The sequence below is a fragment of the Eublepharis macularius genome, chromosome 5 (assembly GCF_028583425.1).
Source record: "Eublepharis macularius isolate TG4126 chromosome 5, MPM_Emac_v1.0, whole genome shotgun sequence".
Lineage (NCBI taxonomy): Eukaryota > Metazoa > Chordata > Lepidosauria > Squamata > Eublepharidae > Eublepharis > Eublepharis macularius.
Window position 1 is genome coordinate 3,108,188 of NC_072794.1, and position 71,490 is coordinate 3,179,677.

At 48.6% G+C, this 71,490-nt stretch overlaps 2 protein-coding genes across 2 annotated transcripts in view; one reads left to right on the forward strand and one right to left on the reverse strand.

Moving 5' to 3' along the window:
- FSD1 (fibronectin type III and SPRY domain containing 1) overlaps nucleotides 1-12,997 on the forward strand; it is a 22,343-nt gene extending 9,346 nt beyond the window's left edge. The window contains exons 8-13 of the mRNA XM_054981323.1: nucleotides 1-69; nucleotides 761-920; nucleotides 2,195-2,274; nucleotides 6,200-6,451; nucleotides 8,056-8,144; nucleotides 12,887-12,997. The exon at nucleotides 1-69 is cut by the window's left edge and continues 30 nt beyond it. Coding sequence (XP_054837298.1) covers nucleotides 1-69; nucleotides 761-920; nucleotides 2,195-2,274; nucleotides 6,200-6,451; nucleotides 8,056-8,144; nucleotides 12,887-12,997 — 761 coding nt within the window. The remainder of the gene's footprint in view (nucleotides 70-760; nucleotides 921-2,194; nucleotides 2,275-6,199; nucleotides 6,452-8,055; nucleotides 8,145-12,886) is intronic.
- Nucleotides 12,998-17,631: 4,634 nt separating this feature from the next.
- On the reverse strand, nucleotides 17,632-45,190 carry STAP2 (signal transducing adaptor family member 2). Its single transcript, XM_054979885.1, is given in 15 exon segments — nucleotides 17,632-18,813; nucleotides 19,983-20,096; nucleotides 21,878-21,979; nucleotides 22,275-22,310; nucleotides 23,387-23,554; nucleotides 24,576-24,668; nucleotides 31,678-31,729; nucleotides 31,731-31,781; nucleotides 33,408-33,477; nucleotides 35,307-35,438; nucleotides 37,613-37,797; nucleotides 39,734-39,790; nucleotides 41,363-41,494; nucleotides 41,835-41,906; nucleotides 45,031-45,190. Coding segments are annotated over 15 exon segments (1,440 nt in total). The 5' UTR covers nucleotides 45,127-45,190; the 3' UTR covers nucleotides 17,632-18,733.
- Between the last annotated feature and the right edge of the window lie 26,300 nt (nucleotides 45,191-71,490).

The following is a 71,490-nucleotide window of genomic DNA, read 5'->3' on the forward strand; positions in this document are numbered from 1 at the left end:
TCCGTGTCAAAGCCTGCAACAAGGCTGTCGCTGGAGAGTTCTCGGAGCCCGTCACCCTGGAAACAAGAGGTGGGTAAACCCAGGAAGGGGTAGGCCTGGTTTCCAGAGCGATCAGGGAGGTGGGCTGCCCCGTTACAATGTAGGTTATGCTACAAAAAAGGTGAAATGTGCTGCCCAAAGTGGGAGGAGCTAATTCTGATCAGGGTAGACCTCCCCCTTGTGACTGCAGGCAGAGTACAAGTAGGCAGCAGCTGTTTCCCAGAGAGCCCTTACAGAAGGGGAGAGTTGGGGAGGAAACCTGGGCTTCAGCCCACAGCTGTAGAGCAAGATTCAGGTCCAGCAGCCCCCTAAAGACCAACCAGAGTCTTGCTCTTCTACTGCAGACCAACACAGCTACCGACTTGAAATAATCCACAGCTGCTCTCTCTCTCACCCACGCACACTCCCTCAGGTAGAATGTTTGTAAACATTCCATCACATTGCAGCAGCTGGGTCAGTGCTAGGGAAGCCTGGTTTCAAACTGCTGAAGTCAACAGCTACACAGGTTCAGTTCTGCAGCTCCAACCGGCTTCACGAATGGATGGACTGGTTTTCTGTTCTGTGCTACATCCATGAGGTCATGATGGTGAACATTGGGACAAATAGGATATTTATCCCAGAAAACCAGTATCAGAATGGTCATGAAGGGAAAGAAGGGTCACTGGTCCCATCTTGTCCATGAGTTGCTCCAACTGGGCTTTTCCCTTCGTCCCCATGCCAGCGTTTATGTTCCGCCTGGATGCCAGCACCAGCCACCAAAACCTCAAGGTGGAAGACCTCAGTGTGGAATGGGACGCCATGGGCGGGAAGGTGCAGGACATCAAAGCTCGAGAGAAAGATGGGAAGGGCCGCACAGCATCGCCCGTCAACTCCCCAGCCAGGTAGCACCTGCTTGCTCTTGACTTGGAGCCCTTTATCGTTTGTAATTATATATTTATTTACCTCATTCATACCCCTCCTTTCGCCCCACTGGGGGCCTAGTAGCTTGCATCATTCTCCTCTCCTCTGTGGTAACCACACAACAACCCTGTGAGGTAGGTTAGCCTGGCCCAGGGTCACCCAGCAAGCTTCCATGGCGGAGGAGGGATTCGAACCTGAGCCTCCCAGCTTCTAGTCAGACACGGGAACCTCTACGCCAGCAGGAGTCTCTTTCTGAGGTGAATCAGCTTTGGAGGTTCTCAGCCCCCCTCCCCTGCCCTCAGATACAAATGAGAGGGCTGTGTGCAGAGTTCCTCCTCAGCCTGCCCAGAAAGCGGCAGGCCCAGCTCCTCTCCAGCACCTTGTCCTCATCCTGGGCACTGGAGCCTCCTTTTAAACCTGCCGCCCTTTCTAGCCCCACCCCAGGATCGTGCCCCCAGCTCTGCCCCGCCCACCTCCCCTTTGGGCAGGCCCCGCCTGGCCCTTCCTTGGCTGCTCTGGGCTTTAACCCACCCCATCAACTTCCTCTCGGCTCCTCCCCTCGGTTGCTCCCAGCCTTGGCGTCTTACTGCTCTGCCACTCTCCCGCTAGGTCCTCTCATGCGGCCAGGGTTCCTGGCTGTCCTGGGGGCTGGGCAATGTCGGCTTGGGCTTCCCAGGGGCTGCTGGAGCCTCTTCCTCCCAAGCGCCACCTGATGACCTCACCTGCCATCACTTCCAGGCCAGCTCTTGGCCACAGTGGTTTGGCCTGGTCCCTGCCCGCTGGGGCCTGGCTGCTGGCTTCTTGCGCGGCTATCAGAGGCCCCTGGCGCTCTGCCTCTCTCTCTCTCTCTCTAAGCCGGCGCCTCCAGGGGTGGGTGGGGCAGCGTTCACTGGCAGGGGAGGCATCGGGGCTGTGGCCAGTTCCCACCCCAGGCAGAGGTGCAATTGCGAGGGAATGGATTTGTTTCCCAAAAGTCAGTCCCCCATTAAAATGGTAAAATGTAGACACAGGTCTGTTCGGTGTTGAGATTTGTCCCCGGTTCTTGTTTGTGTGATGCTGGTTTGGATTGAAGCCATCATGCAAATGAAGAATAGGCTTCAGCTTCCTGGCCGGGCTGTTTTTACCTGGAACAGCTCCAGGCTCTGCTGTTTAACCCACTGAGACACGACTGACTTTGACACGGCCCAATCTGTGTCCTCTGCAATATGTCCACCTGGAGTCCAGCTGTTTCTTGAGTGTTCCTCTCTTCTGGCAGGTGTGTACAGTCCCCCAAAAGGATGCCATCAGGCCGTGGAGGGAGGGACCGCTTCACTGCCGAATCCTACACAGTGTTGGGTAAGAATAACTTTGTCTTCTAGTAGAACAGCGTGAGAGGAATGTCCCCTTTTCCCAATTTGGGAAATCACCCTCCCCCCCCAAATAAGCCCCCCAACAGACTCAAGGCAACAGAGGGTGGCAAATGCTGCAGAGCATTTTATACTAGTGATCATCCAAATAGAATTGATGCGCATCAGAAAGACAGATCTACAAATGCATGCCCTTACGGGCAGAGGCACTTGCATATATAAACGCACGTAAATAAACATTAGGAGGAACAATGGTTTGTTAGTTTGATGTTTCAAGCTGTAAATCGTGTTCCTCTGCCAAGCAATAAAAATTGATAACCAGTGCTGCTGAAGAATCAAGTTTGACACTTTTGACATTAAATGCTATTAATCTGCATACCAAACTAGAGACAAAGAATAACAAAGCAGGGATGTTTTGGAGATTTAGAGGGTGTCCTCAGCTGTAAATACCAAATATCAGAAACATCTCTGATTTATACTGACAAGGCTTGATAAGGATTTCAATAAGGTCAGTATCTGGGTAAATAGAAAGTCAGGAAAGAAAGGTTCACCCAGCATGCATTGGGAGAACCAAAGTCTGGCTGTTTAATGAATGTTCTATTATAAAAGATTACAATCTTATAACATCTAAAATCCCCTAACGGAGAGAAAGGTTTGGATTTCAAGAGCATTTGCCCCACCTACTAACGGCAGCAACCGGCACAAGTAAAGCCTGGCAGAAAATGGCAGGCAGTAGGCAGAATGAAAGAATTTGGAAAGAGGATTGGGCTCACAGGAGTGGGCCAAGGCAAAGCCATGCAAATTAAGTAGTTGCTTTGCTCCACCCAACAGCCTCCATTTCCAAAGGTCTGCATTGGTCCATTAGATTTTTTTAAAGACCTTGACAGGATAGTCCCTTTTTAGTGACCAAAAAGTTACAAAACAGTAGACAAACTTGTAGGACTCTCAGGATTAGGGGTGCCATTTTCCCGCCCGGGTTGGGGGTCCCCTCCTCTCACCCTTCCCCCCCCCATGCCCACTTACTTGGTTGACAGGGGGCGTGCTCCCCAGGGTGCCCCCCCTGGGAAGCACGGCATGGTCCCGCACCCACAGCAGCCCAATTCAGGCCGAAACGTGCCCCGCAGTGGGCCAATCCAGCTCGCAGGAGCACTCCCAGCTGCCTTTTGACCCTGCACGATAACATCACTTCCTGGAAGTGATGTCATCACACAAGCTGGTGTAAGGTTCTGCCAGGTAGATCTCAATGACTTCACTGCATGAGTCTGGAGCTGCATGAGTTTAAGCTTTATTGATAATCCGCTAGCTCAGCAATCCAGTACAGATTCATTGCCAGGAATGAAATTCTGCACCAAGCCAGAAGCCTATATTGGAATCTAAGTACAGCCCAGTTTCCTCCCCTTAGTTACCAGTCCAGCCTAGGTTCCCACTTCCCAGCCTCCAACAGTTACGGTGCGTGTAAGGCAAAAGCAAAGCAAAGCGACTTTGAAGGAAAGCGGAGAGGATGTTTTAGAAAGTTCAGAAGTTCCAAGGTTATGTACCCATGACAACGGTTCCTCTTCCCGGGCTGAACGCTGGAGATAAGCAGATAACTTGGAGATGGATAAACTCAGGAGGGCCCCCCCCTCTGCACGCTTTCACAGAAACACGGGAGACAGCCGCAGCTGTCTCTAACATAAGAGCACAATGTTCATTAGAGTCCCGTCCTTGGCCCAGGCCTTTACTCAGCCGCAGTCCAGGGGATTTGTCACGCCCCTGAGGTATGGCAGGGGATGCTAAGGCCCTGACAGCCAGGAGTGTGTGTGTGCACACAAAACAAGGATGCAGGGCACAGCAAGGTAGGTGCCAGTCTCCCAGTCTTCCACCGGGGGAGTCAAGGGACCTGGCAGTCCTAGCAGGATGGGTGTTATTATCTCTCGTATGAATAGAGCCTTCTGCAGGTGCCACCCTGTAAGTGGGCAAAATCAACAACTGCCTAACACACATTCTCTGTGGTAGCCTCACTTTGTGGAATGGTCTGCCTGAGGAGGTCGGGAAAGCTCTCCTTCTCCTAGCTTACCACAACCTGTGCAAGACTGAAGTATTCAGGAGAGCTTTTTTACAAAGGTGGTCAGGCTGTGCTGTTAAGAAGTGACTCAAAGAAATGGTTTAGTGAAGGGATAGGAACTGTAGACTATACTACTATATACTGTATGTTGCTGTAAGTACACTTCTACTAGGTAATTTCTGTATCATTTAATGTGCCACGTTTAAATTGCTTATGCTTTGTTTCAGTATTAGTTAGTTCTGTGTCAGATTCTGTATACTTATGCTTTGTTTGGTTCTAGTTTTAGTTTCATATCAAATTTGTTTCAGCATTAGCTCTGTTTCAGATTTATGCTTGTTTTCAAATTTTTTGCTATCCAATTACATTGTCTATTGAATATCCCAGCTGTAGATTGTATTAATTTATACTATGCAATCCACCTCGAGTCTTAGTGAGAAAGGTGGATTATAGATAAATGAAATAAATATCATTAAACAAAAGTTGTAAAAGTGGACGTTTTCCAGAAATGCAGAGTATGTAACAGCCATTTCATAACTAAAGTGAACTTTTATCATGGTTTGTGAGCTTGTATGTATGGGATGAGAGACTGTGGTGTTGTGGTAGGGAGGGAATTGTACAAGTTTGCATGGGGCTCTAAAAAATAGTGCTTGGGCCCTCCGCTGACATGACATGTGGGTGGAGCTTGCTGCCGCAAGGAGGTGGTGCTTATCCAGGTTGAGGTTAGAACTGCAAGCCCAACCCACAGAGCATGACAAGAGAGCATCCAGAGAGAACATAAGAACATGTATTGTACGTTTGCTCTGGTTTTACTTGTTTTAATAATGTATTTCTTGCAGGTTTTAAAGATGTGATTTTATTATGTACATTTTTACATGGGGGATGGCAGAAAGGTGAGGTATACGTTTTGCAAAATAAGTAAATAAATAAGAAGAGCCCTGCTGTATCAGACCAGCAGTCCATTCAATCCAGCACCCTGTTTCACACAAACAGGGCACAGAGGTCAAGGCCCTCCCCAGATGTTGCTTCCTAGCAGGGCTTTTTTTCAGCAGGAACGCGGTGGAACGGAGTTCCAGATCCTCTTGAAAATGGTCACATGGCTGGTGGCCCCGCCCCCTGATCTCCAGACAGAGGGGAGTTGAGATTGCCCTCCGTGCCGCTGGAGCGGCATGGAGGGCAATCTCAACTCCCCTCTGTCTGGAGATCAGGGGGCGGGGCCACCAGCCATGTGACCATTTTCTCCGAGGGCAACCCACTGAGTTCCACCACCTCTTTTCCCAGAAAAAAGCCCTGCTTCCTAGCATAAGTATTCAGAGGTTTGCTGTCTCTTGCTTGAGTGTGGAGGTTCCCTTTAGTCAGGGAAGGGGGAGATTTGGGGTGGAAAACTGCACTTCTGTCCAGGGCTGGTTCCACTCCCAGGAAGCGTGCTTGGAAACGTTCCGTAGAGGCACAGCTGCAGAGTGAATGCAAGGGAAAGGCAGCATATCCTTTGAGAATAAATGAAGCAATGGTATCGAGGTTTCCTGGACAGAAGGACAGGCTCTTAAATCGGTGTGCAGGCACATCCTCAGTTCATTGGCATGGGTCAGCTGTGTTCTGCACATGTCATATCCGGGTGTGTGGGAATTCACCCAGTGTTTTTGCAGGGGGTCTCCAGGCAAGATGTTGACTGCTGGTACCTCCCCTCCCCAAAATAACATGCCAGCATCTCTGAAGTTGACCTGCTAATTCCCACCAGGAAATAGGAGATCATTGCTCAGGAGTTTTCTCATTTCCCAGCAGGAGCTGATGGGCCAAGCACTTACCCCTCTGCTGGGCTGCGAGCCCCTTGCACATATCTGGGTTTCGCTGCCATTTCCTTGCTCTGTTGCAGGGGATATGTTGATTGATGGCGGCGACCATTACTGGGAAGTACGCTACGACCGGGATAGCAAAGCTTTTGCTGTCGGGGTGGCCTACAGGACTCTGGGCAAGTTTGACCAGCTGGGCAAGACACCTTCGTCATGGTGCCTCCACCTCAACAACTGGCTCCAGGTCAGCTTCACAGCAAAGCATAACAACAAAGCCAAGATCTTAGATGTACCCGTACCGGATATCATCGGCATCTACTGCAACTTCCACGAAGGTGATTTCAGGAGCGCTTCTGGCAAAACTCTTTTGGTTTTTTTGATAAATGTTTGGTCTGCCCATTTCCCTTGAGGCACAGGAGAGGTATTGGAGTACAGTCCAGTGTGTGACTTCTGGGAGAAGACTCACTGGGATTCAAATCTGCCTGGAAAACAATTCTTGTGTGGCCATATGTCTGAAAATATGAACCTGCCTCCTACGTTGGTCCACCTAGGCCAGTTGGCTGGTAGGGGCGGAGATAAGGGGGGCCGGGGCCACCAGCCATGTGACCATTTTCTCTGAGGGCAACCCACTAAGTTCCACCACCTCTTTTCCCAGAAAAAAAGCCCTGTGAGCTCCTATAATGTTGACCTCCCATTTTCTGCTGGGAGAGTCATCTGTAGGAAAAGGAGAGGAACGTGTTCTCATTGGTGGTGCTGAAAGAGCATGAAAAGGGCATGCTCTGCTCCGCTCCCTCTTTCAGGACAGTGTGAACACGGATGCATGAGGAGAGTCCAGGCTTATTTGAGTGGTCATGTGACTAGTCCTGACTCAGTTGGCCCTGCCTTAGCCTCTGAACTATGACCACCACCCCTTCTCCTCATCATCTTAGAGGTGTAAGCATGGAATACACCAGTTGAATTGCTGACTGTCTAGAAAAAGACAGCCAGTTCCTCCCCTTATTCCTTTAACAGTAAGCAAGCACCAATGATAGCTGCTTTCTCTAGCACATGTTGCTGTTAAAGATGTCAGAAGCAAGCCTTGTAGAAAAGTTGGCAGCCCCAGGGCTTTTTTTCTGGGGGAATGCGGGGGGACGGAGTTCCGGCACCTCTTGAAAATGGTCACATGGCTGGTGGCCCCGCCCCCTGATCTCCAGACAGAGGGGAGTTTAGATTGCCCTCTGCGCCGCTCCAGAGCAGAGGGCAATCTAAACTCCCCTCTGTCTGGAGATCAGGGGGTGGGACCACCAGCCATGTGACCAGTTTTACCTAGGGTGATTTAAACTTTAAAAAACTACCCCCTTGTTCCAGCTGACCTAAAGTGATGTCATTGTGTGGTCCTGAGTTCCACCACTGAGTTCCACCACCTCTTTTCTCAGAAAAAAAGCCCTGGGCAGCCCCATACGTTCCTTGGCTCAGAGAGCTGTAATTGTGGTTCTGTGCCTAGCAAAGCCCCAGGCACAATGACGCGTTGTGTTAATAATAATTAATAATATTATTGCAATTGATTAATGATCCTCACCCAACCACTCAAGTAGCCTCATCTCATATCAAAAGGCCCTGCATGTCAGCATGCAGCAGCTCCCCAGAATCACTGACAAAGCTGCGTTTGCAGCCCTTGCGATCTCTGAACTGAGACCCCTGGACCTTCGGCCTTTTGATGCCCCCCAGCCACCCCCTCCCCCAGCCTACAACGACTCCCTAAACCTCTTCATTGCCCCTGAAAGAGACAGTTTTGGGTTTATTATGGTTATGTTTTAATTGAATGTGTACAAAGGAGAAGTTTGTATATAGACTGGTGTTGGTTTGGTATTGTCATATTTGCTTTTTAAAATTTAATAAAGGCGAAAATTAAAAAAAGAGAGAGACAAGCTTCACTTCTGCCTCTCCCCTTTGCTTGTAGGTTTCCTCTCCTTCTACAATGCCAAAACAAAGCAACTGCTTCATACGTTCCGGGCCAGATTTACTCAACCAGTTCTTCCAGCCTTCATGGTAAGAAGTTTGCACCAGAGGAGTGTGGGCATTGGTTCTTTGAGGGATGGTTTGTTAAAGAAGAAAATAAAATCCAGCAACTGAGAAACTGCTGTTTTTATTATTCTAAGACCCAGGTTCAAATCCCCACTCTGCCATGGAAGAGTGTTGGGTGACCTTCGGCCAGCCACACCCTCTCAGCTTAATTTACTTCACATGGCTGATGTGTAATAAAATGGAGGAGAGCAGAATTATGTAAGCCACCTTGGTTCCATGTTCAGGAGAAAGATGGGTTTAAATATAACAACAACAACAACAACAACAACAACATTCAATTTATATACCGCCCTTCAGGACAACTTAATGCCCACTCAGAGCAGTTTACAAAGTTTGTCATTATTATCTCCACAACAGCAAACACCCTGTGAGGTGGGTGGGTCTGAGAGAGCTCTGAGAGAGCTGTGACTGACCCAAGGTCACCCAGCTGGCTTCAAGCGGAGGAGTGGGGAATCAAACCCGGCTCTCCAGATTAGAGTCCTGCACTCTTAACGACTGCACCAAACTGTCTCTGAGAGCCAAGCTACAAGTGACGCCTGACACAGGTTGTACACTTGTCAGCTTCCCTCAAGTTTTGATGGGAAATGTAGGCATCCTGGTCTTGCAGCTGTAATGGAAAGCCAAGCTGTAAAACCAGGACGCCTACATTTCCCATCAAAACTTGAGGGAAGCTGACAAGTGTCCAACCTGTGTAAGACGTCACTTGTAGCTTGGCTCTCAGTTTATATTTTAAATATTTATATACCTGCTTTTCTCCCAGGCATCATGGGACCCAAGGGGAGTAACAATAATGTAAAAACAATATAAACAATGAAAAAAACAACATTAAATTGAAAACTGTCTAGTCCTAGTGCCTACAGACAGAAGGTGGAGTGAATCAGTCCAGAATCCAGATAGGGCGAATTTTCGTGCTATTGAAGATTCTGCTGAGTTGATCAGAGGCTCTCTACCACTCCCTAAACCCCCGTCATCCTCCTTACTGGTGTGGTGCTGGGACTGTGAGCTCCACCTATTCAATCCATTCTATTTACTTACTCGGCAATGTAAGAAGGAAGTTTATTTGAATTTACTGAAATATTAAATCCAACTATCCATCAATGTATTACTGCTTGGAGTGTGTGAATATACACCTTAGTTTGTCAGACATATTCACTTCCATTATTTGCCCTTGACTGCCTCGCTCTCACTGCCATTCTCTGCCCTGCTGGGCTGCTGGCATTGACTGTATGCTACTCTCGTTGAGAACTAAGGATAGATTATTCTGCTTGTGTACCAACCACCCAGTAAGCACCCTTTCGGAGCTCTCGGACGTGGTTTGGGAGACTCCTAGACTGATTGTTCTGAGGGACTTCAACATCCATGCTGAATGTCCCATGTGAGGAGCAGTCCCAGAATTTATAGCTGTGCTGGTAGGCCTGAGTCTCTCTCAAATAGTAACAGGCCCTGGCACAGGAAAGAGCCCATGCCTTGGACTTAGTATTTTGCACCGAGTCTTTGAGGGGAAGTCTTCCTTCAGGACTGGAGATTCAGCCTGAACCGTGGTCCGACCATTATCTAGTGAAGTCAAAGGTGAATATAGCCCCAACACCTCACATAGAGAGACCTGTTAAAATGGCCTGCTCACAAAGGCCATTTGGATCCTTTGGGATTCCAACATACCCCGGGGGATTTTAGGATTCCAAATATATGATCTGTTGAGGCTGCAGTGGGAGCTTGGAACATGAAGCTTCTCAAAGCTATGAGCAAGATTGCTCCTCTTCGACCTCTCAGACACTTGGGGCAAAAGCCAGCCCCATGGTTTACCACAGAGCTGGGCGACCTAAGAGGGCAGGACAATGTCTAGAAAGAAGCTGGCAGAAAATCACACAGAAACTGATAAAAGGGTGCTATAGAGCCAACTGGAAGACCTATGTATTGGCAGTGCAAGTGGCAAAGAAACATTTGCGACCATTGCATCACCAAGTTCATGACCATCTCAGTTATTTAAGGTAGCTTGACATCTTCTGACTCCTAAAACTTAACCTTTACAATCTCAAGAACAGACAATTAACTGTAACACCTTTGCCAAGTTTTTTTGTTGATAAAATAGCGTGAATCCACTGTGATCTGGATGCCAGCTGTAAAACAGGCAAGGTGGAAGAAATGCTTAATACACCGTAAACCCTTATAGACCGTTTTGATGCAGTTAAAATGATGGATATTGGTAGAATGTTGGTATCTGTGAGGGCTACTACTTGTCTCCTAGATGCTTACACATCTTGGCTGTTAAAATCATGGACGGACCACATAAATGAGCCCTTGATGAACATCATGATATCATTAACTCACAGCGACTTCCCCCAGTCACTCAAAGAGGTGATTATCCACCCATTACTTAAAAAACTGTCCCTAGACAAAACTGATGTGGCCAGTTATTGCCTGGTCTCTAATCTGCCCTTTTTGGCAATGTGTTTGACAGAGAAATAGTGGACTTCGGGTCTTCTTCAATCTGGACTCTTTTTAGTCTGGATTCAGACCAGGCTATGGGACAGAGATAGCTCTGATGGCTTTAGTCGAGTACCTCCATCTGAATGTAGATAAAGGTCATGCTTCTTTGTTGTTCTGCCTGGATCTATCTGCAGCCTCTGATCCAATAGATCATGTCATTCTGGTGAGGTGCTTGGAGGAAGAAGTAGGTCTCAAGGAATATGCTTTGCAGTCGTTTAAATCGTTTCTCATGGGAAAAAACCCGAAGGGTTACTGTTTGTGACCAACCATCTTCAGATGGGAATTATCTTGCAAGGTTCCACAGGGAGCAATCTTATCCATGTTAATCAACCGCTATGTAAAGCTTTTAGGAGAAATCATTCTTAGCTATGGCATTGAACGTCATCAATAGGCAGATGCTACCCAAGGCCGTTTCCAGACGGCTTACCTGCCTCCGGAACATTGCGCCATCTTGCGGGGAAAATGCGAAATATCGCGTTTTCCCCGCAAGATGGCGCAACGTTCCGGAGGCAGGTAAGCCATCTGGAAACAGCCCAACTCTGTTTCTCACTATCCAAATCACCAGGTGATGCAGTAGAGATCTTGGATCAGTGGCCGACAGCTGCAGTCAAAAGGCTGAAATCAGACAAGAAGGAAGCTATGCTGGTCGAGAACAGCAGGATTTGAGTCCAGTGGCACCTTAGCGACCAGCAAGCTATGCAGAGTGTAAGCTTTTGAGAGTCAGAGCTCCCTTTTTCAGACTCTGGTAGGGAAGGCGGAGGTATTGAATGACACAGTGCTTCACATTTTTTGTGGGTTTCGGTTAACTCTTGCAGACTTAGTTAAAAACCTAGAAGTTATACTGGATCCAGCACTACTGCTAAAAAAGCAAGTTAAAGCAGATGCAAAAATGCCATCTACAAACTCAGTTTAACCCAAAAAATGGCCTTGACGCAGCCCATCTGGCCACCTGGATCCATGACCTTGACGCAGCCCATCTGGCCACCTGGATCCATGACCTTGACACAGCCCATCTGGCCACCTGGATCCATACCATGGTAACCTTGAGACTTGAGTACTGTAATGCATTCTACGTAGGTCAACTCAGAGATTCCAGTTGGTGTAGAATGCCACAGCTTGATTATCATCAGGAGCTGGGTGGAGCATGCATATTATTCCCGTTCTTCATACACGCCATTGTCTATCCATCATTTAGCAGGCTCAAGATATCAGCTATCACATACAAAAGCCTTCAGGACCTTGGTCCTCCAATATCTGCGGGTCCACCTCCCTCTTTATGCTCCATCATGGCATCTTCATTCATCTAAACAGGGCCTTCTGCGGTGCCACCCTGCAAATGGGCAAAATCAGCAGCCCCCCAAGCATGGGTATTCTCTGTAGAGGCCCCACCTTATGGTACAGTCTGCCTGGAGAGGTCAGGAAAGCTCCCACACGCCTGGCTTTCTGTAAACTCTGCAAAACTAGATTATCTTTCTTACACAGGGGATATAGCTCTGCTGTAAGGAAATGATTCAGAGAGATGTGTTGGTCTGGGGATAAGGACTGTAGACTATACTGTGTACTGTCTGATGATGCAAGTATGGTCCTACTAGATAGCGCAGCTCTGTTTAATATGTCATATCAATCTGTTTATCTTTTGTTTCAACATTGTTTATCAGCTCTATATTGGATTTCTGCTGGTCTCTTACTTTATCATATAATGTATTGGATGTCCTAGTCAAAGTTCTTATACTATGTAATCTGCCTGAGTCTCAGTGAGAAAGAAAGAAAGGAAAAGAAAAGAAAAGAAAGGCAGGCAGGCAGGCAGGCAGGCAGGCATTGAATTAAGTGATCCCAGCCATACAGTTATTATATAATTAATGGTCTGAAATCACAGTGTTACTAAGCCAGTCAGCTTAGGCTAGACGGTGATGTTCTTCAGGGCGACTGAGAGTCAGTGAGAGCTCTACATATGAATAAACTGCTTCTTCCACCATCTTAAATTACGAGATCCCAGTCCACCAGAGATCACTTAAAGTGTGACACCACAATACAGGGTAGCCAATCAGATATGGTTGCAAGATATGGCTGTTCTTGGGGCAATGTATGGTCAATGAGGGCACTAAATACAAACAGGTCAATATTTTCTCAATGGTTTTTGATTCTGCCATTCAGTAAATGCACAGCCTTTTTATGTTTAAATGTCCAGTTGTCCCCTTAACCTCTCTTCCTTTCCATAGGTCTGGTGTGGCAGTTTCCATGTCTATTCCGGCTTACAAGTCCCCAGTACCGTCAAATGCCTTCAGAAGCGGAACAGTGCCACAAGCAGTTCTAATGCCAGCCTGTCTTAGAATCACACCACCTTGCTTGGTTTGCAGGATCCAGCCTCCCTCGCCACAAGAGAGGCCCAGACTGCCTGTGTAAATAAGGAAAAAGACTCCTCCTACAGCTCTTTTAATTTCTCTACTGGTTCTTAGATCTGCTCCGCTGCCCCGACTGCCCAGCCAAAGCAGACAGAGAAGAGTGCAAGCAACGCACCGTGAATGTATTGGGTTATTGATCTGTCTGTGGCTGTAGAACTCTTCTCCATAAGTCCTTCTCTCTCCACCACCAAATTTTTGCGTTTGCCTTTTATAGATGTAGGGAAAGAACCAAATTTGGGCAGTCTGAAAGCTCCCAGCAACGATCTAAATTTTGTGTCAAGAAAATCATGTAAATGAAGTTCATTTGCAGAATTTAATTTTCAGGGTCCAGTAAGCCCTCTCTTAGCCAGTGAGGATGTCATTTGGGTCTCGTCAGGCTTCTCAGCAAGCATTAAAAATATGCTACTTGTGAGGACTAGGGCTGTTTTCACAGTCCTTACTGGCCACGGAACATCGCACCAAGCTCCTGGAACGACAGCGTCTTCCTGGTGCGATTTCGTGCGAGAATGGCGTGAAATCACGCCAGGAAGACACTGCCGTTCCAGGAGCTTGGCATGATGTTCCGTGGCCGGTAAGGAGTGTGAAAATAGCCTAGAAGCTTGCTTACTTAATGAAAGCAGATTTGAAGAGTCAAACTACATAAGACTACAAATGCATTGCATGAATGTTTTTAAATTGAAAAAACAGCCCCCTTGATTTGGAGGGGTGGGGGGAATGAGAGTTTAACCTGACCCCCATTTCCCCGCCTCAGGAGCTTCCCTGCCTATGCTGCTTTTGGCTTCATTGTGGGCTACATAGGGGCTATGTTTATTTTGCCAATATTTTGCCAAGTGCTGGGAAGATCATCTGTGGTTAGGAAAACGGTGGAAAATCCGAAATCTTGAAAACGCCACATTGAAATCTGAAGGGGGAGTTAAGCATCTGGAAGTCAGAAGAAAACCCAAAGACGTACGGAGCCAAAAGTGGCAAAAACCACCTGTGCAGAGAAGGCCTGACGCCAAGATATGGTTCACAACATCTATGGGAAAGAGGCCGTTTATTTCTCACCCTGCAACCAGCTTCCAGCCTTAACAATAAATTTTAGACTGAGGCACAAACCTTGTTTCGGGTGTATCTGTCAGTGGATTTGTGAGAAACAAAAGGGAATCTCTCTCCCAGGGTAATTCACTGCCACAAAATGTGTTGAAGGTCTTAAAAGGATCATTAGACAAATACATGGAATTTGATCTAATGGAAGCTAAACGAAATCTCCGTGTGCAGAGACAAAGTGCCTCTGAATATCAGATAAAGGCTTTGGCGATGTATTGTCGAAGGCTTTCACGGCCGGAGAACGATGGTTGTTGTGGGTTTTCCGGGCTGTATTGCCGTCCACGGCAATACAGCCCAGAAAACCCACAACAACCAAAGGCTTTGGCCTTTATCTGATATGGTTCATTGGAGCATCTGATCGGAAACAGGATGTTGAATTGGATGGCCCTGATGTACAAGGAGGAATTTATCAACATTAATTAGCTTTGCTAGTTAAATAGAACCTCTTTGTTCAGTAGAAGTATATATTTGCTAATTAGTGGAAGTGGAAGGTAGTAGGAAAAGAGTAGTAGGAAAAGAGGAAGACCTAAAACGAGATGGCTTGACTCAATAAAGGAGACCACGTCCTCCAGTTCGCAAGACCTGAGCAAGTCTGTTGATGATAGGATATTTTGGAGGTCTTTCATTCATAGGGTCACCGTAGGTTGGAGGTGACTTGACAGCACATAACACATATAACTCAATTAGCTTTGCTTATTAAATAGAACCTCTGTTCAGCAGATCTCTACTAGATAGCCTGCTTGTGTGAGCGTCTGCTTGCCTGCTTCAGGTTGCTGGCCTTTTGCCCAATGCAAAAAGGCCTTGATGTTCTTATGGAGGGAAGAAAACCCTATCAACAGCTGACAGCACCCACGTTCTGGAGCAGTATACCTCTGTGCGTGAGCTGCTAGGGGAAACAAGGCTATAGCTTCCACGCCCTACTTCTGTGCTTTTCAGAAACTACCTGGCCCTATTTGTAATTTAGGGTGATGGGCCACTGTCTGGTCCAGCAAGGCACTCATAGTCTTGAAGCTTGCCCTGGTTCTGCCCCGATCCTCTCCCACCACGCAGGACCCTCCGTGGCCACCAGTTTTCCCTGGATCCTGTGGTCTCTCCCACCACCTTGCCAGTAGCACTCATCTTCTGATTGCAGGATGTTTTGGCATACCAAACATTCAAAGAGGCACATGGCAGTCTGACATGAAGAGGGCTTGCCTTCCTCCAAAGTTCTCTCCCCTGTGATCTTTTTGCTTTGAGGCAAATGAAATCAGATTTGGCAGTCAGTCTGCATGACTCTGTATTAGACATGGGCATGGACTGGGACAAAAACCACGGACCGTCAGTCCATGGTCCTCACGTTTCATGGACCACGGACCACAAACTTTTCATGGACCTGCCTCTGTTCATGGACCGGTTCGTCAGTCCACGGTCCGTCACTTGCGGGGGCCCTAGGACCACACTCAGAGATGCCAAACTCGCAGCTTCAGCAGGCTCTTCTCCAACCACCCTCCAAGTTTGGCCAAGATTGCATTTCGGATGTCCGAGTTACAGACCCTCAAAGAGGACGCCCCCCAGGAAACTTCCAGTAGATAGAAGCCGCAAATGCCAATTGACTTGCATCGGCTTGCAGCACCAAAAAGTTGCAAAGAAAACATGGGATTGAGTTGGAGAATCTTCCTCTGAGAACAGAATGAGAGCCCCCAGAATGGAATGACAGTTCCTGGGAGCAGAAAACCTGCTCTGGGGCTGGAATGGGGAAGGAGAGAAGTACTCTTTGAGGGGACAGTCAAGGAGATGTTTTTGGGGAGACAGGAGGAATATTCTTTTAAAGGACACGAGGACAGAGACAATCTAATGAGAGGAGGTTAAATTTGGGGGGGGGAGTGGGTGTTCTTTGTGGAGACAGGAATATCCCTGAACAGGAAATGACAGAGGCGACCCATGAGAGGAGGTTAATCCTGGGGGGAAGGAGAGTCTCCTGGGGGAATAGAAATCCCCCCAATGGGCTGGCTGAGGGGTGGCTGGAAGCGCCGACTCTGGGAGGGAGAAAAATCATCATGAGGAGGCAGACCTGGGCATTGGGAGACTAAAGACAGGACTCTTAGGGGGGGCAGACATCTTGAAGGGACAGATGCGGAAAGGAGGGTGAAAGTTAGGATTTTGTGGGGGACAGACAAAAATTGGGAGGTGGCCGATGTGGACAGCCAGGCATTGGCAAGCCTCCATTGCACATCGCCATTACATTCCATAATGAAAAGCTCCACCAATGGAGGAAGCCGGACCTCTGCAAGGAGGTACAGAGGCTGCAATGGGGGGGGGCAGCTGTCTCTAGGAGCAAGAGGCCCTTAGAAGACTTCCAAGAGGGGGAGCAAGCTCTGCATTGCCCTAGCCCAACACCCCACAAGCAAATAAGAATTGAAAGAAATAAATGAAACAGAAGAGTGAGCCCTCAAGGAGCCCAATAAGTTTGCACCCAGAGCCTTCCTACAACCCAGACTGAGTTGGGGAAGAGCCCTAGGCTAGCCCACCACCCCACAAGCAAATACAAATTGAAATAAAAAAATATTAAACAGGAGAGTGAGCCCTCAGCCGAGGAAACCCAATAAGCTTGGTCCCAGAGCCTTGCTGCAGCACAAGCCCCAACCCTCCCTCTCGCACAATCTGAAAAAACTACCACAAGAAGCAGTTCCTCTCTTGGTAACTGCCGGCTGGAAAGTGAAACCACGGCTCAGCATTGGGTGTTATATATACTGCTTGCTCGCATAGAGAATCATGCTGGTTGGTAGCCAGAGCTGCCTATCAAGGTTTTCAGGGCTAAGCTTGGTGCATTGCCAAAGGCAGCAGAAGGTCTGCAGGAGACTCCACTATATTGCCTAGGGAATTGATTGCTTGGTGCTGGGATATCTGGATTCAGAGACCAACGGGTTGGCCCAAAAGTCGTCATGTCCATGAAAAACATGCGTCCCATGACCCACCTGTTTGTAAATGCCGAACCGGGCCAGTCTGTGTCAAATTTTGGTCCATTTTTCAGTCCATGCCCACCTCCACTCTGTACTGATCACAGGAGCCTCTGCCCCAAGAAACTCACAGCCACCGGTTGAATACATGAAGAAGCTGCCTTCTGCTAAGTCACTCCCCCGGTCCCTCTAGCTAGATACTGTCTGCTCTGGGGCTCTCCAGGTCTCAGGCAGAAAAGGTCTTTCTCACCAGCCGCTACCGAGATCCTCTAACTGGATATACTGGGGGCTGAAGCTAGGACTTCCTGTATGCAATGCATGTACTTTGCACCTAGATAGGGGCTGAGAATATGGACATTCAATGACATCACAGCAGCCTACCCAGCTGCAAAGGGAGGGCCTCAAAAAACAAAGAATCGCCATTTTAGCCTACATTTTTCGTCTTAATTTAGATGTGTGCGCATCCCTTTCATTTTGTGATATCCCTAGCCTTTCAAGTGTGTCTACTGGGGTCTGAAATCAAATAATACCCAGGAGTTGCACAACTGAATGAAGCATTTAATCCAACAGCTGAGATTTTTTGTAACAACTCAGATATGTTGCTTGTCTCTGGCATCTGTTTTGAGGTAAAAAATCAAGACAGCATAAGTTGATGTGTGAACCAAACTTTAGAGAGCTGTAGCGAAACATTTTGGAGGGTTACTTCAAATCAAGCTTAGGTTCAGAGATGACCACCATGTGTCCCAACCACAATGACCACCTGCTCAGAGCTCCTCCACTTCCTGGGCTCAGCTGAAGGGTTTTCTGCTAGCCAAATGGGCCTCTCTTATACTTCCTTACAACTTCATATCTCTCATAAGTCGCTTCCTCTGGCAGTTAGAACGGCAACATTCTACGACATCACAGCAGCCCAGCCAATGGTTAAGGGAAGGTCAAAGTCAGACAAGTGTGGTACCTGGAAGTAACGTGGCAGCCGTGCATGACTTCCTACGTGCCTGTTTTCTATAATAGTCTTGGTGTAGGGGTCTTCCTGACTGAACTGAATGGGGCTTTGGATCCCTCTTTATCTACTGTCTGACTGGCAACATACTGAGCTCATCTCAGGCAGACGAATCACAGCCATGTGCCCCCATTTTGCCACAGAGATTTTCCTAAAGCTCTAGGCTTTCCAACTTCTTCCAATGGCTGTGAAGAAAGCAAGCTTTCCCCTTTCTTTGGAAATTGAAACAAAGCATTATCTCTTCCCCACAGTAAAGAGCCAATCCCACTTCCTATGGCAGCCATTTTGTGATCAGCCCCACACCTCCTGGCAGCCATTGTATGGTACAACCTGGTACTCTTTTTCAAAATTCAGTGAGAGCCCACAGGTTCAAGAAGGGTGGAGATTTCTAAAGTCCAAGTCCAGCCCAGTTATCACTGCCAGACAAGATCCCCACCTTCATCATTAGTTATGGAGTGGAGAGTCACCACTTTTCTTTTAGAGGATGGAGTCCCTTGAAATGTAAGATCACTTAATGACAAGTAAGAAGATTCAGTGGAACAGAGATTGGGAGACGTGCAGATTTCAGAGAGGGCTTGGCCAAAAACCTTCTGGGCCACCATAACCACGACCTTCCTTTCTTGGACCAGGATCGGAGTATTAGTATGGGATGCTCTCCTCACTGAGCTCAATGGTAGCCCTCCGTTCCTGAAGCTTTTTTTCTAGTTCCTTGGACAAGCCTGTGGAAACAAAGCGGTGCATGATTGTACTGCACAACCAGTACCAGAAGCTGGAAGAGGGTTGCCAGATGGCATATCAAGAAATGTCAGACCCGTGACTCCCTCATGCCTGCTGGACCCGATGCAATGATGTCACTTCTGTCTCTTCTGAGCTGGGGAATGGGCCAGCCACTTCCTGGCTTTTCGACTTCTCTTTGTACCCGTCTTTCTGACACGAGGAATTAAGTTAATAACTACCTACTTCTCTAGTATCAGGTTCACCTATTTAAAACACTGAGACTTTTCAATAAAACCCGTCAGCATTCTTGAAAATTTTGTCTTTGACTGTGCCTGTGGAAATAGAAGCCCTTCCCACTGGCACAGAACAGCTGGGATTCATCAAGTGTTACTTAATGGATCCAAAGCCAGAAGTGGGCCGGAGCATGCATTGCACCACTGATGTGACACCCACCCACACCCCACCAGAACTAGGTTCTCTTTAGCCACTGATGGATGTCTCTTCCTCCATGAATTTGTCTAATCTTCTTAGAAAGTTGGCAGCCATCACTACATCTGATAGCAGCAAGTTCCACAAATTAATTGTATGAAGAAGGTTTCTATCCTTGGACGATTCCGCACAGCTTACCTGAAGCCGGAATGTTGCGGAACATGCCGGAAAAAACACGGAAGATGCGATCTTCCGCGTTTTTTCCGGCATGTTCCGCAACGTTCCGGCTTCAGGTAAGCCATGCGGAATGGATGGATACCAGTTCTAGTATTTTAAGCAAAGAATAAAAGGTTGTCGCTATCCCTTTTTTCTAATGCATGCACAAGTTCGTAATTCTCTGTCTTGTTCCCCCTTAGTCATCTCTTTCCACCTAAAGTAAAAAAGCCCAAATTCTTATTCTTCATAAGGGAGGAACTCCAAGCCCTGCATCCATTTGGTCAGCAGAACTAGCATCCCCAGGAGTCTTTGGGAGAGGTCATGATTAACTTGTAAACCAGCCTGATGCCAACAGAAGTTGGCCGAGTAAACAGGCCACTGCAGATCAGTCCCGATGCAGATCTACTCCTGAAACAGTTTCACTGAATTCAGTGGGACTTACTTCCAAGAAAGCATCCACAGGATCGCATCTGGAGCATTTTTGATGGAGGCAATTATCCCCACTACACGCCCCCCCCCAACCTACCGACAGAGAAACCTCTAGGCAATGACATGGTGAGGCGAGGGGAGGAGGCGTCGGGAGGTTTCTCCATGCCGGCACTTCTGGTCAGATTGCTTGGAGTCATCATCACACCGATGTCTTTGGAAAACACACAAGGAAGTGACAGGTCCGGCTTAGGCAGAGCTGAATGCTCTTCAGCCTCACGTGCATCCAGCCATATTACAGGGCTGCCAACTCAGGGCTGGGAAATTCCTGGAATTCTGGGGAGGGAGCCTGAAGAGGTCTGAGCCTGGACGGAGCCTGCCCTCCAAAGCAGCCCTTTCACTCAGAGCTCTCTGTAGTCTTGGAGATCAGTTATAATTCTGGCCATTGTAATGCCAGGTCCCTCCTGGAGGTTGGCAATCAGCTCTGTAAAACACTAGCTACAAATATATGCAGTCTGTAACCCAGGCAAGTGCCAGAGAGCACACGATGCACTGTACAATTGAGCACAGAGCATCTCGGCAACCATTGCCTCTCCTACATTGCAAACTGGTCATGGGTGCAGTCGCTGCAATACTGGGAAGTCTTTAGCTGAAGGAGGATTTCCTAATACCTATTGCTGCAAGCATCAGGGATTGAACCTGGGACCCTTCCGCACGCAAAACAGGTGCTCATTCGCTGAGTTACGGCCTTTCTGGTTAAAAGTGCTTCTTGATTTTTCCCCATGTCCATCTAAGTCCAGTACTTGAGGGGCAGCAGTTCAATACCACCTTTCCCAACTTCTGCATCCTGAAATCCTTCAACCGAAGAGAAAACATGAGCTACAGGCCCTCTGAGCATCAAAGAGCACTGGCAGCGCCTAGTGGTCTATAGTGGTCTAGTGGTTACAGTGTCTGGCTGGGAGATCTAGGCTTGGCTCCCTACTTAGCCACGAAGCTTACCAGTGACCAAGGGATATTCACTGTCTCTCAAATGACCCTACCTCACAAGGTTGTTGTGCGAGTAAAATGGAAAAGGGAGAATGATGTGTGCCTGAAGCTCATTCCGAAGGGGAGCATTTTAGAATGGCCTGGATGCCACTGCCAATCAATGACTTTTCTTCCCACCCTCTCCCATTTTTATTTATAATACGTATTCCATGCTATGCCTTCTGTCTATAAAGTTTTATCCTGCCCTTCTTCCATGGAGTGCTGGTTGACGTACGGCTTTTTAAAGGAGCTTTTAAAGGACCGAAGTCCAGGTCCCTAGAGCCAGACAGCAGCTACAGGGACAAATGCCGCAGGGACAGGCAAATCCCAAAATGGGGCACATAACACTCCTGATTTCATTTCTGGTGGGGAAAATTGTACAGGGGGCCTGACACTCCGCCTGCTGTGCACCGTGGTCCCAGACTGAACTGGACCTCAGTGACACCTGAAAAATTAGTTTCCTACAGCTGCTCTCTGGCTGTGGGAAAAGCAAGGCAGGCTGAACACAGATCTGACGCATTAAAAATGTAATTTCTACTTTGAGCCTGAGACTTGCCCAAGGACACCTAGCAAGCTCCTGTGGTGGAGCGTGACTTGCACCCAGGTCTCCTAGAGCCTATTCTGACATCCTAAGCAGGTTGGGCGGGTCAGTGCCTGGGAAACCCTCAAAAGCCTCCATGACACAAATAGGCAGGATATCAACGGAAAGAATAAATACGGTATCTGTTCAACAGCCCCCTGTAGGATGAAAATGACTGATCTAAGTCCACCCACGATCTTCTTGGCTTGAGCAAGCATTTGAACCTCTGTCTCCCTAGACCACCCATTGAACTGCTTTACCTCTGCAAACACACCCCGGAACATTCGTAAACCCCTCCGATTAGGGACTGCAACGCTTTCGAGGGTTGGACAGCACTTGGCATGTAGCTGGAGCAAAATAATTTTCCCTAGAAGAAGTGGGTTGTGTACCTGGCTTGGGAGGCTTGCTGGGTGGCACAGGGGGCACTTGAGGTGGTTTGCTACCTGCAATCCAGCTTCTTTTGATTCCACTGTGTGGATCATGGGCTTTTCCTGTAAAGAAGAAAAGAAGAGGACTCAGACTTCCATTACTGTCCCCAACAGTTCACAAGCATCCTACATTTCAACTTAGCAGAGCACAGCTTTGAATTTTTGCAAGAAAACTTGCATTCGAAAAAAAAATGTTGATTTTGGGAAGGTTTTCTTTGGCATAGCTGTTGCCAATTTGTTACCATGTCTTCTGCAGGGAATTCTGCAGAGACAGCCAGCTGGTAGCACCCTCATAGCTCCTATTGTGCCATCAACAACAGTTTTATGCTTAGAGTGTCACAAAGCTGGATTCACTTACCTCTGGGCGTCTTAGATTGCCTTATCTCAGCTTCATCTGGAAAAAACAAAACAAAACAGGCATTAAGAGACCTGGAGATACAAAGGGACTTTCAGTTCCCACTCTAGACATTAAAAATTGGAGGCAAAATCTTTATTTTGGGGCACAAGCCCTGGTTTCCAGAGCCCTGATTCTAAAACACACAGACAAAAAATGTGCAGGGCAGAGTCCTGGATACAGACATTATATTCCGTTTTTTAATATACTAAATGTCAGTTCGTCCCCGCATCAGAAATTAAGTCCACTGACCTATTTGAAAGGAGGAAAGAAAAAGAGCCTCTTTAGTTCCACGGGGGACACAGCAGCCAGAGGGATTTCAGGATGTACTTAGTTTGAAAAAATTGTACATTAATTTTTGGAATCTTGACAGCTTGAATACAATTGCAAGGTATGCTTGAGTAAAGGAAAGGAATGCTGTGCTTCAGAAACAAAGAAAAGAGGCACCACAGGTGATTCTTTTTCCCCACTTATAAAATCTAGAGTTGTAATATTTGAAATATTATATTTTATTTATTTTTTTACTTCCTTTATATCCAACTTTTCTCCCCAGTGTGGACCCAGAGTGGCTTACAATATTCTCCCCTTCTCCATTTTACCCATACAACAACCCTGTGAGGTAGGTTAGGCTGTGGGGATTCGAACATTGGTTGCCCAGATCCTGTCCATTATAATCACTATTCCATGCTAATGTATTTTATAGCTTTCATTATTGATCCCGAGAAATAGTATAACGTCATGGTTAGCATGTTGGACTAACACAGGTCCAAACCCCTCCTCTGCCACGAATTTCCCTTTCTCAGTCTTGTAAGGATAAAATGGAGAAGAAATCCATGTATACCATGAGCAACTGAGCATTTTAAAGGAAGGGATTCAAATTAAATCAGTTGTAATTCCTATGATTTATTATTTTTAGGAGGAAAAGCTGAGCTGCCTAATAACTTGCAAGAGCCCTTGCATTTGTCCTGGAAAGCTGAGACATCTGTGAACATTTCAAAGGGCTTGACATCCATAGATAACGTTCATTTTTAAACTCCTGATACTGATCCCAAGCATCTGGGAGACACTCAGCTCACCTTCAGGGTTCACATAGGTCTGTTCTGGTTCATCCTCCACCATGTACTCATTCTCAGGCAGGCTGGCTCGAGGGGCTTGACCTGGCGAAACAGGTGGAAGAGGTGGAGGAGCTATTGGTGGTCGGCCTCTGGGAGGCAGCAAAGGTTTTGATCGCTCGGTGGCAGCTGCTGTGTAGACAGAAGAGAACAAATGGAAGGAACCAGGGCTTTTTTTCCAGGGGGAACGCGGGGGAACGGAGTTCCGGAACCTCTTAAAAATGGTCACATGTCTGGTGGCCCCGCCCCCTGATCTCCAGACAGAGGGGAGTTGAGATTGCCCTCCGCGCCACCAAGCAGCGCGGAGGGCCATCTCAACTCCCCTCTGTCTGGAGATCAGGGGGCGGGGCCACCAGACATGTGACCACTTTCTCTGAGGGCAACCCACTGAGTTCCACCACCTCTTTTCCCAGAAAAAAAACCCCGGAAGGAACTGTTCATTTAAGCACACGCAGCCTGAGTTCTAGGGCATTTCTGTAATGCCTGGAGCAAATTCTAGAACTTGCATATATAGCTGTGGGTCCACATTACGGAGAAAAGCAGGATATACGTTTTTAAAAATAAGCATTATTAAAATAAATAAGTATTGTGCATTCCCCTGTCTCCTAACACATACATGCTGCCATGATAACATGCATGCCCTAAAATCATTTATTGTAGGGACTGGGGTCAGGAAAAACAGCTGGATTTTCAGTGTCCATAAGGAGATGGGTTATACATGTGGAAACATGTGGAAACATACATATGCCTCACATATGTACGGGAAAGCTGAAATGTCTGCAAACACCCCAGGACGTCATAGGAACTCAGCCAAATGTCTGGGATACAAAACTCACCTCTTCTTGCTACAGAATTTGGGTTATCTCAGTGCAGTGTTGAGAGCTTTAATATCTTTATATAATCACAGTGTATACAGAGACCCGGCCATTAGAGGAAGCAATCTCTGTGAGGTAGTTCCATAAAATTTGACCCAGGGGCTGGAGAAACCGGTTTTTGCTGACTGCAAAAACAGAAAGGGTGCCACTGCCAACCACCTGGCAGGCCACAATGCAGGATCCAAGTCATTCAAAGCTGTGTGCATCTCCCAAGAGCCTAGCCTTCCATGAGAAGGAAAAGAGATGATTTAGTTTTGCTGTAAGTCAAGCAGTGTCACCTCTTGAAGACAGTGGGGGGATATCAGGCAGGCGGGAGGGCTTTGAGACAGTCCATGTTTTCTCCCCGTTTTCATTATCTGTCAACGCAAACGCTGGGAAAACAAGCAAAGAAAAGCAGAAGGGATGAGATCATCAAAAACTCCTGGGTAGAGATGTTAAAAGCTAGATAGATTCAAGTGCCTGGAGACTCTCATTTGAATAGTGACCTCGAGGGGGGATTCCCAACCTGGAAGATTTCACAGCTGCCAAATCCACCTTTACATACAAACAGAGCCAGGTGGGATTTGCTTCTGTGCAGGGGCATTCCCTTGACCTATGGCTTGCTTGAGTCTGTGAGACATGCTCTTGAATTCCCCATCCCTGTGGATTTTTTTTTTTTTTTGAAAAATTTTTTATTGGGTTAGAGCATTATTATTTTTACATTGCATTCAATTTTCCCCTAATTTTTCGTTTCTAACCCCCTCCCTTTCCCCCCCTTTTGTTGACTTCCAACAGCTTTCCCACCCTCTGTCCCTTTTCCCTTACTTCTATAAAATTCATCTGTCTAAAACAAATATACATTCTCCATTATATTAAGCAGTACATCTTTAACTCCTTTACTTATTATACACCCAAACCGTACGTCTTTAGATAACCAATTTATCCCATTTTCCAGTTTTGAATATTTCTATATATCATAAACCTATACATCGTAAACCATAAAAATTTCCCACATTTAAATCAAACAATTTGATTTATTCTCTATATATTACTCATTTCATCTTTTTATGGTAATTCTATCTAACTTATCACATAATCAATCAATTTAACTCTTCTATGCATTCAGTTTGGTGCATATAAATCTTATCAGAGAAAGAAAATATTGTTAGTTACTCAATCCTCATGTTTAAACCTTATCATTAATTATTCTCTATCAGTATTCTATCACTTAATCTTTACATATCTATATATATCTCGATCAATTAATCTAACTGCTTATAAATTCACATTTCTCTTCCTCCCCCGGTAAAGTCACCCCTCTCTTTTATACTTTTATTATACTTCAGTAGTTCTCAAACTGCCACAGTTTTCCTCCCACCTCCCATTTCTTCTCCAGATATTGTTTCAGCTTCTCCCAGTCTGTGTTAAACTGCCCTGAGTCCAGATCTCTCAGTTTTCTTGTCATCTTGTCCATTTCAGCCATGTACAGCAATTTGTAGATCCAATCTTCAATAGTTGGCACTTCTTGTACTTTCCATTTCTGCGCATACAAAAGTCTAGCTGCTGCAGTCATATAAAATATCATCGTCCTATGATGGGCTGGAATTCCCTCCATTCCCAAGTTTAGCAGCAGGAGTTCTGGGTTCTTATTTATTTGAAACTGTAAAATTTCACTCATTTCTCTTATTATTTCCCCCCAGAACTGCCTAGCTACCTCACACGACCACCACATATGATAGAGGGAGCCCTCATGTTTCTTACATTTCCAGCATTTATTAGATGTATTCAAATTCCCTAGCGCAATCTTCTTTGGTGTCATGTACCAACGATAGATCATTTTGAAAATGTTCTCTTTAATATTAATACATGTCGTTGTCTTCATTGTAGTTTTCCACAAGTATTCCCATGCCTCCATTGTTATTTCTTTATTAAAGTTTATAGCCCATTTCACCATCTGTGTTTTAACTATCTCATCCTCAGTATACCATTTCAACAGTACTTGATATACCTTGGATATTCTTTTCTTGTCTTCTTTAAGAAGGGTCTGCTCTAGTTCCGAGTTCTCTGTTCGTATGCCCCCTTTTGCAAAGTCCGAGTTGTATAAGTCTCTAATCTGTCTATACTGAAACCAATCATAGTTAGGTGATAGTTCCTCTTGCGTCTTTATTCTAAGTTTAGATACTTCAATCTTAGTTATTTCTTTGTACGTTAAACATTGTTGTTCATTATCCACAGCTCTCGGATCTATCACCTCATATGGAACCACCCACAAGGGGGTTCCTTCTTGTAGGTAAGTTCTGTACTTCTTCCAGATTGTATATAGACTTCTCCTTACAAAATGATGCAGGAACATCGAGTTGACCTTTACTTTGTCATGCCATAGGTATGCGTGCCATCCAAAAATTTTTTTATATCCCTCTAGGGCTAATAGTTTCTTATTCTTTAATGTCATCCAGTCTTTTAGCCAAACTAGGCAGATTGCATCATGGTAAAGTCTCAGATTGGGCAGTTGCATTCCGCCTCTCTCCTTTGCATCTTGTAGAACTTTTACTTTCACTCGAGGCTTCTTGCCTGCCCAAACAAAATCTGATATTTTCCTCTGCCATTTTTCAAATTGTTTAGAGTCTCTGATGATTGGTATTGTCTGTAACAAAAACATTACTCTTGGTAACACGTTCATCTTAACTGCTGCAATCCTGCCCAACCATGACAAATTCAGTCTATTCCACTTGATCAAGTCTCTCTCTATCTGAGTCCATAATTTTTCATAATTATTCTTGAACAAATCTATATTTTTTGCAGTCAGCTCAACTCCCAAATATTTCACTTTACTAGTTACTTCACAGTCCGTTGTTTCCATTAACAATTGTTGTTTCTGCTTAGTCATGTTTTTACATAGTATCTTTGACTTCTTTTTGTTAATGAAGAAACCTGCCAAATCACCAAACTCCTTGATCTTATCTATCACTTTTGGCATGTTCTCCAATGGATCTTCTACAATTAACATTATGTCATCTGCAAATGCTCTAACCTTGTATGAATAGTCCTTTATTTTTATTCCTCGTATTTCCTCATCTTGTCGTATTTGTATCATCAGAATCTCCAATACTAAAATGAACAACAATGGAGATAACGGGCAACCTTGTCTTGTTCCTTTACTAATCGTCAATTTCTTGGTCAATTCATCATTCACTACAATTGCTGCAGTCTGGTCTCTATAAATTTCTTTAATTGCTCTGATGAATCTTTCTCCCAATTGTAGCTTTTCCATAGTGGCAAACAAAAAGTCCCAGTTTAAATTGTCAAACGCTTTTTCAGCGTCTACAAAGAAGAAACCAACCTCTTTATCACAACGCTTGTCATAGTATTCAATAGCATTGATCACTGTCCTTAAATTGTCTCTTATTTGTCTGTCCGGCAAAAAGCCTGCTTGTTCTTCCTCTATGACTTCCGAGAGCCACCCCTTCAGTCTCTCCGCCAATATCTTCGCAAAAATTTTGTAATCATTGTTAAGTAATGATATAGGCCTGTAATTTTTCACGTTAGTCAGATCTTGGCCCTCTTTTGGGATCAATGATATATTCGCTTCGCTCCAAGTGTCTGGAATTCTTTGATCCCTGAAAACTCCATTCATCACCTCTTTTAGGAATGGTGCCAGTTCGTTGGCCATTGTCTTATAAAATTTAGCCGTAAGTCCATCTGGCCCTGGCGCCTTTCCTAGATTTGCGGATTGTATTGCCTTACTTATTTCTTCATCAGTTACTTCACTGTTCAACTTGTTTCTCCAAGCTTCCGAAATCTCTGGAAGTTTAGTTTTCTCCAAATATGATGCTATTGATTCTTTGGTTACTTCTTTTTTATTATACAGCTTCGCATAGAATTTATAGAAGGCTCTACTAATGGTAGTCTGCTCCAGGTACGTTTTATTTTCTTCACAGATTTTATTTATTATTTTCTTTTCCCTTTTCTTCTTCAATTGCCATGCCAAATATTTCCCAGGTTTATTAGCACCCTCAAAAGCTTTTTGATTCAGTCTTTTAAGGTTCCACTCCAATTCTTTATTACTCATTGCTGTTAACTGTTCTTGAAGAATTTTGATTTCCTGATGTATTTTCTTTTTCCCTGGTCTCTTTTTTAACTGTGCTTCTTTGGCCTTTATTTTCTCCTCAATCTCTTGTCTCTTCTCCTCTTTCTTTTTCCTTGCTCTGCCATTTAAGTCCATTAGTATGCCCCTTACAACCGCCTTGTACGCGTCCCAAACTTTACTGGTTGGTACTTCTTTATTCACGTTGTATTGTATAAAAAACTTAGTCTCTCTTCTCAATGTTTCCATATTCTCACTTTCCTGTAACAAGTCCTCATTTATTCTCCAGGCTTTCCTTTTTCTCCTTTTTCCAAATTTCCACATAATTGGGTTGTGATCTGAGCCTACCATCGGCATTATTTCTACCTCCTTAGTCCATAACGCTAAGTCCTTTGAGGCCCAGATCATATCAATTCTTGATAATGTAAGATGCCTTGCAGAATAAAAAGTAAACTGTCTGGTTTTAGGATATTCTCTCCTCCATACGTCTTCGAGAGTCTCTTGTTGAATCAACTCAAAAAAAAGCTTTGGCAATAGTCCTCTTTTCTTTTGTGCTTTTGTAGTCTTTTTGTCTAGTTCCAAATCTGTCACTCCATTGAAATCTCCAGCAAGAATTATCTGGTCATATACAAGATCGTCTAGGTGCTTCCTTAAGTCCTCAAAGAAGCTTTCCTTTGCACCGTTAGGTGCATAAAGTCCGACTACCAACACTCTCTTTAAGTTCCAATTACATTCCACTGCTACAAATCTAGCTTCCACATCTCTCATAACAAGTTTTGGCTGCAGCTCCTCTTTTATATACAACACCACTCCTCTTTTTTTCTTGTTGGAAGCCGCTACAAATTCTTTGCCCAATTTTCCAGATTTTAAATATTTTACATCCTGTTTTCTAATATGGGTCTCCTGCAAACAAACAATATCACATTTTTGTTTTAATAGCCAATGAAAAATATTTTTTCTCTTATTCGGTGAGTTTAGTCCATTTACATTCCAAGATAATACTTTACACTCCATATTCATGGTTTTGTTGGTAAGTCTTTTTCATTGTCCTTGATAAATCTCTCCATCTCCCGCTCAGATCTGATGCGTTTTTTTGCCCCTCCAAACTCAAAGGACACTCCTTCCGGTAACTCCCATCTGTATCTGATATTCATGTCCTTCAAAGTCTGAATTAGCACTCTATATTTTTTCCTGTCCAATAACACTGATCTGGGCAGTTCCTTCATTATAATAATCGTCTTGCCATCAATCTCCAATGGATCTTGAAATTGTTTTGTCACAATCCTCTCTTTCATATTTCTAGTTGTAAACTGCACAATCACATCCCTTGGTAGTTTCCTCTGGGTTGCAATTCTCGAGTTCACACGATACGCCACATCTAGGATAGCCACAATTTCCTCCTCCTCCTTCCCCAGGTAATCAGCCAACACCTCAGTCATCTGTTCTTGCGCTGACTTCCCTTCCACTTCTGGCAGACCACGAAAACGAAGCTGCTTCTCCATGTGTTTAGTTTCTGCAACTGACATCCTCCCCTTCACCAGCCTCATCTCTGTTTGTTGCGTGTCTATTAAATTCTCCATCGCGTCTTCTACTGTTTTAACTCTCTGCTGCGTTCCTTGTAATTCACTGCTAATCGTTTCCACGCCTTTTTTCACTTCTGACAGCTCCGACTTTACTGTCTGTGTAACTTCCTTGACCTCTTTAATAAGCTCCAATTTCGTGTCCTTAAGTTCTTTCATCATGTCTATAAGTTTTTTGTCCAAATTTTCTATTGCCGATTGCCACTCTTTTTTCGACATCGTGGGGCTTGCTTTAGCTCGCTCCCACGAATCTGCTCTCTTCCTCAGCTCCGTGGCGTATAATTAAACGTTTTCCTTTTTTTTTTAAATGTCCCAATCTTTGCCAAAATTAATTTTTTATATCCAAAATGTCGGGCGTCTTTTCTCTATGGTTTCTCTATGTTATTGTAATCCAAGATGGCCTACTTCCTCTTCCGCTGAAGCCACGACCCTTCCACTTTCAAAGATGGCGATTCCCCACTTCCTATCCTTTGGCAAGGGCCGCTTCCCTCCAGCCACTCTATTGTTGTTACGCACTTCCTGTCTCCCGTCTTCCCACAGCAGGTCTCGCGATGGTGTCTTTTTCCCACAGCTCCAAAACCACAGGTATTCAAAACAATAGTCCGATTTTTGTAATAACTTCTTTAAACTTAGTCTCTTTTAAAATACAACTCCTGCCGAGTCTTCACCTCCTTTTCACTAGTCTGTTGCAGTTTAAAAATCTACTTTCTTTCCTCTCTGTTTTTGTCAATCTGTCCCGTTTCAAGAGATAGCGATCTTTACCTTCTCTTCAACTTTCTCGGGTTGTAATCGCTGTTTCGATCTTAAATTCTCCTCTCGACTTCCCTCCCCGATCGAAGCTTGGGTATGTAGGTCTTATGCCAGCCGAATTGGCCCCAAAATTGCCGCAGAGATTATAGCCGACCCGTCGCAAGGTGGGACCTCAAGGATCGGGGGGGAGACTCCTTGTGTAGAGCCCCCCCTCGTCCGAGATCTAGCTCACCCTAGGGTCTTGAGCGTTCTTTGCCTGCTCCCCGCCTGAGAGCAGTCGGCCGCGGGTTATTTTCACCCCTCCGGCCGGTTAAAACGGCAATCCGGTCAGCTCCACAAATGGAGCTGCGTTAGACCTCCATGAATCCCAAACCGGAAGTCCCCATCCCTGTGGATTTGATGCAAACATCCCTGTTTTGTTTCGGAGTCTCTCTTGTGGGAGGCTTTGTTTTCACACTAAAAGCCAAGCTACAAGTGATGAATTACACTTGCCTAGCAAGTGAACAGACTCACGTGTATTCCTCCCTGTTCACTTGCCATTCACTTGCGCTCCACTTGTGGAGCGCAAGTGAATGGCAAGTGAACACGGAGGAATACACGTGAGTCTGTTCACTTGCCATTCAAGTGTAACTTGTCACTTGTAGCTTGGCCCTAAGGATGGAAACCACCCCTGAGATGAGTCCTTACATTTGCTTCCCTCCTCCAGAGATTTGCTCAATGTAGTTCCCAAATCAGTAACATTTAAATGAATCACAATTTCTAAAGACAACAGGAAAATATTTCTAGAGAACTTGAGTGGTTAAATATTGTATTTGGGGTGGAAGATTAAGCCTGGAGAAAGGAAGCCTCACTGAAGTCTGGTAACTTGAGGTCCAGGTAAATTGCCCACCTGGGTAAAGCAGGTAAGCCAGATAAGGCCATTTGATCACACAGCCTCCCGCCCTGTGTGTGTGTGTGGGTGTGTTCCCTCCTCCTCCTCCAACATACCCAAAGTGTCTGCATAGCTGTCATCAAGTCGCAGGGGGGTCAGGGTTTTTTTTGCTGCTTTTAACAAAGAATTCCACCACACCTGCCAGAGAGGAACAGCAATACTGTGGAATGAGGAAACAAATAAGATTAACAAAACAATCCTTCCATTTGATGCAGATTTCACAAAGGGGCTTTGAACCATTTAACAGCTGAATGCTCAGAGGATTACAGTGCGATTCTAGGCATGTTTTCTCAGAAGTAAGCCCATTGTGTTCAATGGACCTTACACTCAAGTGCACTGGACCGCAGCCTTCAAGACTTGAATTAGAAATTCCGTCCTCATTTCCCAGCAGAGCCTCGCCCTGTAATGACAAAGGTTGCCTTGCCAACAAAAGAAACATGGCCTTTTCCTTTAAGAGAGGCTTCTTGCATGGAAAGGAGCAGCTGAAGCTTTTCATGGCATGGAGGTAAAGAACATCACCTGGGCCGATTCCAGACGACTAACCTGAAGGCGCTGCATGCCGCCATGTTCCGGATCGCGATGGGGAAAACGCGAAATATCGCGTTTTCTCGTACGAGTTTGGCGTGACGTCATGCCAAACTCGCGCGAGAAAACGCGATATTTCGCATTTTCCCCGTCGCGATCCGGAACATGGCGGCATGCAGCACCTTCAGGTTACTCGTCTGGAATCGGCCCTGGTAAACACCAGCCCATGAAGCCCTTCTTAAAGGGGCAGGACACTTTTTTCTCCAGGCCTGTGGGCAACCCTAGTGGCCAAGACTGCCTCCCCACCCCCCCCCCACCCCTCGCTGCCCCATAGCCTTACACCATTTTACCCTTTCCTTCCTCCTTGCTGTTCCCTTTGCTGACATGCCCGTGGATTTGTGTGATTCCCTGACTCTTCCGCCCAGCCCAGGACTATTTCCTCTGAGTCCGCTCCGCAGGGGAAGCTCTGTCTTAGCAGCTGTCCCAAAAGCCTTGCTCAGCTGGAGATGCCAGGAAGTGAACCAACCACTAAGCCTAGCTGCACTCTTGCTAAATCCAGGCACTAGACCTGAGGGGGGGAATTACTTGCCCACAGCCCTGGTTTCCTACCTAGCGTTGGCAGTTCCCTGCTGGGGGCAGGGGATCCCCTGCTCCCACCCTCCACCCCCCTGCTTACCTGGCCAGCACGCGTCCTGGGGTGCACTCCTGGGTGCCGTGGCGTGCTACTGCGCGCCACAGTAGGCCAATTTTGGGCCAAATTGGGCTGCTGTGGAGTGCAAGCGCACTCCAAGGCCCATCGTGCAGCCACAGCAGCACTCCTGTGCTCCACAGCGGCCTGATTTGAGTCAAATTGGGCCCAATTTGGCCTACTGCAGAGCACAGGAACACTCCCAGGGGCAGCATGTGGCCTGCATGACGACATCACTTCCCAGAAGTGATGTCATCACTCAGGCCGGGAGTGCACGTGCACGAGAGGACTGCTGAGGTAAGTGCCAGGTCTCCCACTTCCCACCTGGAGGGTGAGGGAACCTGGCAACCCTATTCCTGCCCCTGAGGAACTGAGGAGCTAGAGAAAAAAAATGGTCTTCCAGGTAGTAAGGCTCTTGATATTTCACCTATAGGGAACACCATGGACGGGGGGAGGCAGCTTACAGTGTCATCACAGCCTCCCTCAAACTCCCCCCTGCCCAGGCACCACCCCAAAATCTCCCAGCATTTTCTGAGGCATTGTTAGGAACCCAATTGGTAGCTGCCATCTTACCGGATCCTCAACATCAATGATGTACTGACTGCCAACTTGGTTGATTTTATAGTGCTTTAGAATGACAGCTCTGCAACAGAGAAACAAGGGGCCTTCTATGAAAACGGCCTCTGGTTGGGAGGTTCACCTAATCCAGCATCTGGTTCCTCCAGTGGCCCACCATATGCCCATAACCAAAGAGTAGTGGCCAAAACCATCCTCATTTTTTTCTTTCCATCAACCAGTGTTCAGGGTAGGTATACTGCCTCTGAACAGGGAGGTTCCATTTAGCCCTTGGTGATGCACTGGTCCTTGAGCTGTTCTAACCCATCTGAAAGTCACCAAAATCAGGGGCCATTGCTGTCTCCTATGGCACCAAGATCTGCAGGTTTACCAAGTATACTGAGCCCCATATCTACTGCCCATTAACTTAAGGGGTACACCTCACTTCTTGTACTGTGAGAAGTTCTCTCCATGATTGTTCATGCTATTGGCAACCTCTGAGCGATGGGGGAGGGCCCAAAACCACCTAAATGGAGTCCCATGGTGCTGTGCCACTTCTGGCTGTATAACTGCATCACCGCACCACAGGACACTCTAGGATTTCCCTGAAACTTTTTGGTTAAAAACCATAGAGTTTTTGAGAAATCCTAGAGTATCCCACAACATGATGATGTAATTTCCAGCTACTCAGCTATAAGTAACATCGTGGGATGACCTTTTGGGGGCCCCATTTTCCTCCAGTGTTGTATTGAGTTGCAGTGGGGGGCTGAATTTGAGGTTGGGAGATTGCCCACCAAAGCAGGCAACCTGGTTAGTACTTTCTCTCCACTTACAAAGCATGGCATCGTGGTTAGAGTGTTAGACTACGATCTGGGAGACCAGGTTTCAGTCCCCACTCTGCCACAGAAGCTTTCTGAATGACTTTGGGCCAATCACACCCTCTCAGCCTAACCTACTTCACAGGGATGTTGTGAGGATAAAATGGAGAAAAGGAGAATAATGTAAGCTACTTTGTGTCTCCACTGGGGAGGAAGGCAGGGTATAAATGAGGTAAATAAAATTAATTAATAGATAAAAGCATATATTGCATAAAGTCAAAGGCCACGACAATCACACACACAAACATAAAACGTTCTCCACTTAAACCACACTTAGAGTTGCCAACCTCCTGGTTGGGCCTGGACAGCTCCCAGAATTACAGCTGATCTCCAGATAACATCGATCATTTCCCTGGGAGAAGACGGCTGTGGAGCACAGACTACGGCATCTTACCCTACTGAGGTCCCTCCTTTCCCCAAACCTTGTCCTCCCCAGCCTCCACCCCAAAGCTTCCAGGAACTTTCCATCCTCCAGTTGACAGCCTTCACCACACCATGCCTCGTTTTACTCTAGGTGCTCCCCAGATCTGGGTCCTGGATGTCAATCACTTGAGTTGTGGTAAAAGGAAAAGGAATGTTTTGTAGGCCAAACAAAGGCAAAAGCCTAGGCAACTCATAGAGCCAAACTGCAAGTGATGCCTGACACAGGTTGGACACTTATCAGCTTCCCTCAAGTTTTGATGTAGGCGTCCTGGTCTTGCAGCTTGGCTCTCCGACTGCTGTCCAATGGACTTTTCAACTGTCACTTGTCCAACATTCCGCCAAGCTGCCTACATTTCCCATCAAAACTTGAGGGAAGCTGACAAGTGTCCAGCTAGTGTCAGGCGTCACTTGTAGTTTGGCTCATAGCCACAGCCAACTTGGCCAGTCAGGAGGCTTGATACTGTTTGCTAGTTAAGAGGCCCCAGTGCTGCGCAGATTGATTCTCCTCTGCTCCTGAAGGGGATGCCAAAGGATGGCTCCAAAGTAACTCCCATGGCTTCTTATAGCCTCCCAACGCAAGTATCAGCTCCCCGAAATGACTGCTGCCCAAACTCACCCACTCACCACCTGGCGAGTGGTCACTGAGATGCTCCGGCCATCGCTTCCCGGGCGCAGCAGCATGTTCCCACAGCTCTCATTCTTCTCCAGAAGCACCTCAGCCTCTGTCCGGGAGACCCTGAAAAAACAGCTGGGGGAACAAAGGAAGCCGAGACGGCTGGCAAACCACTTACGGGCGAAGGTTCTGCCGATCTGCCTTCTCCCAGCCTTGAGCTTGACCGTCTGTAATACGGGCTTAATAATTTTCGACCCCACAAGGGAGTTCTTGGTTGATAAGACCTAAATCTTAAACCGTTCCTTCCTGACTATTGCCCTCTCCCTTCCCCTTTGATTTCTTGCATTTGACAAGCAGGTACTTTTTTTGTTTGGGCTGTAACAGAACTTAAACACAGAGTTTCCCCCCTGACTTTGTCCACTAGGACCTCTGCATGGCAAAGCTAACAAATCAGCGATGAGTCTGGATTGTCCTGCTAGGTCTCCACAACCACAACTCCCTAAGCTGCCAAGTCTCAGATCTGACCTAAACTTGCATAATTTCAGGCCTCTTCTGAAGATTTGCAGGGGGAAGAAAGGCACAAGTCCAGTATTTACGGGGGCAGCCCATTGCCTAGAGAGTCTTTTTTCTCAGCTCTGTTCCACATTCATCAAGCCCCATCTTCCAACCTGCTAGGGTTGCCAGATGGCTTTCCCCCAAAAAAACAGGACGGGGGCCCTGGCACCCTGGCCGTTTCCACACCTCTTACCTGCCTGCGGAACATTGCGCAAAAGACCTGGAAGACAGCGTCTTCTTGTGCAAAATCACTCCAGGAAGACGCTGTTATCGTGCAAAACTCCCAGACAACAGAGTCTTCCTGGCATGATTTCGTGCGAGAAGACGCTGTCTTCCGGGTCTTTTGCACGATATTCCGCAGGCAGGTAAGACGTGTGGAAACGGCCCCTATCTTTATGCCTTTGTGCGCACACACTCCTAACACCAGCATGATGACTATTTCCAGAAGTGATGTCATCCCAGACACTAGGGTTGCCGGGTCCCCTTACCCTCCCGTTGGGAGGGGGAGGGGGGCTGGCACTTACCTTTGTGGATCTCTTTCCAGGTGTGCGCTCCTGGCAGATGCAATGACGTCACTTCCAGGAATCACTCCTGTGAAGCTGGGAACATGCCTACTGGCGGGCATGATGATGCCACTTAAGTGATGTTGTCGCAGCCGGTGGGAGAGCGCCCTGGCACATAGGACTTTGGGCAGGACTTTGTTTCCCCCCACCTGGACAGTCCAACAAAAAAGGACTGTCCAGGAGGAAAACGGACATCGGGCAGCCCTATAACCTGTCATGTTCAGATTTCTACCTTCACCAGGTGCCACTCGGCTCCTCCATACCCAACTAAGCTTCACCACTATCTTGGCAGACACCACGTCTCAACCACCCCTCCCAATCCGCCTCCCCAGCTTTCAAATTCTGAGCTTCAGGGAGTCTTGAAATCTGACCCTCTGTACTTTCTGTGGTGCCCTCCTATTCTACTTGATACCTTCAAATTCCCACTCAACCACAAACCACAAATGGGCTGTTGTGAGTATACAGCAGAGGAGAAGGGAACCAGGCCCTCCCAAGCTGCCTGGAGGAAGGGCTGGATAAGTGGCTTGTTACCATCATTTGGTAGTCAGATGTAGACTGCCTCTGAATACAGGGGATCAATTTAGAAATCCTAATATTACAAATTCAAGTCCAGTAGCACCATAGAGACCAACACAATTTCTCCAAGGTATAAACTTTCATGCTCATTTCTTCTAATATAAAAAAGAATGAAGATCCATCAGCCCATGTATCCAGATCAGAAGGTGGGAGAGATGTTAACAAGAAGGGCCAGTTGGAGTCGAGATGCAGAGGAACAACTGAAAAGTCCCTGGCTTGATTAGACCAAGGAGCTATGCAGAAAGGTGGGAAATGCAGAAAATTAGCATCTATAATGGGATAAGACTCCTATGACTCTATTCAGTGGTGCGGGGGGGGGGGGGTATCCCATTATCCTGAACTTGGTAATCAATTCTAGTTCAGCAATCATAGGACACAGGATTCTTATCTCATTACACATGCTAATTTTCTTCATTTCCTACCTGGAGGCATATCTCCTTGCTCTAATCAGCTACCCACCTGAAACTACATATTAATACAGTTATTCTCTTAATTCCTTCTGAAAGGAATGGGAGAAGATGGAAACCAAATAAAAATATATAAAACTTTTATAGACTGCCTTGTTTTAGTGGCCCAACAAGCCTCTGCCCAGGAGGAACATACAAATCCACCCACTCTGGATATGTTGCCTCAGGTGCCTCTCCTCCGGGGGGAAAGACGTGTCCCGTTATCTTGGCATTGGGTAAACCTCGTGACTCAGGCAGAGCTGTCTTCAATTGCTGCTCCCTCTCCTTCTCAAGAGCTTCAGAGAGCATGTAGATGTGACCAGGGAGCAAGGCCAGGCCGGAAGGGATTTTCATCTGTGGGGGGACAGAGCAAAGTTTAGAGGTCAGGTGGGACACAATGCCAAGATAATTGGAACTGGTTTTTGTTAAGGAATTTTTAGGCCCCATTTCATAAAATCTTATTCTGAGCATACATTCAAGTTACCAGCACACAGAAATCTGTAAACAAGTAATAAAGCCTTACTCTAAGCATCACATTCCTTCTTCTGAGATATCCTCCTTGTTACATACGTCTCCAGTGGATGAGACAGGTCACTGAGCAACATGTAAACATTTTGTTGTTTTGGTTATTCTAATTAAATAAAGTAAGATTTCAACCTTGTATAAATTCCTTCTCAGGGAATATATCAGATACATGGCTCCAGCTTCTCAAATGTTTGTATATTTCATCTGTCACTCAAGCTTGTCAGATGTCATGTCCTCTGGGAAAATGCGTCATTCTGCGTCAGTCTGACAAGGTGTATGCATCATTTTTACAGGGTTTCAACCTAACCTTTTATCTTTTATTCTGTAAACAATCAGTACTGAAGGGTATATAAGGCCCTCCAATGCTACTGGTCTTTATACATATCTCCTCCTAATGGAGAATGTGTCTGGGCTTATTAAATAAAGAATAAATCCATTTTTCTTCTGTAATCATTGTGTTTGGTGTCTTGAAATATATGTGGCTAAGTGGTAGTAGGGGACTTATGAATTGGCAGCAGAGTACTATTATACAAATCTCCCCTAACAGTTTTAGATCTCTAGACAGATTTTCAGGAGGGCAAAACAGGACACACAAACTTGGCAGAATAACCAGTGTAGCCAGCTTCATCAGTTAACATGCCTCCCTTTCCCATTTGTCACGTTTCTTTTCCACGGGTGCCTCTGGCGGTCTTATTTTGAGATACCCTACAAAAGCTCCGTCTGCCTCAAAAGCACTCGTTGCAAAAATTTACAGCGCCATCCTAAACAGGTCTAATTAGAATCCAACTCAGTTCTATTCAATGGGGCTTACTCCCAGGGTTCAACTGCTAGTCATTGAGTGCCCAGGATTAAACAGACATGAAAAATGTATACAACCCAAATGGAAAAAATTATCTTCTAAACCCCAGTAGGGCTGCAGGAGGCAGGATTTTCAGATATTCACCAAAAATGTGCATTTATGCTGTACCTCTCTCTCCATCACAGTTCATCCTGCCCTTCTTACAAAGAGCACACGTGCCTCTGCACTCCTTCATTTCATCCTCATAACAACCCTGTGAGGTAGGTTAGGTGACAGAGAGGGACAGCTCAGTGAATGTCATGGCTGAGTGCAGATTTGAACTCGTATCTAGTTCTGAGGGGCATTGATTCTCAAAAAGCTCATAACCTGAAAATCTTGTTGGTCTTTAAGGTGCCTCTGGACTCAAATCCTGCATATCTAGTTCAACGCTCTAACCACTACACAACCCTGGCTCTGAGAAAACATGGCTGAAAGCTAAGCCCAAGCCTGGGGAGAGAAGGTGCGCTCTTCATGTGCTCTAAAGCACCTTTTCTGACTGGCTCCTTGGCCACTTTTTAAAAAGCAGCTGACTTTCTAGTACATTTTTCCTGCCGTTCCTCCAAGGAGCTCAGGGTAACATTCGTGGTTTCCCATTTTATCCTCACAACACCCCAGTGTAGTAAGCTAGGCTGCAAGAGAGAGAATGGCCCAAGGTCACCCAGTGAGCTCCAGGGCAGAGCAGGGATTTGAACCCTGGTCTCCCATATCTTAAGCAGATACTCTAACCACTACACTACCTTGGCTGTCCCCAGCTCATTGCCGTTTGCTCTGAGGCTCTTAAGGGTCACAGGCAGAGTAAGGTTTTCCTACACCTTCAGCCTCAGATCCTTTTTGGCTGGAGATGCCAAGGACTGGCCTAGACACCTGCTGCACTTCCACGGGAGGCAGCTGGTATTCTCTCTCAGGACATTGCTCCAGGATGCTCACCTCCACCATCGTGAGAATGAATCCTTTCCACATCTCCCGAGACTCCAAGCTTTCCATCTGAAACAGAAACGCACTAGGTAAGAACACTGTCACACCCAGTCTTGTTAGGTTAACTCCCAGCATTCTGCACACGGAAGGGAATCTGTAGGCCTCAGTTCCCAGAAACCAGGTTGCTGGTGTACGGAAACTCACAGGCTCAGAATGTGAACTTTGCTAGTCATCGCATCTGGCTGCATCCTTCTATTATTATATTATTTATTGCCTAAGGATCAACAAAGGTGAAAGCGCTGAAACTATTTAAGAGAGGAGACCTTCGGACTGCCCAAAGTGGAGGAGCAAAGGTCACAGACAGGGCTGTGAAAAGGGAGAGATACTGGGGTGGGGATGGAGACCATGGAGGGACTTTGAAGGGGATGAGGGAATTGCACAGAGAACAGACAGGGAACCAATGAATAGATTTCAGGAGGAGCATCCTCTAAAACAATGAGAATGATGGCTTTGATGACAGAGCACGGGGTGAGGACCTAGGGATTCTGGGGAGAACGCTGATGCCACAGAACGTTCTTCTGCTTTTTGTTTGCATTCAAGAATATTGGCCGAGTCTGCACGGGTCAATTTTGCCTGTTCAGTTCCCATACTGCACCAGATTTTGCCTCCTTAACATGAGTAGTCACTCTGGCCACTATGGGCCAAGCTAGAAGTGACGAATTACTCTTGAATGGCAAGTGAACAGACTCATGTGTATTCCTCCCTGTTCACTTGCACTCCACTTGCACTCCACTCGTGGAGTGCACTCGTGGAGTGCAAATGGAGTGCAAGTGAACAGGGAGGAATACATGTGAGTCTGTTCACTTGCCATTCAAGTGTAATTCGTCACTTCTAGCTTGGCCCTATGTGGCTTCCCACCCCCACCCCCACCCCCACCCCGTCTTTCCTGGGAGCACCGATACCCTGACTTTTAAAAAAAAAATCTGTTTCCAATTATTCAGTTTTTGGTGTTCCGTCCTCTCCCCCCCCCCCCCCGCCAGCTCTCTGGGTTGTGATTGGCTACTCTCATCTAGCCAGCCACTCCACTCCCCTCCTTTTCTGCTCTTCCTCACCTCGCTTTCCTCTTTTTAAAGAAATTTAAGTCCAGCACAGGATCAATGAATCACTGGTTTGAAAGTACGCAGGGGGAAGTTCCCTTTTTATTCTTTTCACTTTGGCACAGTTGGGAATATTGTATAGAGGGCTAAATATCTGGGTGTCAAAAATAAAGATTTTAATATTGAGTTTCAGAGAGGTGTGAATGGCCACATATAAGCTGATCCATGCTTTTCAGTTTGACTTCAGGAAAAGTGAGGAGTTATGTGCCCAAAGCAAAAGGGCTATTATAAGACCCTGATCTTTCTTTCTTTCTTTCTTTCTTTCTTTCTTTCTTTCTTTCTTTCTTTCTTTCTTTCTTTCTTTCTTTCTTTCTTTCTTTCTTTCTTTCTTTCTTTCTTTCTTTCTTTCTTTCTTTCGTGCCTTGGCAGTTTGCAGGAAAGTTTGCTCAGAGTGTTCCTGTTTGTATGTAAAGCTGCCACAAATGAACCTCCCCACCTTTCCCAAGCACACAGTGAAGGAATCCCAGTTTCCCAGAAGTGTTACCTTTAATTTCACTTCTTGACTCTTCATTCTCAGGGTCAACTTGGCCCCCTCTGTGGACCACGCAGCCACCATTCTTGGGGGATTGTCATCCGCGAGAGAGACAAAATCGGCCAGATCGAGGAGCTCAGCGTACTGGGAAGGAATCGCAGGTAGACTCAGCTCCCAAGATTCTAGACTTCAGGTTTCCTGTTCTGTTTCAAGTCTTCCATCTCTCTCTGCCAGGTTTCTAGGCTTTTACATTACAATAAAGTTCTCCACCTCTCTGCCTATAACTAATCTCCTAGCTTATTGCTAGAGGTTGAAAAACTGAGCGGCTTGAAGTTCCTGGTTGGAGTCTCACATACTCACTATTTAGAAAAGTCATCTGTCTTTCCCTTCCCCTGCTTTTACAGACTCCAGGCCTGAATTAAATCCCCACGCCTTAGATGAACCTACCAACTGCCACATTGCCTCTCTTCCCCAGTACATTTACCTGGATATCTCTGTTGGTATTGTAGAAATAAAGAGTGAGGCCTCGAAGGCCAGCCCAGAATTTCTTGTATTCCTGTGGGTAGGGGGAAGTGACAATCATTAGTATTATATTCTATGTGCTTGATAGATATAGTCTCACAGAAGTTACAATCAGGGCTTTTTTCTGGGAAAAGAGGTGGGGGAACTCAGTGGGTTGCCCTCAGAGAAAATGGTCACATGGTTGGTGGCCCCGCCCCCTGATCTCCAGACAGAGGGGAGTTTAGAGCGGCGCGGAGGTCAATCTAAACTCCCCTCTGTCTGGAGATCAGGGGGCGGGGCCACTGGCCATGTGACCATTTTCAAGAGGTTCCGGAACTCCGTTCCCCCACGTTCCCCCTGAAAAAAGCCCTGGTTACAATTAATGCCAGTCAGAGTCAATATAGAATTTACTGCATTTTACTTTATTCCCCCCCTCCCCCAAATACTGTACCCTGAAATACCAGTTCAGGGATTTGGGGCAAATATGTCCCAGCTCATTCTGCAAAGCTGGGATCTTATACATGCTTATGTCAGTTCTAGGGATGGCAGTCCATGGCAGATAGACCCCCAAGCCCCTCACAGCAAGCAATTCAGTGTATTGGTTGAAAGACTTTTATTTAGGGATCCATTCAGTTCTTGGGTACATCCATAGATGGGAAGGTTGGCAGGAATGATCACACAGGCAAAAGCACTATTGATATAGGGAGCATCTCCCCCCCTCCCCTTGAGAAGTTTGCATTTAGGTGCGAAAACCTAAGAAGTTACATGAGAACACAATAGCTTTGTCTGGGCAAGATTACAAAGAAATCAAAGTCTCTTCCTCTCCCAAATGAAATGGTCACATTCTTGTTTTGCAGCTGCAAGGTCAACAGACAGCATACTTTTTAGAGATAACAGGCTGAGCACACATCTCCGTGAAAAGCATTAACAAGCAAGGCACTTTCGGTTTTAGACAGGCTAACTTTGGTATGAACTTATTATATGAATGCAATGCAACTTAACATGGCATGAGATCAGAACACCAGAGAACACATAAATGGCATGGATGGGTGCATACATGCCAGCTTACCTGGGAGTAAGTCACAATGACTGGGACCTTCTGAGTGAGCATGCATGAAATTGCACTCAGATCAGGTTCCAGAAAATAAGATTTTGTAGCCTGCCTTTTCTAGCAGCTTGGTATCTGTGCCAACTGCACCAGAACCAATGCTGCTGTTTGTAGATTTTTTCCTCATCAGTTGGCAACTCTAACCAAAAAAGAGAGTCTCCCCCTTTCTGTTAAAAAAATCATATTCTCTCAGGGGACAAGACTTAACGAGGGCTCTGAGGCTAAATCGGAGCTCAGGGTCACCATAGGTCAGCCCTGAAATATGAAGCAACAGTATCTCTGAGCAAGCGAAAAACGTCCTTTGGGTTTGTGCCAAACTGCCGCCACCAACTATGGACCTATTTATATCCCATCCCTCAACCAGAATAGTCCTCCAGGTCATTTATGTAAAAGAATCAAACCCAAATTGGCTAAGAACAATAAACAAAATCAGAGGCTAATTAAAAACGGAACAAGAGTCGCATAACCCAGCAACCCGAGAAATGAGAATGGTCATAAACATGGATGAAAATATACAAAGCAAAGTGATTTTTTAAAATAATGCACAGAGCTGGCAGCAAAACAACCCCCTGAAAGATCGATACAGCACAGAGCAAAGGCACAAAACTATAAACTATATACAGGAGAGGGGGGGGATCAGCTTGGAAAGCTTCAGCTACGCAACTAGTGCCGTTCTCTCCCATCCCTCCTCCAAAGAGCACACATGCGCCTCCAGTCTCGATTTTAACATGACAAAAATGCTGTCAGGTAGATTAGACTAAAGAGAGAGAAAGCGACTAACCCGAGAATATTCAGGGCCAAGCTAGAAGGGACGAATTACACTTGAATGACAAGTGAACAGACTCACATGTATTCCTCCCTGTTCACTTGCACTCCACTTGCACTCCACTCGATCCTCCCTGTTCACTTGCACTCCACTTGCACTCCACTCAATCCTCCCTGTTCACTTGCGTTCCACTTGCACTCCACTCGATCCTCCCTGTTCACTTGCGCTCCACTTGCACTCCACTCGATCCACCCTGTTCACTTGCGCTCCACTTGCACTCCACTCGATCACATAGTGATCGAGTGGAGTGCAAGTGGAGCGCAAGTGAACAGGGAGGAATACATGTGAGTCTGTTCACTTGCCATTCAAGTGTAATTCGTCCCTTCTAGCTTGGCCCTGAATATTCTCGGGTTAGTCGCTTTCTCTCTCTTTAGTCTAATCTACCTGACAGCATTTTTGTCATGTTAAAATCGAGACTGGAGGCGCATGTGTGCTCTTTGGAGGAGGGATGGGAGAGAACGGCACTAGTTGCATAGCTGAAGCTTTCCAAGCTGATCCCCCCCTCTCCTGTATATAGTTTATAGTTTTGTGCCTTTGCTCTGTGCTGTATCGATCTTTCAGGGGGTTGTTTTGCTGCCAGCTCTGTGCATTATTTTAAAAAATCACTTTGCTTTGTATATTTTCATCCATGTTTATGACCATTCTCATTTCTCGGGTTGCTGGGTTATGCGACTCTTGTTCCGTTTTTAATTAGCCTCTGATTCAAGTGTAATTCATCCCTTCTAGCTTGGCCCTCAGTGAACTTCATGACAGACAGAGTGGGGATTTGAACTTCCAAACCCTCAGCCTGATTCTCTCACTCGTGCCCCAGACAGGCTCTCACCTGCTATCGCAAGGCCATTCAGGCTTCCTAAGGGGTGTCACCACCAAGTGCACTGGGGGGGGGGTGGGGGTGTCCCTGATTTACCCAAATGCAAAGTGCATTCTGGTCAGCAGTGGCAATCCTAAACCAGTGGACTCAGGAGGAGTCAAGTCCACTAGAAATGAGCTTCAGAAACTTTACTGTTGGCTTGCATGTTTAAAATCTTGCCCACTTCATTGCATACATTAACTACATTCCTCCCATACCAAAACAGATTGTCCATTTTCTAAAGGGGCTGCCTACTTTTCAGCTGTCTTTCAGGCCATCCCGGGGGATCGTGCCAAGTTTCATGCCGCGACAAGCAGGTTCTGCATATCCCACTTCTGCTAAAAGGCTCATCAGCTGGCTAGGCCTGTTTTTCCTGGACAGTTGGCAACACTTACTTTTTCCCATAGCGCCTTCTTCTCCAAGTAACCCTCATAATAGTGGGGCGGCAAGCTGGATCTTAGCTTCCTGCCCTGGAAGGGTGGCACAGCCATCTCCTACTGGCACCCCGGAGTTTCTGGCAGGCTCTCCCCCTCAGGCCTGAACCAGGAAGCAAATGCAATAAATTAAACTAGATTGTTTACTCTTTTCTGGTTTTTCTTTTACCTGAAATTCCCCAAGGCCCTCCCCTCTGAGGGCGTGATTGAGCTGCTGAACCTTGGACGGATTAAATGCTTTCTTCCTTCCTGGGCAAGAGACAGATCAAACTTTTCTTTTCACCTGCAAATGCCCAGTGCTGCAGGCCTTGATCTGAGCCAGCAATTAGCCTACTTTTTTCAGTGTCAATTCAGTCACTCCATGTGTGAAAAGTCCTGAAAGAGAACAGACAGTCCTTGTGCCCATGCAGAGTGTTTTTCTGTCATCAGTGAGGGACTGCAGCGCATTCACAGATGTACTGGAATGAGAAAGTTCTGTCCAGTGGTTTTTATTCCTGCCTTTTCTCCCAAGAGCAGAGTATGATGTGCCTGGTCTTCCTTTCTGCATTTTACTCTCACAGCAGCCTGGTAAGGTAGGTCACACTAAGAGAAAGCGACCAGCCCGAGGTCACCCAGCAAACGTCACGACCGTGTGTGGTTTGGAATCCAGGTGTCTGATCCTCACACAACATCACTACAGAATACTGATGCGAAAGGTTTAGGACTCAGTAGTACCTCTCAGCTGGGAGCAGAGCTTATTTTGAAGTGGCCTGAACTGTATCTCAACAAGGAGGGCTGGGAAAAGATGACCCAAGGCGATCCCAAGAGCATTGTGGAGTTCGTGCTCTGGCTACAGAACACGCTGTGGGAGACCTTGGAAGCAGCAGGAGTCAACTTGCAGTGTGCTCAAGAGAAACAGAAGAGGAAGTATAATGCCAAGGAGATGCCAGGCCTGATAACAAGGTGCTGGTCCTGAATCCAAAGGAAGGGCCTGATTTGGGAAGGACCTTTCCAAGTCATGACCAATTTGTCTGACATGATGTGCAAAGAGGAGATTGGCCCTGAGGGTTGAGAAGATTTACCATGCTAACATGTTTCCTTGCCTACAGACAGCCCCCCAATCTTAAAAGACTTCTCACTCACAACCATGAATCGGCCAGCAGAGTCACCAGCACAGGTACCAGGCCCTGCAACAGACCCAGATGCCAGTTCTGCCCCTATATCTACCCAGGGAATACAATTACAGGACCCAATGGCATCAACTACACTGTCTCTGGCTCTTACAGCTGCTCATCCTCCAATCTGATATATGCCCTCATGTGCCAACAATGTCCTTCTGCTCTGTACATTGGACAAACCAGCCAACCTCTACGCAAAAGAATAAATGGACACAAATCTGACATTAGAAATAGGAAACGTCCAGAAACCAGTGGGAGAACACTTCAATCTACCAGGACATTCCACCAAAGACTTAAAGGTCGCTGTGGTTCAACAGAAACCTTTCAAAAACAAAATCCAACGGGAGGCTGCTGAATTGGAATTCATATGCAAATTTGACTCTGTCAAGCTGGGACTGAATAGAGACTATGAATGGTTATCACATTATCACAGGTAACAGATTCCCTTTACAGAGGCGTGGTCTGGGGGAGCCCAGTGATGCCTGGTGTGGGCTTTCGGGGATCACAGTTCTCTTTGTCAGATGCAGCTGGCAGGGAGAGCTGTGGTCATCGAAGGCTTATACTACATAGGAATTGGATACTTATAAATGAATACGGCAAACTGACTGCACACCAAAAGGAGATGTTTACATTTCCAAGCAAAGGAATGTTTTGACTGCCTCCACGCTAATTGCATTCTGTCTCCTTGTGATATATGTCACCTTCTCTCTCCCCTCTCATCCCTCCTCTTCTGTATTTGACCAGTTCGGATCATGCATCTGATGAAGAGAACTTGATTCTCGAAAGCTTATGCTACAATAAAATTGGTTAGTCTTAAAGGTGCTACTGGACTCTTTTTGATTTTGCTACTACAGACTAACACGGCTAACTCCTCTGGATCTATGTTCAAATGAGAACAGGATAAATGGTGATGTAAGGAGGAACCCTAGCCTTTTCTTCCAACCAAGGAAAGCCACACAGCCTCCTCTAATTCAGAGGGAACAGGTTTCTTTTGAAATGTAAATCTTCCCCTCACTTATGAAAGCACGTGTAAAGGCTTTGGGTTCTCTGCCCTGAGCCGTTTTGTGGTGAGTTAGAAGAACTCTGAGGTCACTGAAGCAGGCAGTTCATAAAAATCACAAAGAAGATGTATTCATACACTGGTTATTTTATAGAACAGATCAACAGCCCAGGGCTCCCAGCATTCAAAGGCGAACCTTGGCTGAGGCACATATATCTAAGCAAGTTATAACTTCAGGTTGTGATTTAAATTCCCTCGAATGCTTTCAAGTACACACAAGCTATTGTTGACTAGCCATCAAGTTGGACCCTTTCACACACATACAGGATTCCACCCACACCAGCCGACCCTTTTCCAAGAGTCAGACTAAAGGGCGGAGATCTCCTCAGCACCAGAGACAGGCCTCACCGCTCTTTCCTCACACAAAGGTAGAGTCAAACCACTCTGCCACCATATCAGGCAGGGCTAAACACAAGACTGCTCTTTCCCTGTGCTTTTAACTGAGGGGATCAATTAGGGCAGCTGTTTTTAAGGTCCATTTCTGACAGGAGGAGTGTTTGTGGGATATTGTTGTAGGTGCTGAATGGTGCTTCATGACTTTTGCTACTACTGGCACATTTTTATGGTGGTCCTTGTTATTTTATTTCATTGCTTTGACTCGGGAGCTGCCTCAAGCAGATCTCTAGAGACACAACAACATATCCTTCTTGGCCTCTAACCTGAGTTTCAGGAGGGTCTCCTGAGTGCTTCTAGAACACACTGGGGTTCAGGGCCCCCCCAATGGAACTCAGGCAGAGCACAAAGCCCAGGAAGGCTCTAGAAGGGCTGCCTGGAAATGTCAGTTGGACACTGACGGTGCCACTTCAGAGGCCACGATGGCAGTGAGTGTAGCCACACAGATCTCTTGTTCCCTGTTAGCCACCAAAACTTGCCAATTCCCCACATCTGGGCTATAATTAAATCCCTTGGATGGGGGGGATCCTATGCTGGAAGCTCCATCCCTTCACCTTCTTTCAGGAATTCCACAAAAAACATCCCCAACTCCCTCCTCATGCAGAGTTGGGAAGCTCCATTCTCTGGGTGCTGCTTTCCTGGCCAGCTTCCTCAAAGTCAGCCAGTGGGATATGGGAGGGGCCTGCTTCTCTTCAACTTCCCCCTCCCCAGGATTAACCGCAAGGCAGTTCCCCTTTTCTTCCTCGCTTGGGGAGCTACTAGGGTTGCCAGCTCCAGGTCAGGAAATTGCTGAGGAACACATGTGGTTTGGGGAGAGGAAGGCGCTCAGCATGTTCTCATGCCACACAATCCACCCACCAAAGCAGCCATTTTCTCCAGGGGAACTGATCTGTGTTCTCTGGTGATCAGTTATAATTCCAGGAGATCTCCAGGCCACTGAGAGCCAGTTTGGTATAGTGGTTAAGAGCGGCAGGATTCTAATCAGGAGAGCTGGGTTTGATTCCCCACTCCTCTGCTTGAAGCCAGCTGGGTGACTTGGCGTCGGTTACAGCTCTCTTAGAGCTCTCTCAGCCCCACCCACCTCACAGGGTGATTATCGTAGGGATAACACACTTTGTAAATTGGTCTGAGTGGGTGTCAAGTTGTCCTGAAGGGCGGAATATAAATTGAATGTTGTTGTTGTTGTTCCCAGGTGTCCGCCAGTGGCGGGCAAACTCCCGTGGGTTTGCCCCTTTCCCCACCAATCTATCAGTGATCGTCAGGAGGTGGCAAGCCCCCTGGAAGTCGCCCGCCACCAGCAGGCGCCCCACAAACCTGCATGGTGCATGCATCCCCAGGGGGTGCAATGACATCACTTCCTGAAATGACATCATCATTCCAGCTGTGGGTGTGCTCTTGACCTTTGCTGGGGCCAATTTTGGCCCCAAACAGACCAGAATTAGCCCCACGCAAAGCACAGGAGCATGCCTGCAACTGGTATGATGACGTTACTTCCCGAAAGTGATGTCACCACACACGCGCAGGAAGCATGCATGTGCAAAATGGACACACTGAATGCACGAGGTAAGTGCTGCCCCCCTCCCACTGGGAGGGTTAGGGTACCTGGCAACCCTAACCTGGAGGGATGGCAATCTAATGAGCTACAGATCTCAGATCACTCGGCCCAGATTGCTTTCCCTGAAGGACACAACAGTTATGGAGAACTTTCTTCCCCGTTTGCTGAATGGCCTGATGGAGATTAGAACTGTGGTGCCAGGGGACGACAGACTCTTGCCTTCCACTCCAGGCTGTTTTCTCAAACCAAAATGGCTTTGGGGGGCACATTTTTGTCCCTTTGTGTAGTATGTGCACTGAATCAAGTTGCCAGGATTGGCCTGGAAATTCAAGTTATAGAGTTTCTTTCCAGGTAGGGATCCCAGGTGCTTGCTGGTGGCGGGTGATCTCCCGGCAGTTTATCTGATTGTCCATTGGTAGCTGGCGACTGTTGAGAGGTTTTGAGCTGCTTGGAGATTGCCTGCCACTGGCTGGCACCCCAGAACACATAAAGTACACATGACCCCCAGTGGACATGACAACATCACTTCTGGAAGTTATGTCATTGCGTTGACCGCAGGAGTGCTCCTGTGCTCTGTTTGGGCCAGATTTTGGCCCCAGATTTTGGTGGCATGACAATGTCACTTCCGGAAGTGACATCATCACATTGGTGCTGGAAGCAAGTACAGAAAGAGAAGAAAAGGGGTGAGTGCCAGGTCCCCCCTCCCACCAGGAGGAAAAAGGACCTGGGGACCCTATTGAAATTCATAAGCATAAGCACAACTTCAACAGGAAAGAAGAGACTTTAAGAATGAATAGAGCATGGATTCCAGTCCTGAAAAACACCAGGCTAACAAAACACTCTATACCCGACAATAGCCCTGCAGAGAAGATTAGCACATCAAGCACCAATCCATATGCAAAAGAACCTCCTCAGGATACAGTGAAGCCTCCCGCCATTAGCATACCACACCCTGGGAAACTCTTACAGGATGACTCAGCCCCACCCCTCCTGAGTAGATATAAATGACCTGCCAACATCTTTTCCACACTGTGACACTGAGAGATCTCTGTCTTTTGGTGCTACACCTCCAAAGATGCCAGACACAGCTGCTGGCGAAACGTCAGGAACTACAATGCCAAGACCACGGCTATACAGCCCGGAAAATCCACAACAACCATCAAATTAGAGATTTTTAAAATCCATTAATCAACTAATAAACCCACTAAATACATTTCATATTTGACATTCCCTGTTATACCAGCAAAGCAGGGCTAAAAGATCTTCAAAACTTGAAGCAAAAAAGGAGGCCTTCAGCTCACATGAGAGCATGAAATTATCCAAGTCAGACTTCTGCCCATTTGAGCTGGCAATGGCTTTCTGGGGTCTCTGGCAGAGAAAGATCTTTCCACACACTTGCGGTCCTGTGACCCCAAGTGAGAGCCAAGCTACAAGTGACGAATTACACTTGCCTGGCAAGTGAACAGACTCTCGTGTATTCCTCCCTGTTCATTTCCTCCCTGTTCACTACGGGCCAAGCTACACATGACGAATGACACTTGAACAGCAAGTGTATTTCTCCCTGTTCGCTTGCCCTCCACTCAATCCACTTGCCGTTCAAGTGTCATTCGTCATGTGTAGCTTGGCCCTGAGTGATCAAGTGGAGTGCAAGTGGAGGGCAAGTGAACAGGGAGGAATACACGTGAGTCTGTTCACTCGCCAGGCAAGTCTAATTCGTCGCTTGTAGCTTGGCACTGTGTTGTAACGCAGAAGTTACCCCATGACATACATGTCTTTGGCCAGCAAATGGCAGTGCAGGGTTACTTTTCAAAGGCAGTTTTGGTGGACAGCCTGTTAGTCTGTAGTAGAAGAGCAAGATTCAAGTCCCGTAGCACCTTAAAGACCAATGAGATTTCCAGAGTATAAACTTTCCAGAGTCAAGCTGATAAAGGGAGCTTGAATCTCAAAAGCTCATACCCTGGAAATCTTGTGGATCTTTAAGGTGCTGCTGGACTTGAATCTTGCTTTCCAAAGGCAGGAAGCTCAATTTTTCGAAAAGTCAGCATTAAACTGAGTCCCTTGGGGGGGGGGGGGGCGGGATATTTTAGTTCCATTATGTGGGCAATGTACAGTGGAAAAAGCATACTGTAAAATATTGAAGTTTCACATTTGAACCCAACATTTTTAGTAAGTTTGATACCTCTCTATGGGAACATTCCCTGCTGTCAACCTGTCACAGGGTGCAGGATGCTTGCTTCAGAAATAGCTACAGGAACTACCTAATAGCATGTCTTAAAACGTAGACATGAAAAACTCAGAGTCCCTCTAAACGATACATTTCTGATCTGGGTTAGGGTCTCCATCTTGGAATGAAGATGGGTTGTTCTGAACATGGATTTGTCCTCAAGCTAAGGACCCCAGGCCACCTGGTGGAGGCAGGGGATCCCCCGCTCCCACCCTCCTCCTTCCGCCACCACTCAACTGGCCGGGGGGGGGAGGGGGGAACAGGCCTCCTGGCACACTCCCAGGTGGCGCAACTGTCAGGTCTGACATAAGTTCCTTGTGTGTTCTAACCAGAGAGACTCCATTTTAATCCTGTCAGTGTTTTAAGTGCTTCTTTTGCAGGTGACAAGCAGTCCAGTAACAGTTATCTCAAAGAAGAGGAATGTTTTGACTACAGTCTTTCCAGCCCTGGGAAAGTTTCACTCTCTCAGCTTCAAGCCGTTTGTTTTGAGAACTGTTGGGGGGAGGATGGGAATTGCTGGGCTATGCTATTCTGTACCTTAACCTTTACCTCCATTCGTAACAATACCCGTGTACCAGCCAAGATATTGCATCTTGGCCAGTGGACTATAATGGTTGTTTATATTCAGTAAAATCTTTTGAAACCAATGGACTCATGTCTAATTGCAAGAGATAGTCTGGACTGCAACTTTTAATAAGCCACAGACTGACAGCAACAACGTCACTCCTGGGAGAGGCGTCATGGTACCACCTCAGGAATGTGCACACACTTTGCACATGCACAAAGACATCCAAATAGGTGAGTGCCAGGTCTCCTCTCACACCAGGCCACCCTAACTCAGGCTGGCGGTCTCTGTCAAGGACATGTTTCTGCCTGGGCAGGCACGAGTTTTAACATGCTCCCTGTATTCACGTCAGCTGAGGGGAAAAGGAGAGTTCAAATGAGCTCAGAAGGCACTGTGGGCGGAGGAGATACTCCTGCCCTCCTCCTAAAGCCATTTTCTCACATGAAAACTGTGTGTGCGGGGAGTCATTTCACTGATTTTGCAGCTGCATGTAGAGAATCTGCACATATTCTCCATGTGGAGCAGCAAAGTTGGCAAAACAAGCCCCCACACCTGCCGTTTTCACACAGGAAAATGGCTTGGGGGAAGGCAGGAGCAATCCCTCTCCTTGGGATGCCATTCTGGTGAGCTTGTTTGTGCCCCCCCCTTTCTCTTTTCAAAAGAAGCAGTTCCCATCAGCTGACACGTGACTCCAGGGAGCCTGTGAAAACCAGGGCCTGCCTGTGCAGAACCGTGTTGTCTAGAGAGAGCCTGAGAACAAACCCGCCTTCCTTCCAAGATGGAGACCCTAGCCCAGACCAACTGAGGTTCTTCAGGGCCACATTAACAGTGTGGAGATGGGTGGGCTAAAAGGAGGGAGCTTTAATCCCTGCAATTCCCCCATACCTACCTAGGTAACATGTATCACTCACACGTGGTAGTAAACAACTGGATTCTTATCGGGAAGGGGCCAGGGACCTTCAGTAGATGTTTCTTAGAGCACATCTCCACTTCAGAGGAAGATGGGGAGGTAAAATCTTCCCAGACACCGTCCAAATTTCCAGACTTTAATTTAGTTTAATAATTTAATTTAATTTATTAGATTTATATTCCACCCTCCCCACGCCAGCAGGCTCAGGGCGGATTACAATTTACATACATTTAAAATTATAATTATACACACACACACTCAGCGGCATAATAAAATGTACTATATACATACACAAGGCACCACCCTTTCACCTTCACCAGAGCATTTACAGTGAAACTCAGCAGATGTCGCTAGTGGGGAGGGCACAGCTCATGCTCGACTGGCATAAACCACAGGCCTGGCGGAACAGCTCCGTCTTACAGGCCCGACGAAAAGACGCTCAATCCTGCCGGGCCCTGGTCTCATTAGACAGAATGTTCCACCAGGCTGGGGCCAGAACCGAGAAAGCCCTGGCCCTGGTCGATGCCAGGCGGGCCTCCCTGGGGCCAGGAACCTTCAGAAGATGTTTGCCATTAGAGCGAAGAGTCTTCTGAGGATCATATGGGGAGAGGCGGTCCCACAGATATGCCAGTCCCAGTCCACATAGGGCTTTGAAGGTTAATACCAGAACCTTGAACCTGATTTGATACCCTACCGGTAACCAGTGCAGCTGATGGAATACCGGCATTATGTGCTCACACCTTGACATTCCAGTGATGACCCGCGCTGCTGCATTCTGTACCAGCTGTAACCACCGGATCAGGTTCAGGGGAAGCCTGGCGTAGAGTGCGTTACAGTAGTCTAACCTAGAGGTGACCATTGCCTGGACCACTGTAGTCAAGTCACAGGACGAAAGATAAGGGGCAAGCTGCCTGGTCTGTCGAAGATAGAAAAAAGAAGACCTGGCAACCGCAGTGACCTGGGCCTCCATGGTCAGGGAGGCATCCAGGATCACCCCCAGGCTCCTAACTCTCAGGGCCAGTGTAAGCACTGCCCCATCGAGTGTAGGGAGCCGAGGACCTGGATCCATGTTTCTGCGACTCAGGTACAGGATCTCTGTCTTTGCAGGGTTCAGTTTCAGCCGACTTTGCCTCAACCAGCCAGCCACGGCTTCAAAAGCATGCTCCAGGACATCCAGGGCCGATCCAGGCCAGCTGTCCATCAACAGTTATAGCTGGGTGTCATCCGCATATTGGTGACACCCAAGCCCGAAACTTCGCACCAACTGGGCAAGGGGGCGCATGTAGATGTTAAACAGTAATGGGGAGAGTATCGCCCCCCGTGTACCAGGGGTACGGCAATTTCGGGGACAAAGAGGACAATGGGGAGTGACTTCATCGATGGCCTCAGAGAGCCGGACCTGCCAGTCCTCCACCAGCTCATCCAATGAGCTGCTGTGGAGCATTGGTGCCCGCAGAGCATTCTGGAAGCTAATTGGATCCATAAGTCTCAGCAGGCTAGCATAAATTTGCTCACCGCCCTTGCAGGGGGCAGGGTGGCATACCCAACCAAGCCTCCAGAACTGCGTGGTCTGACCATGGCACTAACTCTATTCTATCCAGAACCACATCTAACCCCAACCCGAAGATCAGATCTAGCATGTGGCCTGCTTTATGTGTGGGGGCCGAAACAAACTGGGAAAGTCCTAGTGTTGCCATGGATGACACCAGGTCCGCAGCCTGTACTGAGGCGGCATCATCAGTGTGAATGTTGAAGTCCCCCAGTACCAGCAGTCTGGGGAACTCCAAGGCCCACCTCGCCACCATCACCAACAGGCACGACAGGGTGTCTGCAGGTGTGCTGGGTGGTCGGTACACCAGACAGACAGCCAAAATTTCCTTGGCACTCCACACCAGTCCCACACAACCAGAAATCTCCGGGGTGGGGAACAGTCTGAAGGAGAAACCCTCTCAGATGAGAATTCCCCCCCACACACCTCGTTCGAGACTGATGAAGGACTGAGTATCCTGGGGGAGGGGGTGTCAGTTCACCCAAGGCAACTGTTTTGCCCTCCCTCACCCAGGTCTCGGTCACGTATACCAGGTCCATATTCGCCGCTGCAAAAACATCATGCAGAGTTCTGGTCTTGTTATTTATGGACCTGGCATTGCACAACATCAGTGTCAGAGGGGGGTTAAACTTCCGAGCTCCAACACCTGCGTGTCTCGGGATGGGACATAGGTTAGAAGGACACTGAGCATCTCCATATCTCCGTGGCCTTCTCCACTTTGACCGAGTCCCACTGCCATATCTCCCCCGTCCTCAGAGAACTGGAATCCCTTGCTCTGCCCCAGTTGCCCTCCCCACCTCCATCATCACCATATCATGATATTCTCCTAGCAGCAAAAAGTAGCATCAACTCTAGACTAATAACACTCTTATGGTCATAGATCCTGAGGAGTTAGCCGTGTTAGTCTGTAGTAGCAAAATCAAAAAGAGTCCAGTAGCACCTTTAAGACTAACCAATTTTATTATAGCATAAGCTTTCGAGAATCAAGTTCTCTTCATCAGATGCCTGATCAAAACTGGATCAAAACCAGTTTTGATCAGGCATCTGATGAAGAGAACTTGATTCTCGAAAGCTTATGCTATAATAAAATTGAACACTCTTATGGGGCAACCTAAACAATCTCAACCTCATGTGGTAACAGCTAATAAAACCAGGGTCTAATTCACTTGTAAGTGTCTCAAGATAATCAGAGTAACAATATTTTCGACAGACCAAGAAAGAGAACCATAGGTGGGCTATGCAGAGAGGAACATGAAATTGGAATGAGCAGAGGGCACCAAGGACAGTAAAAGAGTGGAAATACTCACTCCTACAGATTTCCTGGAAAAAACTAAGTGATCATAACTAATGTTTGCTTCACACCTTTGCTTAACAATGGATTTTTGGTCTTCAGAGACACTCCCTGCCCCGAGATCCACGAATACACGCAGGTCAACATCACCTCCAAAAGGGTGGTTCCTAAAGGAACGCCAGGAACACCCTGGAGTGGAGAAGAAAACCAGTTGCCTTGTGCTGGCCCAGAACAAAGAGGGTCTCTAGGCTTATGCCTCAGTCAGGAGCCTGCTTTTCCTGGAGCCTGGCCTTTGCCAAATGGCTGCAATCCTTCTGGAAGATGTTTTCAAGCAGATATGAGGTGGGCTGTGATTCGCAGCTGCGTCTGTCCCCAGTGTCATCAAGGAGGTTCTGGAATCCGTCTCAGAGGCCATCTTAGGCAGCCACCCTGCCAGCCCTTCTGAAAGTGGCTCTGTTTCACGCACTGACACTTGTGTGGCAAATGATGTACTTGGAAATATGCTTGATGCGCTGCAGCTGGAAAGGGAAGTTCTGACGCCTCTTCAAAGACCAACTTTGCTGCAGGAAAGAAAAAGAAGCATAAAGTTGACAGTAGGAAACACAGCAAACTGAAGAAGGTATTTGCTACTTTGGGGCAAAAACAAGGTTGACCAAAGTGTGTGCTTCTTCCAGCTTGTCAGAGCCACGATCCACAGAGTCCTCAGCTACCGCAAGAGGCTGATGAGTTGGGAACAAAGGTTCCCACAGCCAGAAGACCCCATCCTCCTTCAGCTCATTAATGATGTATTTACAGACTTTCGAACTCCACTGGTCAAATCCAGAACCGCTTCTGAAATGCAAAGAGGACTTCCTGGACATACAGCAGCAATGCCTATGCAGTTAACGACTCAGAAAGGAGAGGGTAAACTTCAGACTATCTTCCTGGTAAAGTAGCATACACTGGTGAGGAAGATAATATGGAAGAAGATGAAACCTCCTGTGTCACCAACAAGGAGACAATATTGCTCCCGTGAGACAGTTGAGGCAAAGCAACAAGTCCGAGCTGCAACCTAGAGTCCCAAAGAGGAAGCAGGGCCAGTCCTGAATTAGCCCCGCAAGACAGACAAGTGTGTATGGAGAAAGGAGAAAACCAAAGCAGTCAGACAACCCAGGAAACAGTTTAGAAAACTTATCAAGACACTTTCAGCTCTCAGGAAGGTGTGTAGGAAGTCAAACTTCCTGCTGCCCTAATGCCAAGCGTTGAACAAGAGGTGGAATTTTCAGCAGGCCTTGAAAAAACTGAAGAGGACTTTAAGGAGGAAGAACAATATCAGGTCATGGAAATGATCAAGGAAGCCTAAAATGAACATTTCCAACCTATTTTGGTCAACCAGCCTATTCGCCAACCAGTTCCTCCATCCTTGGCCCACCAGAGGCATCATCTGGCCTTGACAAAGAGAAGAAGCAGGTAGCCTCCAAAAAGCATGTTCAGTTCTACAGCCAGACTCCCATCTCCAAAACCAATGTCAATAATTTTGTAAGAGATCTGGTGAAAACCCTTTTCCAGAAAGTTTCACGTGCCATTCTAGCTGAAGCTACAAAAAAGTGTTCTAGCTTGATAAGCAACACCTTCCTTCTCTTGATGCAACTGTTGACAAAGGGAAGGACCTGCCAGCTGTAGGCTGGAGAGATCCAGAGACATCCTTGGAACCAGGAAGCTGCAAAGTAGGACCTCACCTCACCGGTGAAGATCTAACCAAGACCAATCAGCCTGAAATCCACAGCACTCCATCATCCCAACCAAACCTGGCTAATGATTTAGCACAAACTTAGCAAAGCTGGAAGCTTTTGTCATCTCCAGAAGAGATCCTTCTTTGAATCAGTGGAATAAAAAAAAAGTTAGTTTGGATTTCCTCAGGAAATCATTGGTAAACCAGTATGGTTGCTTGCTCAAGTATTTACAAGATATTCTCCATTTGTACAGTCATTCTGTTTTGTCCGTTTCAGGCAGGTAGCTGTGTTGGTCTGCAGTAGAAGAGCAAGATTTGGGTCCAACAGCACCTTAAAGACCAACTAGATTTCCAGGGTGTGCTATGGATACATAAGATATATAAGATTAAGCTAGCTAGATATTATTTACAATATATAGTTTAAGTAAAGAGTATATAATGGATATTTGAGTATAACAGTTACCTTATAGACTTAAAATAAGCTCAGAACAAGAAATAGTAAAAGATGGGTGTGTAATAGAATATTAGAGTCTAAGTTAATATTAGAATTAGGGTGATTGTGGAAAGTAAAGAGTTTAGATAATCGGAAAGTAAAATGGATGTAATGTTATATTTTTAATATCTTGATTGCTAATATATATGATTATGCTAGCATTATCTTAGGTAGAATATATGGTTTACCTGAGGTATTTAAAGGGAAACTTGTACCATAGAGATATAGATATAGAGATATTTTTAGTAGAGATTTAATAAGCTTAGAGAAAAGAGTATTAAGTGTGTGTTTAATAGGATATATGAGATACTAAGTAATTAAGTAATAAGATAGACGGGCAGCCCAATCCTAAGAAGGGCGGGGAAAGTGAACAGGAACCGAACTAAGGCTTGCGGCGGCGCATCTGGCCCGTACGCCCGCGTAAGTGGCCCTCCGCCCGCGCTGGGACGCGGCGCTGGCCCGCCGGCGGGCCAGCACCGGTGCAAGCCACAGGCGCCCGGGCAGCGGCGCAGGAGTAGCGTAGAGCCCTACGCCGACGCAGGGGGGGGCGGGGAGCAAGGCGGGGTCAGAGTTAGTCCGCTCCCTAAGCTCCTCCAGAAGCGGGAACGCCCACAGCGGCGCAAAAAAGCTACGCCACGGAAAAAGAAGGCGTAGCCCATAGGCGTCCATGGAACGGTGAAAAATCAGCCCCCTCTCTGAGCGCCCCGCCCCGCCCCTATGGCCCGAAGGAGCATAGGATGAGAACTATCCCGGGGACCAATCAGCGTGCGCGCCTGGCGTGGACGAGCCCCCCTCTCTGCACCCAATCACCTGCGACCGCGCCCTACAAAACATCCGGCCAGCGCCGCCCAAACCCCCAGGTAAGTGAGCACTCGGCCGGAGGCTCTGCCCGTCTGCTGAGTGGCATTGCCCCTTTGAAAACCGAAACGGGCTGAGGGCATTCACGTTGGCAGGCGCAGAATGCACTCGGGGGACTTTGCGAAAAAGTGGGGGAACTTCTCGTAAAGGGGAAGAGGTGCAAATGTCTGCCTAACTCTCTTTCTACCGTGATAGAAAGAATGACTCAGCAGCTAACTGGACTCATGCATGCTAGTTGCTTCTAACTAAGCACAAACAAACTAACCCTTCCGTGGCAGAAGGGAATGACACTTTGCAAATTAACCGCATGCTCTCCCGTTTCCTTGCAGGTGCCCTGACTCTGGCGCTCCCACCTGGTGATGCCCGATGGAGCGCTGACAGGTGAGGAGGAGGTGGGGGGGGCGTTCCGCAGATTAGTGCAAACCGCCCATTCACCTGAACCCACCCGCTCACTTGCCGCTTTGGGTGAGGCCCAGCAGGGGTGGGGGGCAACCATGGCCGCCCCTGGCTGCCTCAGAGGCAGGCGCCTCGAAAACCACATGTGGCCAGGTGTTTGTTGTGACCAGCTCATTCCCTCCCATAAAGGTAAAGGCTTCCCAAGGCTGAGTGCATCCTCGCCAGACCGTCAGGCATCAGCTGCTGCCCTCGACCATGTGCAACCCCCCCCCGGATGGCGGAGTGTGGGGCTTGCCTTGCCAGTGGAACGAGGCAAAGCCCACATGTGTCTTTTTCCCCCACAGGCACGTCCGTGGCATGGCTGCTCCCCCGCGCCCCGCCCTCCCCAAACATCTCTGACGGACGGTTGGCTGCAGCCCAGGAAGCACCGTCGCGCTGCGGCCTGCATCCCAGCCCCGCCCCTCCGAGCGGGAAGGAGGGCTGTGTGGAATGCTCCGGCTCCCTCACCAGCCTAAACGCAAGCCCGCTCTTTCCAGTGCAATAAAACGAGATGTACAACAACTGTTTTCTGTGTCTGCGAGTCTGACTTCGTCCTCCGCCCCTCCCCCAACACTCCCGTCACATCTCCCCACCTGCACATTGCCACAAATGTATCCGACACACCCCGTCTTGCCTCCCCGCCCCCTCCCTCCCTCCTCCTCCCCCCCTCCTCCTCTGTATTTGACCAGTGTCTGTACCACCCATCTGCCGAAGAGAACTTGATTCTCAGAAGCCTATGCCACAATAAAATTGGATAGTTTTAAAGGTGCTACGGGACCCTTTTTGAATTCGCTACCACAGGCTAACACGGCTAACCCCCCTGTATCTATGGCCAGGTAGAGGGTTGGGGCGGGGCATGTGAGTGGGGAGGGGGATCAATCCCCGGTGGGGAGAGTAGCTGGCACCCGATAAGCCTGGGAGAGGGTGGTGCGAGCTGCCGCTGCAAGGGGGCGGGAGATGGCAGGGGAAACGGTCCGCTCGCTGGAACCCTAGCCCCCACCAATGGAGAATCCAGGGTGGTGGCAGGCGGATGCCATATCCCGGGCAGGAGGTCTCGCGCGCCTGGGGAGGGTCGCCCCCATCGCAGCCGCAGCCCCAGCAACACAGTCCCATGAGCGGCCGCCTCCCAGAGTGGGTCCAGCCCCTCGGGCGTCTGCAGCAGCCCCATTGGTCATTCCAACACCTTCCACCCCAGGGCGTCCTGCCTCGCATCCAATCCCGTGGAGCAGTTGCCAGCCTCCCACGCCAACAGGCCATGGTTGTTGGGAGGGGTGAGGTGTGTCCGAGGCTGCGCGTAGCTCCGCCCTGGCTCGGCGCCGTCTCCTGCGTTCAGCAATTGTGGCCACTTGCGTTGCCCTGCCGGGGGGGGGAACCACTCCGAGGCTGCCAGCCCCGCCAATCCTGCAGGGAAGGCCGCTGGCCCCGCCCACAGGGGCAGTGGAAGAGCGCACCAGCTGCGCAAAGTGGCTAAAATGCGGGAGCCTGAGGCCCCCCGGCTGGCTGCCACAGCGTGCCCCTCCCCCGGCCGGGCCATGCAGGCTGGGTGGCCACCCCAGGCCCCGGGAGGGCCCCCCGATGGCAGGTTGCGTGACTGCCCCAGCTCAGGGCGGCATGCCAGGCAGGGCATGTGCATTAGGGAAATATGGAAGACATGCCAGAGCGGCCCCTGGCCAGTCCTTGTGCATCCTAAGCACCCCCCCCCTCTTGGAAGGGATGCGCTGTCACCGCGGGCCTGGTCATGCGCTCATGGTGCCAGGGCAGGATATGGCTGGCAGTTCACCAAAGTATCGCAGGCAGACACGGGTCCATGTGTAGATGAGCTTTATTCCCAGTCCCACGGCGCACCGTACGGCCAGGCCCAAGGGTTCGCGTCCCGCAAGGATGCACCTGAGCAGCACAGCATCCCTGAAAGGGAAGAGGGCCCTGGGGCCATAGGAAGCCAACCACCGCGGCCCCCTCCCCTCCAACCCACAGGTCTGAGACGGGGGGCCTGTGCTGAACCTATCCATGAACTATGCAGCTGCCAGACAGAAGATAGGGAATTGTTACATCTCAGACCCTCCAAGGTCATGCCGGCGGGCGGTGTAGTTCGGTGGGCAGCACAGAAACACTATACCCACAGCGGTCCCGGCTGCATGGGGGGCGACGGGTGGCGGGAGCAGTGGGCGGCCAGGCTCGGGGCCCAGCTCATTGCCAAGGCAGCCAGGAATGACCTCCTGGCAGATGAGGGTGCGATGACTGCGCGGCCAGTTTACCTGGAGGAGCTCTTCCCTGGCCGTGCGGAGGAGGCCCACCTCATACGAGCGTGGCTAGACACGGCGCTGTGCGAGGTGGAGCATGACCTCCTGGAAGAGGAGGTGGCTGCGGGCCCCGCGCGCAGTAAGTCGGGGTCCTCGGCGCCATCTGGGGGGCCTCCTCTGCTGCCACAGAGGGCAGGCCGTAAGGGCCCGGAGGCGTCCCAGCCACTTCCGTCGAGGCGCAGGTTGCAGGTGCTTGCAGCAGATGCCGGGCTGCCACCAACGGGTGCCCCCCCTCCCTCTCTCCCCCCTCTGCAGGGACCATCAATGACAGGTGGATGGCTGCCATGGACCGGGTTCACGGGGCATTCCAGCAGGCGCGGGCAGCGGCACCATGTGAGTCTCGCCAACAGGAGGGGCACGGGCATGTGGGGTGGGGCGGCCTGCGGCCGCGACGACAACCCCAGAGCCCACAGGGGCCCTGACGCTCCCATCCCCCACCTCTTGCCCCCACAGCGGCGCCCCTCGCCAGATGAGGAGGAACTTGGGAGAGGCTTCACCGTCTGGTCTCCACCCCGCTACCCGCCACCCGCTGAAGACCCAGAGGGTGACCCAGTGGAGGGGCCTGGCAGGAAGCGGCCGAAGCTGGAGCCCGTCCCCGCGGACGGCCGGGCAGCTGCCGATATGCCATCCCAGGCACAGGCATCTGGGACCCCAGCCGAGCCCCTGCTCTGTAACGGGGATGCCGTGGCGGGGCCACTGGCCTCCCCCTGCTCCGACGCGCTACCTAGCCCTCACCCTCCTGGCTGCTGAGGCCGGGGTTCTGGGTTGGCAAGCTGCTCTCTGGGCGCCTGATGCGGCCCTGGAATCGATTGGGAATAAAGCCAAGTTCGTTAACCGCTCTTCCAGTGCAGCCCGTCCATGGGGGGCGGTGGCTGCTGGCCGGGACGGCTTTCCCATGCTCTCTACATGCAGGGGTTGAGGGAGCGGGGACTCGGAGGGGATGCCTGGGACACCATAGGGGTGTAAAGGGCGAGTGTTTGGCCGGCCGAGCCCCCCATGGCCAGGCATGGCCCTCAGCGCGCAGCATGCCACAGGTGCTCCGCGACCCTGTCTCGCACAGCTCGGTCATGCTCCTGGGGCTCTGCAGGGGCGTCAGGAGAAAGGCGACCGGCGGGCGGCAGCCAGGGTTCCTCGCCTGGGCCCTCTGTGGCTGGCAAGGGGAGCTGCTGGCGCACGGCAATATTGTGCAGCATGACACAGGCAGCCACGAGCTTGGCGACGGTGAACGGCTGCATGGCCAGGCGGCCGCCCATGTGATGGAGGCATCTGAAGCGCATTTTCAGCTGACCGAAAGCACGTTCGATCACCATCCTCGTGCGCCGGTGGGCCTGGTTGTAGTTGGCTCTGTCGGCGGGCTCATCCGCAGGGTATGGCGTCAGGAGGTAAGGCAGCAATGGATAGCCACGGTCACCTGCAAGGGGAGGCGGAGTTAGGATCTCCCTTCCCATCCCCGTCCCCTCGCAGCTCCCCCACCAACTCCTGACCTAGGAGCCAGCCTCTCCCCTCAGGCCATGATGACAGGAGCCTGTTCAGGCCGGAGGTGGTGAAGATCTGTGCGTCGTGGACGCTTCCCGGGAACTTGGCAACGAGGTCCGTGAAGATCCCCTGGTGGTCACAGGCTGCCTGGACGTTGATACTGTAGAACCGGTGCCGATTCCTGTAGACCTGCGGCTCCTCTCTGGGAGCGCATATGGCCACATGCGTGCAGTCGACTGCTCCAATCACATTGGGGAAGCCTGCAAAGGAGGAGAAGCCAGCCCGGATGGGTGCCAACTCTGCCTCCGAGGTGGGAAAGTGGATGTGCTCGCGGATCCGACCAACTAGGGTGTCCAGGAAGGCATGCAGGCAGTGGCTGGCGGATGACTGGGAGACCTCCAAGGCCTCAGCCATGACTCCCTGGAAGGAGCCGGTCGCAAGGTAGCGGAGGGATAGCAGGACCCTCTGGAGGACGGGGATGCCCCGGGGAGCCGCAGCTTGCCCCTGAAGGGCAGGCGCGAGCTCCTCGCACAGAGCCTGTATGGCTGCCCTGTCCAGGCGGAAGCGGTCCAGGCAAGTCATGTCGCCCAGGAGCAGGGATGGCACCCTGGCCTGGAACCGGCGGCGGCGTCTGAGGCGGCGCCGCCTGAGGGCCGCTCGGACAAACACGGCTGGCAGGAGGTGGCTGGTCCGGATGGCTGGGAGCCGCGGCGGCAGTGGCGGGCACCAGGCGGGGATGATCAAGGTCCTGCCTGGAAGGAACGCAGGTTGAGTTTCAGCACCCTGAAACCCACCCCAACGCACCTGGAAGCAGCAGGCCTACCGGTCTCAGCGGCCCGTTGCAAGTGGTGCTCAGGAGCAGGTCCTCTGTCCGCTGCATGGGCCGTCCCAGCCACCCTTCCCAGTCCTGCACCCCTTGTGCCCTCCTCCATCTTGCCGAGGGGATGGGTGAGCACATGACTAGGTGGCTGGTTCCCACCACTTATCTCGGGGACCGGACATTCCAGCGGGCACTACCCCCATGTCTGCTGAGAGCACTAGTGGCGGCGGAAGCCAGCGCCAGGCAAACTGGACAGAGGCCGAGAGAGTGCTGCTTTTTGGGCTTGTGGTGGAGAATGCGGAGGTCGCCCTGAGCACGCACAGGGGCGCCTCGTCCCGGTTTCGACGACGGGCATTCTGGCAGATGGCAGCTGACAGGGTCTCGGCTGTGGGCAACACACCCCGCACTGCTCACTCGGCAATGAAGCGCTGGAATGATTCTTTCGGGCCCGCGCACAAATGAGTGCGCCTCCTCATGTCTCAGGGGGTTCCTTATGAGCGGGCCCTTGACGAGGGGCTCCCAGGCCCAGAGGCGGTCATGCGAGCGGTCATCCCGGAGGCGGTGGTGGGCGGCCTGGGCATTGAGGTCCTGCCCGGTTAGTATTTGTAGATTCAGGGAGGCGAGGGGGGGGGGAACACATGGATCGTGGCACATGTGTGACAGGGCCTCTCCCGTGAGTAGGCACGGCCCCTGAGGGTCCAGACCCAAGCCAGGCGGAGGCAGAGGCAGTGGAGTCTGTGCCCCCCCCGGCAGAGAGCGGGGCCCAGGAACCGGCAGCCCTTCCACCGCCACAGCAAGCCCCTGCTGCCAGCGACGAGGAGCCTCAACCGGGCCCGTCGGGGGGCATGGATCCGGAGCACGGTATGTATCTGTGGCCCTGCTGCTGGTGGGGCCAGGGACCGGCTCGGCCGCCGGCCTCGGCCACTCATGGCGCCGACCGGTCTCAAGACGAGGGGCTGCGGCCGCAGCTGGAATGGCTGTGCTTGGCCCGGCTCGGTGGCCTGTGGCAGCCCATGTTGGGCCGCTGCTCTTCCCTCCCTGGGGCCTCTTCCCACCCATGTCTCGCTCCAGCAGGGACCATGCGCCTGGAGATAGGCGGGGAGGTGATTGCCCAGCTGCGCGAGCTGCCACCCTCCCGGAGGACCTCTGCTGCCGGAGCGGCTCTCCTGCAGTCGCTCGGCTTCCCTGTGTCGGTGGAGGGTGAAGGTGGCCCTGGGACTCCGCCGGTTCGGGACACCTCATCGACAGAGCCGCTCGAGGAGCTGTCCCAGCCTGCAGCACCATCCCCTCCAGCCCCCCCGCCCCCGGGTGCCATGGGCCGTGTGCGGGAAGGACCTGGCTCCGCCTCTGAGGGGGAGGGGTCCATGGAGGGGGTCCTTCCAGGCGCACGGGCTCGCGGCCCCCGCCCTGCCCAGCGGCTTCCCCCGACACTAGCCGCAATCTGGGCGGCGATCGAGAGGGAGCGGCTAGAGGTGCACACTGCATGGGAGGAGGCGAACAACCGTGGCCGGGAGTTCATGGCTGCGGTACTGGAAGTGGGGGAAGGGCTCCGTGCCTCTCAAGTCCGTGCCGAAGCCCTGCTCGGGCGGCTCGTCGCCATCCTCGACCCTCTGGCCCCACCCGCTGCAGCAGCTCCACCCGCCCCAGTGGCACCCCTCCCTCGGGCCCAGTTGCGTGCGAGAGGCCGGGCCCGTGGACGGCCAAGGGGGTCCGGCCGCCGGCCTCGCCGGTGACCGCCGCTGCCGCCTTGGGGGTGGGGTGGGGTGTTTTGCTGCACAGACGGCTCTCCTACACGCCTCCCCTTCCTCACGTCTGCTGGGGGAGGTGGGATGATATAATAATAAAGGCTGATTTCTGTGCAATGGGTGTCTGTGTTCTTTGCCTTGGGATGGGGACGAGGGGGCAGGCCCGCTGTGTCTGCCTCTTGGTGGCGGCCTCAGGCCAGCCCTCCCCTTCGGCGCCACTTGGGGGCTGTCCCCTGCTGCCAGAGACTGGCTGCTGCCCTGGATTCCTCATGGCAGGGCGCCTGCCAGTCCCATGCCAACCTCTCTGGACTCGGCCGCCACGGACTTGGTGCTACATTGGGCAAACGGGGGAAAGGCTTCTCAGACTACGCCCACCCCTCTCCTTCCCGACTGTGAGCCCCGCCCGACACACGAGCCGAGGCAGTCTGCCGGCATGGGCGCGGTTTGCCTGCTGCTCTGGGGCCTGGCCGGGATCGCGTGCTGCCCATAGGCTGCGCCTTTCCTGGCCCCTCCCCCTGACGCTTGTCAGGAACAGCGCCCTTTGGCTGCACCTGGCGGCGGCCGTGCATGAGACCCGCCCACAACACTTTCTGGTTCTCCAAAATTGCATCTCTGCGCCGCTGCGGGCGCCGCTGCGGCCACACTTTGCTGGCACAGGATCCGGCCCGGCGGCGCCGCCACACCACCAGTGTAGCCGCGCCGGCGTTGGGGCCGGCCATAGGATTGCGCTGTAAGGGTTGGAAAACTGTTGGAAGTCAACTAAAAAGGGGGGAGGAAAGGGAGGGGGTTAGAAATAGACTTACAAGGGGGTAATGAATGTACTGAATGATATTATAATCTAATCCAATAACATTTTTTTAAAAAAAATAGATTTCCAGGGTGTGAGCTTCCGAGAGTCAGAGCTGGAACTGGAGCTCTCAGAGAAATCTACGTGGTCTCTAAGGTGCCGCTGGACCTGAATCTTGCTATTCCGTTTTGACAGAATGCAAATGAGATGAACAGAAGCTCCCACTGTGTGTCCTAAAAAGATGTGCAGAAAAAGTGGCCTGGATGATTCTGCAGAGCCAACGGCAGGCACTAGAGCAGGAAGCGCAGAAGATTGCTACTCCCCTGTTCTTTATGCTGAAGGCAGAACTGCAGGACAGACTGTCAAGGTGGTTCTAGCTAGTTTCAGTCGGCAGAGGGCCAGCATGAATGTCGGCATCCTGTCACACAGCAAGAAGTGCCATTTGGAAAATCTTTTCAGAGTAACTCCTGATTCTGAAAGAGATTTTCAAAAACACTGTGAAAATCATTTTGAACAAAACAGTCATGTATAAACAATTCCCAGCCATTTTTATTTATTCCTGAGCATTTCCATGTTTCCTGGAGGGAGGCATGGAGTATGAAACCACACAAAGGGAAACAAAAATCTCCACCCACAGCAATGAAAAGAGAGTGAAAAATCTAATAGTAGTTAATATGCAAACTTGTACAACAGACAATATATCAAAATATATCCAATGACTCTGAACAAGAAATGGTTGTTACCCAAATGGGAGGTCTCCTTGTGAGTTGGGGGAATTAGCATACAAGGAGAAGCAGCGAGAGGAGGTAACTAACAGGATCTCCACCAATGTATATGAGGATTGTTCCCCTTAGAGGACTCTCCAATAAACAGGCAGATGTTCAACAGGAACGGTTTTTATTAAAGGAGCCGCAAGAGAGCAATCACACGAAATACACACAATACACACACACACACAGAGCTAACTAGGAAATCAGCGAGGAAGAGGGAGAGAGAGTCAGGGAAGGGCTATACTTACCAGTCCTGGGAGAGAGGAAGGTCCGTGGAAGTAGCAGCGAGGATGGCCAGTGTCTCACAGAAGGGAATAGGGGAGGGCTCAGACATATCTGAGGGTGCATGCATGAGAGCCCAATTATACTGTGAAGTGTACTCTGGGGTAGGATCGTGTCTTCTCCCCCCTCCCCAAAACCATCACTTAATGGCTGTCTTTGGGGATGAAGCAATAAAGTGGGAAAAGTCTGATTATACCTTCCTGGGTGTAACTATAGGTAAGAAAAGTGTTTGAAGACTCACAATTAGTGGAAGGGGAGAATTATCAGGTCCCTGATTAACTCTGATTAGGAAGGAAGAAGGGACTGAAGATCAGCAGGGTGTAGAAGAGATTAACTCAGGAACTCCTGGAAGACCTTTTGTCTTTACATCTATGCACATCTCCGGGATGAGGGGCTGCTAGCCAGTCCTGTCTCATGACTCCCATTCCAGTCCCATCTCCAGCTGGAGTTAGGAACAGTCCTGCCTAGCCAGGCAATGTGCCACGTGCTTGGAGCAAATGGGGAAAAGGCTTATGATATGTCCATATTCATAAGCTGTTCTTTCAGTGTGAGGGAGGGTTGGACTGCTAACCATGTATGTAACCAAATGAGCTTCATACAAAACGTTCAGCCTTGCAAAACATTAAAAAAATTACATGGGCCTGGTAGCCATCATAGAACAACCATCACATATACAAACATACATGCCTGAACATTGCTAGCAAAGCACATTTTGAATAATCTGATGGTAAAATATTATTCTTGTCTCAGAATATGTGAAGCAAATTTCTTTTCCTCCTATCTGAAATGATTTAAGCACTGATATATTATCTATTCTCCACACCACCAAAAAATACTTTGAGTATACAACTCTGATACAGTCAGAAAGAAAACTAACATGTTGTCATTTATACAAAGTAAATACCAAGTTAGAAAAGTTAGCCACATGAATTTAAAAAGATCTAGACAACCAGTCTAGACAACCCATGAATTTAAAAAGATCTAGACAACCAGTTTTTCTCTCAGGTACAAATCCTGCAAGGTCAAAGCTAAAAGATAACTGCTGCTGACTCATTCTTATTTATAAGAGATACTCATTGCATCTTAAAGGGGCCAAAAATAATTCGGATAAAGGATGAATAATCCACCTGGTCATTCAAACCATTAGGTCGAGTAGTATTCAGAATATGTATCCAAAAAGCTTCGCTCTGAAATAAGATGTGATCAATATCACTGTGTGTGTTTTAAATTGTGTACTTTTTCAATAACAAAAAATTGAAAACTGATAGAGCTGTGATTCATCTCCAAAAAATGAGACCCAGTTGACAAGTGACACATCTCAAGATTTGTTGTTCAGCTTACTGCAATGTTCCATCATTCTAGTTTTTAAAGAATGCCTCATTTTACCTACATACAACATTACGTGGACAAATTAACTCATAAGTAACACAGATGGAGTTGCAGTTGGAGAAATATCTTAGTTCAAATGTTCTACCTGTAACACGGTGTCTGAATGTTTTGCTGTATAGGCTGAGAGTAATTCATACAGCTGCCACACTTGAAATGTCCTTTGAGGTCTACAGTATATTTTTGTACCCTCTGATCCGTATTTGTGTTTTTCAATGATGCTGGTAGGGTTGTCATCCTCCCAATGGAGGTTAGGATTGCCAGGTCCCTATACCGTCCCACCGGGGGTGGGGGTGGGGACTGGCACTTTGGTGTAGTGGTTAAGAGCATGGGACTCTAATCTGGAGAACCGGGTTTGATTCCCCACTCCTCCACTTGAAGCTAGCTGGGTGACCATGGGTCAGTCACAGCTTCTAGGAGCTCTCTCAGCCCCACCCACCTCACAGGGTGATTATTGTTGTGGTATGACTGGGAATGGGTCTCCTTGTGAGTAAGTGGGGGAATTAGCAGCAAGGAAGATGGCTATATGAGAGGGGTAACAATGGGATCTCCACCAGTAATTTATGGAGTCCTTTCCCAAGGATGCACACGAAGCCGGTGTTCTTAATTAAAGGGTAGTTTTATTCAAGGGGCAAATGCATACTCACACACAAGACTGCATACAAACACACAAGAGGCCTAGGAAAATCAGTGGTGAAGGTGGAATAGATTTGAGGGTTCGCAAGGCGATAATTACCTATCTGGAGAGCAGGGAAGTCTGCGGAGGGAGAGCTTCAAACACCAGTGTTCTCACCCAGGAGAGCAACAGGCTTAGGGTAACCTCAAGGGAGCAGCACTTTGGATCCAATAAGTGTGCACGATTTGAATGGGGCAAAGGTCCTGTTCTTGTAGGGCAAAGCTTGCCTTGAGGCAGGAGAGCTCTCCCAACCATTGAAACAAAGACTGCAACGATCAGTTCCTGGGAATAACAAAGGGTTGATTACCTTGATTACTTGCTGCTGGGGTGTGTAAAAGGAAATGCAAAGTCTCTCCTGGGACTGCACAAAAGGGGTGCCACTGGTCACTCTGCATTTACATGCAACATTCCATTCATGCCCGGATCTCCTGGGAGTGACTCAGCAACTGTTAGCTGGAATTCCCTTGTTTGCATTTAATCCAGGGGTCTTGTGATTTTATATCACAGGTAGCTATATTAAATAGCTATTAAACATGGTGCAGGCTGGACTGACGGCTTACAGTGGGGATAATAGTAACATACTTTGTAAACCGCTCTGGGTAGGCGTTAAGTTGTCCTGAAGGGCAGTATATAAATCAAATGCTGTTGTTGTTACCACCTCGTGCAGGTGGTGAGGTCTCCTTCCAGGAGTGCCTTCATTGCACCATTCCCAAACGAAGCACAGAAACGCTTCCCCAGCAAGCATGACAATGTCATTTCTAGAAGTGCTATCGTTGTGCCTGTTGGGAGCGTGCACGCAGCGCACATTCCTGATGTGCCTACCAATGGCAGGCAACCCCTCAGAGCTTGCTACCTCCCACCGACTACTGGTGGGTCAGCAGGCAAGATGGCAAACCCCGGGAGTTTGCATGCCACTGGCAGGCACCTGGAAACTCTAAAGGGGTGGGAGATCCCCTGCCCCCTGCTTCCACTCACTGGCCAGCTGGAAGGGGAAACGTGGGGAGAAGGCATGCACACAAAGCATGCCTGCACTTCTGCATCGTCTTTGCCTCGCACCCCTCCCCCCATCCTCCTGGTTTGGTCCCTGGGAGACTGGGTGCTCCAGGTTTCCCTGCAGTGATTGAGGAAGGTGGGGCTGTCTGTCCGAGCACAATTCAGTCTCTTCTGACTCCATGGCTGGCAGCAGGGCAACTGCTTTACCTGCAGAAGGCCCCAGAATTAGTTCCCGGGAGCATCCCCAGTGACAAAGCATCCAGTCAAGGTGATGTGAAAGGCCTCTCTGTGCCTGAAACCCTGAGGAGCTGCTTCCAGCCAGAGGAGATAAGATGGACCAGGATAGATGTGGGGGGGTCAGATCAGGATCAGCAGCTTCTGGCCTTGATGTGAGTGGGATTTCTGGAAGAAGCAAAGAGGAAACTCCTGCTGTGATTTACATAAACAGTTTGTTAACTGGAATTGCTGTTATTAACTGGAACTGTTTGTAAGTGGAAGCCACTTCCTGAATCGGCAAAATGGAAGTCTGTTAAATAAATAAAGAAGTTACTTCTCTTGAAATGTGTCTTATTTTCTTTACCATCTGGTCTTAAAGATAAAATATTCAAGATTATAAAAGCTGTGAGATACTGTCACCTCCTCTCCCTCCCCCCATCTGTATTTTAATAATTTACAGTTTGGGTTGGGCCCCAGCACGGCATACCTACTGTTATATATAGAAGTAACAGTATTTCAGTTTTCCCCTCCACAATGTTCTTCCGGTATATAATGTCAGCCAAACCCCCAGAAGAGTTCTGGCATGCCTGCAGCTAGACACTGGTAGACAGGAGTTTATAGGATCAGTTTAGAAAAACAAAACCCCTCAGCCACACCGGGGGATCTCCAGAGTTGTAGCATGCAATACTAGCAAAACAGCAGAAGACTGACTGGTTGCATTTCCACTTCTAGGTGTTTGCAGCCAGAAGTTTTCCTGCTGCAAATTCTC